Source organism: Neltuma alba, unplaced genomic scaffold, assembly GCF_004799145.2.
Source record: "Neltuma alba isolate B1F8T4 unplaced genomic scaffold, ASM479914v2 tig00012095_pilon, whole genome shotgun sequence".
Classification (NCBI taxonomy): Eukaryota; Viridiplantae; Streptophyta; class Magnoliopsida; order Fabales; family Fabaceae; genus Neltuma; species Neltuma alba.
Genome location: NW_021636652.1, coordinates 3,119 through 75,207, shown reverse-complemented (window position 1 = coordinate 75,207; position 72,089 = coordinate 3,119). Strand labels below are relative to the sequence as shown.

At 31.8% G+C, this 72,089-nt stretch overlaps 5 protein-coding genes and 1 long non-coding RNA gene across 10 annotated transcripts in view; all 6 read right to left on the bottom strand.

The window, feature by feature from the left end:
- Positions 1-27,008: 27,008 nt before the first annotated feature.
- Positions 27,009-29,379, bottom strand: LOC114722464 (transcription factor DIVARICATA-like). The gene is made up of 2 exons (XM_028908500.1): positions 28,329-29,379; positions 27,009-27,940 (listed from the first exon to the last, which is right to left on the bottom strand). Exons 1-2 carry the CDS (start codon positions 28,751-28,753, stop codon positions 27,463-27,465), a joined length of 903 nt encoding a protein of 300 aa, XP_028764333.1. The 5' UTR covers positions 28,754-29,379; the 3' UTR covers positions 27,009-27,462.
- Positions 29,380-32,325: 2,946 nt separating this feature from the next.
- On the bottom strand, positions 32,326-36,025 carry LOC114722479 (laccase-4). 2 transcript variants are annotated; one of them, XM_028908523.1, is made up of 5 exons: positions 35,892-36,025; positions 34,921-35,072; positions 34,094-34,467; positions 32,972-33,910; positions 32,326-32,882 (listed from the first exon to the last, which is right to left on the bottom strand). In XM_028908523.1, the coding sequence occupies exons 1-5, from the start codon at positions 35,982-35,984 to the stop codon at positions 32,752-32,754; spliced, it is 1,689 nt and encodes a 562-aa protein (XP_028764356.1). In that variant the 5' UTR covers positions 35,985-36,025; the 3' UTR covers positions 32,326-32,751. The 2 variants fall into 2 exon arrangements, with proteins under 2 accessions (XP_028764356.1, XP_028764357.1); XM_028908524.1 differs by having other exon boundaries at positions 32,972-33,907; positions 35,892-36,024.
- A 5,016-nt stretch (positions 36,026-41,041) lies between these two features.
- LOC114722481 (uncharacterized) lies at positions 41,042-42,689 on the bottom strand. 3 transcript variants are annotated; one of them, XR_003738162.1, is made up of 3 exons: positions 42,373-42,689; positions 41,510-41,607; positions 41,042-41,401 (listed from the first exon to the last, which is right to left on the bottom strand). It is a non-coding gene; the product is annotated as an uncharacterized LOC114722481 (long non-coding RNA). The 3 variants fall into 3 exon arrangements; XR_003738161.1 differs by having other exon boundaries at positions 41,042-41,398; XR_003738160.1 differs by having other exon boundaries at positions 41,042-41,607.
- A 190-nt stretch (positions 42,690-42,879) lies between these two features.
- Positions 42,880-45,583, bottom strand: LOC114722478 (pentatricopeptide repeat-containing protein At3g09060-like). Of its 2 annotated transcripts, none has more exons than XM_028908521.1 (2): positions 45,479-45,583; positions 42,880-45,204 (listed from the first exon to the last, which is right to left on the bottom strand). In XM_028908521.1, the coding sequence occupies exon 2, from the start codon at positions 44,989-44,991 to the stop codon at positions 42,925-42,927; it is 2,067 nt and encodes a 688-aa protein (XP_028764354.1). In that variant the 5' UTR covers positions 44,992-45,204; positions 45,479-45,583; the 3' UTR covers positions 42,880-42,924. The 2 variants fall into 2 exon arrangements, with proteins under 2 accessions (XP_028764354.1, XP_028764355.1); XM_028908522.1 differs by having other exon boundaries at positions 42,880-45,188.
- A 5,856-nt stretch (positions 45,584-51,439) lies between these two features.
- Positions 51,440-53,910, bottom strand: LOC114722463 (protein OCTOPUS-like). Its single transcript, XM_028908499.1, has one exon. It carries the CDS (start codon positions 53,680-53,682, stop codon positions 51,604-51,606), a length of 2,079 nt encoding a protein of 692 aa, XP_028764332.1. The 5' UTR covers positions 53,683-53,910; the 3' UTR covers positions 51,440-51,603.
- Positions 53,911-67,187: 13,277 nt separating this feature from the next.
- Positions 67,188-72,089, bottom strand: part of LOC114722474 (uncharacterized) — a 7,714-nt gene continuing 2,812 nt past the window's right edge. Inside the window, exons 8-13 of the mRNA XM_028908513.1 lie at positions 70,765-71,121; positions 69,987-70,090; positions 69,796-69,914; positions 68,427-68,719; positions 67,933-68,145; positions 67,188-67,690 (exon numbers count right to left, since the gene is read on the bottom strand). Coding sequence (XP_028764346.1) covers positions 67,304-67,690; positions 67,933-68,145; positions 68,427-68,719; positions 69,796-69,914; positions 69,987-70,090; positions 70,765-71,121 — 1,473 coding nt within the window. The 3' untranslated portion in view covers positions 67,188-67,303. The remainder of the gene's footprint in view (positions 67,691-67,932; positions 68,146-68,426; positions 68,720-69,795; positions 69,915-69,986; positions 70,091-70,764; positions 71,122-72,089) is intronic.

Genomic DNA, 72,089 nt, shown 5'->3' with positions numbered 1-72,089 from the left:
TCCCACGCCAACACCACCAATCACCTAGATTAACTGATAGGAGTTGTTCCAACTTAATTAAAAGTCATGAGTTCGATCTTTTGGAAACGCAACAGTGTGGGTGATAGGGTCACCACTTTTATGGGTCCTATCATGGCCCTATCTGGATTAGTCTGGCTTGTAATTTCCTGAGAAGTTAGCGCATACACCTAAAAAAAAAAAGAATAGCACTAACGACAGGTGGTTTCGTTTCTATCTTTTAAAGTACTATCCTACTTATATAAGAGCTAGTTTGATATTTAAATTAGTTCTAAATATAATATCTTAATTCCTTTAGTGTATCATATTTATCCATCTTATTTAAAACAATCCTTGTAATCATAACACATGTCAAACATTTAATCAAATAATAGTTCTAGCTAATAAACATAATCAATAAGGTTATTCTAGGAAAGATAAAACCTATTTATTACAAATAACTAACTTAATAAATTTTTTTAATTTATTTAAATTAATTAATTAACTTTTATATTAAAGACGGGAGATAATATCTTCACATTTCACTGTCGAGTTTAGAAAGCTTATTGCGACATAATTTGTTATCGGGGAATATCTTCAGGTATTCAGAGCAGCATCTTGTATCTTGGACCGGCGGTAGGATCATATAATTTTTATTCCCAACTAGATTTTGCATTTAAGATCAGATAGTATTTTTTTTAAAATTATTATTGATTACATAGGTTAATGGTGATTGCATCAATGAGTAGTTTTAATGTAAGTGATGACTGAGGAAAATATTTTAGAAAAACTAACACATATTTTTAACAAATAACTAATCTAACTAGTTTTTTAAATTTATCCAAATTAATTAAGTAAATCTTGTATTGAGCATAGAAGGTATTGTGACTTGAGTTTACAAGGAAAATAATTAAAGGAATTAGTCATTTTTCCTTTTAAAAAAAGTATATAATCTCATCTAGTTATGATCAAGTTGTAAAATATATTAGATTATAAATACAAATTATACATTAAAATAATACTCAAGTTAAGTTGCTTACATTAAGACTCTGGTGAAACTTTATTTAGAATTAATGCGCGGTTCCTGCTCATTTCAAGATGAGCAAATAATAATGTTTTATTTGAAAAATCAAAATTAAAATCAAATCGCCCAATTTTTTTTATATTTTTATTTCAATAAGAATAAAAAGTATAATGAAAATATTCCTTTAATTTCTAAAAAAATTTCTTTTTTTTTAAGAGAGTAATGTTTTGATCTAAAATATATTTGAATAATTGAAATTAAATTTAAATGGTCTAAAATCTTAGGGAAATGACAGGTTGATATTTAAGATAATATAGGTGCAAAATTTCACAGTTAATTACCTTCAAAAATTTGACCGTAAAATGGGAGAATTTACAACTCATGTTTCAAAGTTTAACATAAAAATTGGAAAACTTATTTAGCCCACATATATATTTACATAGGGATTTCATAGTTACCTTTTGAAAATATGACATTGAGGCATGACAATTTATAACTCATATTCCAAATTTCAGCATGAGGGATTTAAACTTGTTTAGGCAATATGTCTAATGTAAGGATTTTACAGGTACCTTCTAACTTTTAACATCAAGATGTGTTACTTTGCGATCTATATTCCTAATATTAACATGAAAGATTTAAATTATGCCTTCGGTGTGAAAATTTACAGCTAATGATCCGAATTTGAACATGAAGAAAACAAGGTTTTAAATTGTAATTTGGCAATGTCTTGCTATTAATATATAATATAATTAAATTTATTTTTTGGTCATTAATTGTCATTTCGAAAAAGTTTGTCTTAAAGATGAACACAACATGTGCTCTTAAATTGTCATCCCCCAAGCTCATCCTTGATTTTTTTTTTTTTTGAGACAGACATGGAAAAAGAATTCTCACAAAAAGGTGAGGCCCACCCTAGCCTTTTGGTCCCTATTTTGCAGGGAGGGTAAAGATAGGTCAAATACACACACGCACGCGTATGGGAAAAGAGTGGAAACAAAATATTTTTACATAATGACATTGAGAGAAATTAAAAAAAAAAAAAGGAGAAAGATTAACAATAATTTGAAGAAAGCCATAGTTTACCTCTCTTCCTTTAAACATGTTCTCTGGTTTTTAATATAAAGACTAATTAAGAGTTAAATTTGGTCCAAAATATGATATTCTAATTTATTTTGTTCTCCAAAATAATTGACTTAACTTATAAATTGATATATAATTTAATGTTAGACATGGATATTCAAAGGAAGTCAGATCAAATATGTTACAACTAACTAACCTATTTAATTTTATTAATTTACCAAATTAGTTAAGTAACTCTTTTATTAAGCACTAGAGGTAGTAAAATAATTTGGCATGGGTATTTTTGGCTTTTTATAAGAATATCTTGGTGCATAGTACTAAATTTGGATCCTTTCAACTATGAAAACCATGTTAATTAGAAATTAAGTCCCGCGTATACCAAACCATGGAATCTCTCGTCCTTCAGTGATGCACAATAACTTTACCATGGATGTCTCAGATGGGGCCTTTCTCCTTCTATAATTAATATATATATATATATATATATATATATATATCAGCTTAGTCTTCTCAACTTTGCTTTAGTAGTCCTTTAATCTTTTCAAGTTACATATTATACGTAGCCAGAAACCAGCCTTAGTACTTGATTCATCTCATCTTTTTAACTTCTCTATTAAATATTGTGTGTGTGACTGTGTGTGTGTTGTATATGATGAATCCATATGTATTCATCCGCGACTTAAATGCTAAACCAAAATATATTTAGTTACAAAAGAACAAAGGTCTCGGATATATTTAGTCACATTTATATTTGTGACTAAATTAAACCATGAATGTCTTTGCCTAACAATGGCACTTAGTTGATAATTGCGGCACAAATCATTGAAAACATATATATATATATATATATATATCAGTGGAACTGTATATACATGATTTAAAATCGTTAGGTGAGAAATAAAAGAAGAATATGCACCTTAATTACAGTTAAAGTACATGGAAAGAACATGTAACTAAATTATTTGGTTTTATATTGGTACATGTGGGGGAAAGCTGTTTGTAAAGATGTTCATGCATCTGGAAAAGGTTTGCTCGATGGGACAAACATGTGTAAAACTAGCTAGTTAGTTCTGCCGTCATTGTGATATTATTGTTAAATAAAAGCACTAGCTATTAATAAATTTTATAGCCAGCCGCATTACACAACAAAAAGCTAGTTGAATCTTTTCGTTGTCCATTAGTAAAAAAATTATGAATTGTTTAAAAAATAAAACAATCAGGGTCTTCGTTTCGATCAAAAAAAGACAAGAATGTCTGTTCTGCCAATTGATTATATATTAACTTAATACTATATATTTAGGATTTTTGCATTTTTTTTTAAATGAGATAACTTTACTCTTTACACATATTTAAATTTGTATTGTCAACAAGGCACTAAACATGTGCCGAGCCTAACTACTATGTATGATAGATGCTGCTATACTGTATGAAGTTCAACTACTATTCTATGCATATTTGTTTTACACTACGAAGTTTAAGTTGTCCAATTTATCAACAACCAACACTTTAAATATACAATTATTTACTAAGAGATGTTGTTTAATAACTTCTTTTTGGATGCTATTTTCAGTCTCCTTTCGTATCTCTCCGTAGAGTAAAGACTACATGCTCAATTTTTCTCAGTGACATCTCATGTCAGTCTTCTACTTTATTAGTATCTCCGATTCTTAATCTATACAATAAGATCTAATTTGTAATGTGATTTTTTTCAATATATAATTAGTACGAATTTTGTCTTTTTTATATAACAACACATTGGTCTCGATATCATATTAATATTTCAATTTTACGGTATTATTTTAAAACTATTAATGTTATAAGAATTTGATAAAATTAACTTTTCTCTAAGCTTAGTAAGCACTTTGCATCCACAAATTATTCCGAATGCCGTCCTTTTTATTCACAAAATTTGCATCCCATACATAATATCTCTATCAATTTCATCGTTATAATGTAATAATCAATCTCAAATACTTGAACTTTAACAATTGTAGTATGTTCTAATTAATATACAATTTTTATCTCCAACTCATTTTTAACTTGCCTCTGATTAAGTCTACAGTGCATATATATAATTCACGTCCTATTTGGGCAAAAAGAACTTTAACTTGGTCACAAAATCTGTCTTCACAATTCAAGTTTAAAATTAGCCACTTCTCCTGAATTCTCAACTGAAACTACATATCATTTTCAAAGAACACGAACTTGAGGATTTCCTATTTTAATGCTTAATTAGTTCAAGCAAAATAAGGTCTCAAGAACAATCCCTGATGTCACTTCACAACAACAACAAAAAGAATTTATTGATTAAATCAATATATATCAATACCTATATGATTGACATAATATTTAAATTTTATAACAAATTGCATTATGCATGAGCTGTGAAGAATCTGATGATTATTTTTTCTAAGTCTATATGTTATTAATGCTTGACAGACCCAACCAGAATAAAATAAAGTAAAACGGATAAGAGTAGTGTACATGAATCTATCAAAGTTTTCTTTAAAAATTACGTATATGTGTACGTAAGTAAAGGGAGACGAAAGAATATGGAATCCTTGGAAGGAAAAAAAGAAGTGAAAATGCTATAATATTGATATAGTTTATTGGATTATTATATATGAAAACTGTTACTGATGATTAATTAAAGTTGTTGGGTGTTTAGGAATGTGGAATTTGGAAAGTTTGTAAAAACCCACTAAAGATTAGTGTTGGTGGTTTATTGCAATTTGGTAATAACAACTTAATAATTGGGAAGCTTCATGATTAAAAGTCCAAGGTGCATGAATGTAGTCAGTCAATCACAAAAGAGGTAGAAGATGCGAATCTCATAGTTTTAGAGTTGCTCTCTTTCTCTCTCACGCTCATTTATACTAGATTTCATGTCTAATATAATTGTCAAACCACAATATAATCCCCTTTTCAACTTTCTTATTATTTTCTCTAAATTATATATAGCTTAAAAAAAATAATACAATACTTGTAAATCTATTTTTTAAAAACATATTATTATGTTGTCAATTTTTCTATAAAATTTAGTTTTCTACTTTCTAGTATTTTACATATATAATTAGATACAAAAGATAATAACAAAAGCACTATATATATTGTGGGGGGCTAGTGTTGGATGAAGAACATGGTTGACCACAACCATTTTTGTCGTATTGTGTTGAGGTTGGGGGGTCGTAGTGTTGGACATGTATGACTTGGCATCTTAATCACAAATCGAAATATAAAAGGTTTCAAACTTTGTTAGAGAATAAGTGTCACTTTGGTCCTAAAATCATTATCTCAAGAGTGCTATCCCACCATTTGTCATTTTTAACTTTTTCTTTCTTTCTTTATTTTTTCTGGTCACTGGTTGCTCCATTATCTCTCCCTCCCTCTCTGTCCCATATCACTTACTTAAGATTACAATCTTCAAAAAGAGATTATTAATTTGATTAACGCACTTTCATATGTATATATTAAATTAACAATTGCATTATGCTGATTTTCTTGCAATTACATATACAATTGTTTTAATATCTTTCGGTTATTTTTCCCTCGTACAATTTACCTATCAATAATAGTTGGGATCTTCTAGTCCAATGACACTAAGCACTTCCTCTTTTACATATGAGGTAAAAAAATTACCCATCAAATACTACTGTAATTTATCATTCCCTCGTCTGGAATTAGTTTGGATTATTATAACATTATTATTATTTTTACATGTGAGGTAAAAAAGCTAGGAATTTCACTATGAAGACATAGCGTTTGTATATTTCACTATTTACATACCATCCCAACTTTGTCACGAGCTATTCTATGGCAATATAATACAAAATAAATTAATAGTGATTTTTTAAAACAAATTAACAGTTGTTTAATAATCAATTAATATTTTCCCAAGTAAATCCTTTGGCAACAATTTTTTTAGAAGAAATTTTTAGGGGGCTGTTCCATTTGAATTGACCAATTAAAATTGCTTCGCAGCTAATTCAAAAAAATGGCGTTCATGAATTAGGCAGATAGTGAATATACAAAGCTCCTGTCAACATTTAAAAGTGATCCCTGTCCAAACGTGTAAAGAAAACAAACAGTCAACTCAATGGCCGAAAAGGGAGAAGCTAAAGTTGAACCAAAATTTTTGAAAATTTAGTTAATTAATGAAAAGCGTAATTGTCATAGATTCATCTCTATATAAGTTAAAATACAATTATTTTTATAAATTAAAATCAAAATTTGACTCGTTTCTAGAGATTCAAAAATATCTCTGCGTATATCTGTGATGGGTATATGTGCATTATATCCAACACAAGCAGCAAAATAAGGTCCATATACAGATGACCTTTCCATTAATGTTCGAGTTTAATGTTTAATTATTTATCCTACACTTATTTTCTTGCTTTTTTTGACTTCCTTGTTTGCCCGACATCATGATTCATAAAACATTGACGTTATACCCTCTTATTGTGTTTTCCAACACTCTCTAGATATTGGATTTTTCCTTAATTTGTTTTAATATTTGACTATATATCACTACTCATTTAGCAAGGAAAAATTAAAGTTTCCTCACTGATTATTTCTGATTTTAGTGAGAAATATGATGTCTGCTAATTTTCGTTGCTAATATGTTTGTGACGAAATTGTAATTTCTGGTTAATTTATTTTTTGGAGAGGACTAAAATATCCCTTATTAATTTTCCTCGCTAAATCATTTTTTCTTTAGTCGTGTATAGTCAATTATTGTCCCATATATTTCTTTTTCCCGCTTTTGAATACATATAATGTCCCGTTACAGCCCACCAATTGCAACGTGATGTAACGCAGGAAGGTGCTATCTGACCAAAGTTCATGGTCTGTACTGTGTCTGCTGGATGCGATAATTAAAGATAAGATGGTGATGTGTGCAATCACGCCATCTGATTTTGTCCAAAGAACATTTAGTAATATTGAGATATCTACCTAGCTGTTCACAAGTATAAATGATGTAATATGCTGAACAAATAATATGTTTACAAGTATATATAAACATGCCTCATAACATGGTCAATCAAAGTTCAAATTCTTATCAAAACAGATATTCATATTTAGTATCCGATAATACATCGAATTGGACTGCTTCCTCTAAAAGTATACTTGTGCATAGCAATACACACACACAGAATTATGTGTGAGGGAAAATTATGTTTGAAAATTTTATTGGCTAAAAAAACTTAAATTTGAGGGATGCAACTCATTTTTAGCAGGTGCAATTCTTATTCAGTTATGTACAATATGTCTCTAAATATATGTGTATGATTTCCATCTTGTTTTAAAGACTTTTGCGTATAATTAGACCTAGGTTGCACACACATCAGTGGGAGTTGGGTATGCATGATGAGAAAAAAAAACTAGTCCTTCCTAACATAATGACCTAAAGTTTAAATTTTTATTAAAAGAAGTGCTCATATTTAGTATTCCATAGGAACTCAAATAGAATTTTCACCAATAAAATGATAACAGTTGAAAATCATGAGTTGTATCAGCTTTCTTTAGTCAATAAAGTTTTTAAATGGGTGTTTAGAAAGCGTCAATAAGAAAAATAGTTTTGAAGCCAAAAGCGTAATAAAATAATTCATTACTTTTTAGTTTCTTGATAAATAGTCCACGAAAAAAAAGAAGATCAATTATATAGTTTTGTTATTTTCTTAAGATTGAATAATCGTCATGTCAATCCAGGACCATTTCATTTTAAGGTTTCTCATATTATAAAATACTGTATCCAATCTAGTCTTGCCGTTAATTTTATTGACGAACCATGCTTCTTAATGCCATATAACCAGCGGTAAAAAGAAAGAGGCACGTCACGATTTCATTAGCAAAATTAACAATTACCCCTCTTATCCTAAATATGAGGTTTATTTTATAATGTAATTTGTACTAAAAAATGAATTTTACATTTAGAATAGTAGAGAATAACATTTAACAGAACTGATGATTCAGACTAAAAAATCAAGAATTAAAATGCAAATAAAAATTTGTTAAGTATCAGATTGATAATTGGAGCATTAGACTGATGAGTGGTTCATTAAAAAATGTAGAATATGATCATTTCATTGGGTGCCCAACTTAGCTGGATATCGCAATAAAATCATCAAATTGGATTCACTCAATATATGAAACAAATTTTAAATTCTCACAGCCACGCAATAACGATGGCTTGCGGCTTTATCTAACATATAAAACACATTCTTTATCTAATTCTTTAATAATATAAAATATTAAAAAATGAATTTTGTTGGAACATACAGAGAGGATTATTGTCCATGCATGTGTTTGATGAACAAATAATACATGTATATGTATATGTACAGAGAAGAAGCATAATAATGTGTGCAATAATAGTCATTTAGTCCAATGTGACGTTCATCTTTGTCCTTCAGTTAGGTGACAATATAGGGCCCTTTTGATATGTATTATGTTTTTAAAAAATATATATAATTTTAACTTCTTTAGTTTTCCATTAATCTGAAATCTGTAAATGATGAATACAAACATACATACACTTTGAGAAGCTTTTCCTGTTATATATGTAATACGTCACTCTTATAATTCTACATTCTTCTTCAATTTTTTGTTTGTTAAAGCATAGGTATCCTCTTATTGGAGGCAATTTTGTTCGAAACACTGTCGGGCACTAAATATGAGCACATCTCCCAGCGAGGATTTGAACCTTGGTTCATCACGTTGTGGAAGACTAGCCCTTTTCGCTAGACCCAACTTCCACTGATTCTTCTTTAATTATTTACACAGCTAATCGTTCAGAGATGACGAAGGCCCTTAATTGGTTGCCCTCACAAAAAAAAAAAACAATATTCTCTTTAATGATACATAAGATAAAATATGCAATGTTTATTACTACCTCTAGTTCTTAATATAAGATATTATTTGACTTTTATTTTGGTCTTAAATATAAAACTCCAATCCATTTTGTCTCTCATATTTATACATTTTTTAAGGTAGTCCTTCTAATAATGATAATTCCAGCTAACACACTTAATTAGTAAGGATATTTTAGGAAAGACAACACCTATTTATTACAAATAGCTAACTTAACTTCTTTTCTTAATCTCCTCAAATTAGTCAACTAACTCTTATAATTAGAATCGGAAGTAGTATGTAATTGGATTAAATAATTATATATTCGATAACCATCAAAAGAATGAGCAAAGAGTGAACACATACGCCACTCATCCTCTTGGATGAGCACTAAATTTGTTCGTTGTATTCTTGTTATAAGGACCGGAGGGGTATATTTTTTATCTGGAGTTGCCAGAGGAATTTCACCTCCTCAGAATATAATTATGAATTAGAAAGTTTGAAGATTAAAAAGAAGTGGAAATAAAATGGAATTAATTGAAAAATGGCGTGTATACATATATTGCTACATTCCTCCTTATAATTGTAGGTCAGGAATTAAATATGAGGAGGTCGAAAATAAATTAAAAAAATGCAATATAATGTGCAAAGTTTCTATAAATCTTGAGGATTCGTAAAGTTGGGGTTATGCTCGTCTTCTCTCTCTCCATCATTGCCTACTTAAATAATTTATAAAATAGTTGTTATTAAGCAGTAATATAATAGATATGTGACCTACTTCTGGTCTTTAATGTAAGTTCTAATTAATTGATTTGAATAGATTAAAAATATTAGTTAAAGTTAATATAATATTTTTTTAAAACACTTTAAGTATCTTTCTCAATTTTCTCCGTTCCTCTTATACTTGATTATTGTTAAGGAAATATCAATAGAGTTTATTTAAATAATAATAATATAATAATACCCTTCCTTTACCAAAAAAAAAAAGTGAAATGGATCTTATATATAAAACCAACATTAACTCTCCAGTTACATTGTATATTAAAGACTAGAGGAGTATTAATTATGGTGTGATAGAATCAAATTTAGTCATCCTCACATCTTTAGCATGATGTCTTTAAGATAACATAAATTAAGGTATTACTTTTAAGATATCTAAATAAACTCTAACTCCTAGATTTAAGATCAAATGAGCATTAGCAAACTGGGGCGTCAAAATTGGTCATCAAAAGTGACATATGGGAGGGAATCACTTGAGGGTTGTGTGTGGGCAGTCTATAAATGGAGTTGGCATACTAAGGGGTGGATGCAAGTAAAGCTACCTAGGGTTTAACTTAAGCTTGTGGTGTAAAATTAATTGGTATTCTAAGAAACCTGTGCATGCATGTGTTGAAAAGAAAAGGCCTTTTGGATGTTATTGGTGGGGACAATTTTAATTTCTTGCACATGCATGGCAATAGCACAAGACCAAGTGAGAGAGAAATGCCTTATAATTTTTGTGCATGTATATATGGATAAATGAGATTGGGTGTGAGCTAGCTAGATTCAATTAATGGTTTATGCCAAATCACTGTGATCACAAGTTCACAACCATGCACACAGACATGTTTGTTTGCCCCTTTTTATATATATTTGAGTGGAACACAACACCACACATCTTCCAAACATTACCTTATGGACACCTTGCACAACCCATTTTTTGTCCTTCAACATTAATATGCATGTCCTTTTCTTGATTTCCCATGACCTGTCTACTTTTAAAGTGAAGCTTCCTTCATTACATAGAATACTTGCAATGATATAATATCATATGATCTTAAATATAAGAGGTAGTTACAGAATTGGTTTTCATCTTAAATATAAAATTTTAATCTATTTCATTTGTCATATTTATTATTTTCTCTCAAACTAATTTATCCAACTTATTAAATTCATACTTGGAGAAATTGTATGACATTTGTTAGAATTAAATAATTTATTTAACTTCTTTAATTTACTCAAATTAATTAAATAGTTCTTATATTATATCCTGAAGGAATAATATGCATCACAAGTGCGGAAAAAATATCTCTCTAAGTCATACCGAATTAAATGATCAATCCTAACCTACAAAGGTAATTCATAGTACGTAGTCATCAATCGCCAATTATTCATGAGTAAATCTCGTCATTGCATGGACTATAAACTAATCAATAGTAAACTAGATTTTACATTCTTTGAAAATATATCAGAAAAAGATAACTTTTAGTTCCTAACATTTTTCTTAATTATAAAATTAATTCATACATTTTGACTTCAAATAATTCAGTCTCCTGCTATATAACTTATTGATTTAGAACAAGTCAAACTTTTATGTTTCATATTTGCCCGTAATTAAATGGCTTTCCTTCCTCTGTAATAACTCGCTTCATTTGTTATTAACTACCTTAATGAGATGATATTTAAGGGGGGGAAAAAGAATACAATTACCAATCCAAATAATTTAGGAAAACGACCTTTATACTCTAGACCAACAAATTTAATCTCTCCAATAATTAAAGGGAGATCACGTTCGAAAGTTTGAAACATTATTTATTTCCAGGACATCATACGTACGTCCTTCACCATGTATGGATGATCTTTCATTAGCTTTAACGTTGGCAGCTTTTGACAAATCGATGAAAGAAGTGCTTTTGGTGGTCCATTATTATTAAATGCCGAATTGATGTAAGGAGTCGAGTGATTCGTTTTCCTTAGAGCTCAGTTATGGAAAACAAGAGGGAACCGTATCAAATTACTTCGATTCCCAAATTAGTAAGATGGATATATTCAAATATGCATCCTCTAATCTCCCGTGCAATCATTTCACATGCTTTCTTTTTCATTCCATTGCCACTTGAACCTTTGCCCAATTGTCTCCCACTATACTCTCTTTCTTTTTTTGCTTTCCTTTAATATAAAATCAACTTGGTTCATTTTAATGGATGAATGAAGTAGAATAAATTAGTTAATTATAACAAATATAACGTGATAGTCTTCTTAAAATATTCAAGTATAACATTAGATTATACTACGCTCAGTTTATAATATAAGAGTTAAATAACTAATTTAGAGATATTAAGAAAATTAGTTAAGTTGGGTACTTGTCACGAATATGTTTTAATCTTCCTAAATTATCATCTTTAATTATATACATTGAATGATTAGAATTATCGCTTAATAGGAACTTCGTCTTTGCAATCAATAAGAATATTTTGAAAAAGGATGAAAAATAAAATATATTGAGGTATTATATTTAAGACTAAATTCAACTCTCAAATAGCTCCTATATTGAGGACCAGAGATATTAATTTGAGAAAAATGATAATTAAACATGAAAGACAAAGTGAATTATCTAGATTTTATATTTAAAATTAAATCTAATTAGTACAATTTTATATAAAACTTCATAAATTTTTATAGACCCAAATTTCAGATACTGTTTTCACGGGTTAAGTGCAAAACATTAACATTTTACTCACATTTAATATTGATTTATCTTTGGGGTGGCAAACGCATGAAGCAAAAATACCTTGAGGTGGCTTTCCTGATTTGGCGTTAATGCAATGCCATTTTTGAGTTCAATTTACGTTTGATTTTGCTCCAGCTTTGATGTCTTTCTAAACTAAGTAATGGTTTCAGATTCAAGAATAAATTATTGAATCATCATATATGTAAGGTTAAAAATACATCTTTAATTTTTTTTTTTAACAAAAGAGAGCATTTTATTAATTTCCAACAAAAGGGCTATAACAAACATTGTAAAACACAACAGCTACCAATAAACAGAGTAAATTAGAAGGTTAAAAAAAAACGGGGGGAAAAAAAGCAACAAGGTCTTTAGAATAAGAAGGAAAGAGCCAAGGGAAGCTTTATATATGATTAATCACACGTTTAACTCATTTACTCTTCCGGTCCTTAATATAAGACCCATTTAACGAATTTGATTAGATTAAAGAAGTTAGGTAAGTTAGTTAATTATAAGAAATGTGACACATTTTTCCTAAAATACCATAATCATCTTTCTTAATACCCAATCTTCCTCTTCTACTTGATTATGGTTGAGGGAGTATCCATAGAGGTAATTTAGAGAAAATTAATAAATATGAGAAACAGGTCTTATATTTAGAACTAAAACTAACTCAACAATTGAGTCCTATATTAAGGACCGGAGGAGTATATGATTAACTGAAATAATGAGGAATTAGAGTTGACCCTTTTGACTGGTGACTACTGCTCATGCTTAATCAAAAAAGCGCATTATAATTACCATTTTTAATTATGATTGGATTTATCCCCAAAAAAATATTTAATTATTTAGGCAAATAATTTCTATGATCCTTTCTTCCAACACAATCACATGGACTCATAATGTCACCTTATTCATTTGAAATTTTGAATTTGGCTGCCTTCTTAATTTGGAAAGCCTACGCATCTCCTTTTTGCGCTACTTCTCTTCATATGCTTTGTGCCTAACAATTAATATGAATCCAAATATTTATATGTATATGATAAAGGGTTTTTGTAATTAGATTTCAATGTATTATAAATTCAGTGATCTGATAACATGGAAGCATCAAGGGTTAACACTATCTTTAATATCTAAATTTGGTCTCATTCTGATTTGAATCCTTAAAATTTGAAATAAGTAGTTTTGGTATCAAGACTAGTAATTGGGAAGATAATGTTAATCCTATAGCTATATGTAAGATCTATTTTACAAGTTTATCAAATTTTTTTCAAATTAACCCTATTGATCTTCTCCCAATAATAATCAAGTAGGAGAGGGAGGAAGAAAATTAGGGATGATGCTTAGTGTATTTTAGAAAAAAAATATTATATTAATTAAATTAACTAACATTCTTAATCTAATCAAATTAATTAATTAGATTTTACATTAAGGACCGGCACTACAAAAAAATGTGTATTTTCTAGCGGTTAAATTACGAATTTTCTAGTGGTTTTAACCGCTACAAACAATCTTTGTAGCGGTTAGAAAAACTGCTAGAAAATCAAGTGTAAGAAACAGTCTTCTAGCGGTTAAAGGAATCGCTACACAGTATGGTCAAAACGTCAAAAAATTTCTAGCGGTTCTATTAAGCACTAGAAAAAACAAGAATGCGATGAATTTTCTAGCGGTTCAAAGTTGCTAGAAAATTTTCACATAACTGCTAAAAAGTTATGCACGAAATTTTATTTTGTTGGGAAACAATATTTTCAAATTGCCACCAAACCTTTCTAGCGGTTATTAACCGTTAGAAATTTGGCATCATGTGGACTAAATTTAAATTTTGTAAAAATTTTCCCGCTTTTTTTATTTTTCTAGCGGTTTCTGAACAGCTACAAAATTCATTCCAGGTGAAAAAAATAAAATTCAAAATTTTTATTATTATAAAATGTAATATTATTAATTAAAAAACCATTAAATAGATTATATTAGAGAATTATGTTAATATATGTATTTACCAATGTATTACATGTTATATATTTAAATTTTGTGATAGATAATAAGTAATTAAATTATAATTGTGTCAAATGAATTGAATTTAATTCAATAAGATAGTTAAATTAGAGATGCGATAGTTTGTAGTGTTGAACCTTAATTTTTATGTTGAAAAGTGGTTGAATTAGTTAAGGAGAGCGTGACAAATACAAAGAAAAAAATCTGAAAGAAAATGATAAATAAATATGTTAGTAAACTATAAATAAAGATAAATAAAAGAAATTAAGATTTATAAAATGAATATCATCTTACCATATAAATAAGAGAGAAAAACTACCATATGAGAGAGTAAGAAGAAAAGAGAGAATTATAAAGAGGAGGAGGAGAGAAACGAAAAGAAATTGGATAAATGAATGAGGAGATGAGATGGTATTTATAGAAATCAGTGAGAATTTTCTAGCGGTTGTCTACTATTTGCAGTGGTTTTATATCTTTTCTAGTGGTTCTGTAACCACTATAAATTACAATTTTTTTATTTTTAAAAAACTGAACCAAATTAAAGGTAATGGTAAGAATTTTCTAGAGGTTAATAACCGCTAGAAATGTTGATGTCAGAGGAAAATTTGAATTTCAAAGCAAGAGGGTAACAATAAAATTTTTCTAGCGGTTTATAACCGCTAGAAATTGTCAGCTATGAAGAAAATCTGAATTTGAAATTTTAAAATTTCTTGCGACATTTATAGCGGTTCCATGAAAACCGTCATGAAATTTCTAGCGATTTTAAGGACAACCGTTAAAAAATTTGATGAAATTTCTAACGGTTCTATGAAAAATGCTAAAAATTTGTAGGGTTGCCGCCCGCCGCCACCTGCATGCAGTCACATGTCAGGACTCCTCAGAAAAATAAATAATTTCTAGTGATTTTCAGGTCAACCGCTACAAACTTTGATGAAATTTCCAAGGAACAAAAAACCGGACCAGTAAATGAACCGGTTAAGACACTGGTTCAAGGATTAGTGGTCAGATCGGGGTCCAATCGGGGTCAGACCGGTAATAATTAAAATAATATAATTTAATTAAAATGAGAAAAAATATTTATATGTTAATGATAAAAAATAATATTTAATTTTTAAATGAATACTTATCTTATAAAATATTGATACAAATAAATTTTTTCCCCTATTTTCATCTATTTTTTCTTTCTTCGTTTCCCTTTTTATTTTATTTTATTTTTTTCAATCTTCCTCTATCTTCTCTCTCTCTCGCGTAAAGACTAGTCACATTGCCTTCCATAGCACGTATTAGCAGGTCAGCTTTTTGCTTTTTTGTCTCCCTTCTCTCTCTCTCGGACAATGAATTGGCTCATTTGATAATGAATAGTGAAGTATTATCATTTTTTCAGTTTTCTTCTCTCCATCTCGTCCGTCCTCCTCTCTCTTTTATCTTCCTCCTTGTCTTTGAGTCTTCTAGTTATCTTCTTCCTTGTCTTTGAGTCTTCCAGGAGCAGAAGGACGAGCAGAATGAGTTTGAGGCTTCATTATGAAACACAATAGACTTTCAAACAAAGTTATAGGTCTTCATTTCTACAATCTCCTCTACTTCTACCTCGTTGCTTTCTCTCTTCCTCAGTTCTCCGGTGAACGGTGGCCAAAAAAAGTGGAAAGAAAGCCAAAACCGGCAACCCACTCAACCCAGCGGTTTGCCCGGTTTTTACCGGTTCATTCCGGGCTATTCCGAGCTGATGAGGGTCCGGTTTTTAGGCTAAACCAGACCGGACCAAAAGCTGGTTCACCAGTTTCCAGTCTGAACCGGCCGATCCGGTCCGGTTTTTTTTACCTTGGAAATTTCTAGTGGTTTTTGAACCACTAGAAAATACAACATTTTCTAGCAGTTCCAGCAACAAAACCGCTAGAAATTAAATGCTGAAAATATGACCCCAACTTCACGCCACATAATGTCACAGTTGTGGTGGTCATTTTCTAATGGTTGGGTTAAAACAGTTAAAAATATGTGGGGTCTACACCTTTTTTGGTCAAAACGCTGCAGATTTCTTGCAGTTTGTGTTATAACCACTAGAAATTTTTATTTTTGTAATGATTTTTTTTAACCGCTAGAAAGTGACCGCTGGTAATTTACTTTTTTTTTCTTGTAGTGCAGAGAAATATAAATTAACTTTATATATATATTTTAATCTTCAGAAATATGGGGCGGACTTGGCTCCGAGCCATTAGTTACTACATTTTTTCATATAATTTATTGATAAATATTTAAATATTGCACATAAATTTTTCAAACCTAAAGAAAAATTCTATTTTATTTTATATTGTAAGATTCCACTGGGAAATTAGTGGGCCTGTAAATGTTAGATTACACAAAGATATTGTACTCATTGCTATCTCTCTTTTTTGTTCTTTGGCCTGACATTGCCATCTCTTATATTAAAGGAAAAAAGTTTATGGAAAAGTTAAAAAAGAAATATATTATTTGTTATTTGCAATTCAAAAAGAGTAATGACGCAAAACCTCTTTTATAGATTGCACAAATATTATATGTCTATATGCATGTGGATGCTTGTATGAATGAATCATTCACTTTCATTCTTGGAAAAACCATATTGGAGGTACTTATACTTTCTCTCAATTTTTAATTTGGTACCTATGTGTTTTTTTCCCTTTAATTAAACATTTAATTTTATCTTTTTAGCAATATTAGCTCTTATAACTATGTTCTATTGATATTTTTAGTCTCTACATAAGGATTAATGATGTTAATAGAGCAAAATTAAAGATTTAGTTAAGAACAAAAAACACATAGGTACCAAATTGAAAATTGAAAGAAAGTATAGGTACCTCCAATATGGTTTTCCCTTCATTCTTTACTTGGAAAGTTTTAGCTTTTCCTTTTCAGCAAACTTGTTCACAAGGAAGCACTCTAATTTAATTAAGTGATTATCCAAATTGTTAAACTCTTATTTTCTATTTTTTTTTTCAAATTAATGCGTATCCCATTGCATTGAGTTTGGTAGATAGATAACAGTGTTGATTGCTCATGAACAATACAACTTGTAATAGTTTTTAATTATATTCTATATAATTTTTTTAAAAAAAATAAATTCATTTTCATTTTATCATCCTTTGTGCCACCAACTCGTCATATATTTTTGTGACAATATATTCCGTAACAGATGTCATCATCTGACATGATGAAGAAGCAATAAATTATAAATGAAATTTTTAATTTTTTAAAATTAAACCTCTATTAGGAAAATAATGTGATATACAGCCGAATTAAATCAAATCTAAATCCTATATTTGAAAATTCTCTGCATTCTCTACGTTCTTTTTTCACAAGCAAGACTTTGTAATAATTTTTTTGAAAAAATGTAAAGAGAGATATAGTTGGGAACTTGAGATAAAGGCTGAACCCATATGGTGTAATTGTCCCATCTAGGATCTTTGAAAAATCGGGATAAAAAATAAAAAGAAGATTAATCTGTGTGACTAACTAATCTAAGTAATATTTTATGTGCAAAATATCACCAGTTATCTTACCCAAGGTAATTGTACCATTAATTACACAAACAAAATCACTTCATTCTATCTCACCCAAAAAAAAAAGAAGAAATATTCCCCTCTATGTCTCTTATACAAGAGCTATTTGTCGAATAGGTGTATTAATTTTCTTAAAATATTATTTTTAATCATTTAAGTTAGAACTACTGTTTGATTAAAAAAAATTTCTTAACATGCACAATCAATATGATTAGTTTTAAAAAAATTTAAAATTTAAAAGATAAAGTACATTAATATTTTATATTTAGACCTAAACAAATTTTTTAATTGATTCTTATATTTAAGATGGAGAGAGTAACATCCCCTAATCTTGGAAATTTTTTTTAATGTGCAGGACTACGGAATTATTACTAATTTACGTGCCACAACTAAGCAATGATTATGGAACAATTAGAAGAGAATATATAGTACCCTCACATAGGCCCACCCCAGCATATCAAGGGACCCTCCACCAATTTTTTTTTTTTTTTGGGTGAACAGACCCACCACCAATTTGTGCCTCCTCTTCGATACCTAATTAATGGCTGGCATTACTAATTCTATTATTCCATTTATTTTGGGGCCAAAAGCAAAAAAAAAAAAAAAGGAAAAAAAGAGGGAAGAAAACTAAATATTGTACGACAGAAATAAAGTGTGCGAACAAAACTCCATAATATAAATGTGAGTTGTATTTGTTTCCGTAGTATCCAAAAATAATAATAATAAATGTGAGTTGTATATGAATTGTCTCTGTATATAAACAATAAATCAATAATTGAGAATGTGTGTAATGAGTTTTATATTCATCTCTCTTTTGTGTTCTCATTTTTAAATTGTTTTTATGGTTTATAGTCATTATGACAAGAAAAAATACTATTTTCGATCCTTAATATAAGAGCTAGTTAATTAATTTAAGTAAATTAAAAAATTAGTTAAATTAGTTATTTGTAATAAATTTATGTTGTTTTTTCTAGTATATCCTTACTAATCAAGTGTATTGACTAAAACTATCATCATTACAAGAATTATTTTAAAAAAAGAATAAAAATAAAAAACAAAGTAAATTGAAATATTATGTTTAGAACTAAAATAAAAATCAAATGAATTTTTCTATATATATTAAGGACCAAAGGTAGCACATAGCAAAAATTGACCGGAATATTACTATACCAATGATAATTTTTCTTTTAAAAAAAGGATTTAAAAATAGATGAATTGGTCGTTTTCAAAACTCATGCGAACTTGGTTATTTAATTTGTCCATTATTTTTTAAATAAGCTAATTATCCTTCACCGTCAATGTAATATTATTTCACATAATTTTGTCAACCATTTTAAAATCAGGCTAATATTTTATTGAAGTTCATGATAGATTAGAAGAACTAATACTTATATTTGAGTTCAAAAGAAGATTAAGATAGTTTTCCATCAGTATTTTGTTCCAAACATTTACTCCCTCTTGGAGTATAAATTTCTTTAAATCATGATGAGCCTAGCTTCGATCATAAGTGTTCATATTTAATTTTAATCACTATACTAATCAAAATTTTTAGAAGTAATTTTAGAAAGATGAGTATTGTACGAAATCACTTTTCTTAAATACTTTTTCAAAATACAAACTCTTCCTTACAAAGTATCTAAGTGAAAACAAAATTATAATTTTAAAAGTGATTTTATGGTGTACGAGGTAAGTAAGCACACGAGAGAAGTTTTGTTTTGATTTTTGTAAAAACAATTTTTAAAAGTATTTTTTGTGTTTTCAAATTCCCCCTTAATCTGCTAAGCATATTTTAATCTAGAATTTCTAACGTTTGTCCGTAAGTTTTGTTTTTGGATTTGGATCGGAAATTAATGCATTATCGGAAATCCAACTCTGAGGTTGTTGGGTTTAAAAAACCTGATTAGTGCCGTGACGGAGTTGGAGAGCCCATCATCCACTAATGTTGGGACGCTAAACAAAATTTAGTTGTTTTTGTTTTCTTGGGTCCACTTGCTTCTCATTTTTTTTCCTTTATCCCCGTTTTTGTTATTGACCCAAAATTATACTCCCTCCGTTCCTTATTATAAGAGACGAATAACCGAATTACGTTGATCAAAAAAGCAGTTAAAATTAGTTAAGAACAATCAATATAATTTTTTTTCCAAAAATGCCCTCATTAATAAGGAGAGAGAGCATGAGAGAGAATAATTAAATTATTGAAGGAAAGAGAAGTGAGAGGGAAAGAGATAAATATGGGTAAAATAGGAAATCAACACAAAAAAGTAGAGACAACTTTTAAGTGTCTCTTATATATAAGAACATGGCATAAGCATCAAATGTCTCTTATAGTAAGGAACGGAGGGAGTACAAAATTGGGACTATAAATTCTTTTTCGAGATATACCCTCTCCTCTTCACTGGCGGATCAGGAATCACTTCATAGGGGCAGCTAATTTCCTATTAAAAAAAATTATATTCTTCATTAGAGAAAATTTTAGGGGTAACCCCACTTCTGTACCCCAAAATTTGCTAATGATGATTTTATAATAAAAGCCAATAAATTACAATTGTGATAATAATTAAGGTAATGAGTCTCAAGCAAGCCTTATAACACAAGATATAAAAATAAAGTGGTCTAAGTAAGTTAGATTCTAAAAGCTACTTATCAATGTCGAGGTAAGTCTTCAAATTTAAAAAGTGTTTATAAGAATATTTATAAATTACTCACCAACAAAATTTTCTCAGATCGAGAGTGAAATTTAAACTCATATCCTTATAAAATATGCGCTATATTCTTATCATCAATTGGATTAACCTTAATGTTGGCAAAAAGAAAAAAGGGTTAACCTTAATTGGTAAAACACGAGAATAATTGAACCAAATCACAGCTCAAATAAACAAATATGTAATGTTCAGGTAAGTTAGATATTAGGATGCACCAGTAAAAACAGGTCAGGCTGAAAGCAATTTTCTAAAAGTACTTGTATATTACTCACTAACTAAGCCAACCTCACATTAGGAATGAGATTTGAATTCGTATAACCTTATAAAACATAGTAATGAGTCGAACTCTTATCAATTGAATTAAATTTTGTTAGTAGAACCTGGAAGTATACTGAATACATGTAAAGGGCACTACCAATAACTTTAGTTTGCCGAATAAAAAAGAACAAATAAGAACAAATTAATGCAAGTTACCAAAACAAGTAAACAGATATTATATTAGTGCCCACTACCCACACACGTACTAATGAAACAAATCAGAGCTTATGACTCTATATCCCAATAAAAACCCCTACTTCATTAATTCATACAAGAATTTCTCATAAAGTTAAGAAAACCCCATATATAATTTGTTCAGATATTAAAAGACACTTTGATTTATTGACCAGAGTGTGTCTATCTTTATTGTTTTTTTAACCTGGTCTTGTCGTTTTATGTACAAAGATCAGCATCCACTCACAGAGGCTCGTAGCTCGTTAAACAAACAGGTTTTTGATATTTTAGGAATGAGGAATCCATAAAACACTAAGTTATAGATATATGTGGTGACAAATAAAGTAGAGGGATAGTGGTTTCCGATCGATGCAAAGGTGCAGAGAAAAGTAGATTCTTTATCAAAGACTTAGTGGGGATGAATGTATTACTATTAGGTACTATTATTTTATCACGCCCAACACTACTTTTTAGGTTCTTTCTGCTATGCCTTGCGCGTTTTTGTTTTAGTGCATGCGTGGGACCAAAAAAGCACCATATACGCTTTTCCAACAACATTGCATAAATGTAAACACTGATTAATCTAAGTTAAAACTATTCGAGTAGTTGTATTACGAAAAATGAACATATCGACCAGATAATTATTCGGGCCACAGAGCTGATGGATTAGTTCAACAAGTTTTGAATTCATTATACAACTAATACTTTTGACAGTTTTAATCTCCCTCAATTGGCTAGGTTCAGATAATTTATATGTAAAAATTACTAATAAATTAGGCCTTTGAGACTACTTTCTCTGCAAGTAATTATCAAGAAAATACTTGTGGCTTGTTTAGAATAGCGATTCGAACATTTAAAAGCAATTTTTCAATTATAATTTATGCTATATGAAGTAAGTATGTGAGATAAGTTTTATTTTAATTTACGTAAACATAGTTATGATAAGCAACTCTAAAATTTGAGTTATTGCAACTAACATTATTTGAGAATTAGTTCGTCTTTGTTCATTTAAGTCGTATCAGAATTAGGTACTTCAAAAATTATACTCCTCCGGTCCTTATTATAAGACCCCATTTGACTTTTTATTTGGTCCTAATTATAAGACCCCAATCCATTTTATCTCTTATATTTATGTATTTTTTTTTCAAGATAATCCTTCTAATAATGATAGTTTTAGCCAATATACTTAATTAGCAAGGATATTTTAGGAATGACAACACTTATTTATTATAAATAACCAACTTAACTTACTTCCTTAATCTCCTCAAATAAGTCAATTGGGTCTTATAATTAGGACCGGAGGAGTACCTTTTTTTCTTATTAACACAACAATAATTTAAGAAAATGGGGAGTATACATACAGACAGGAGGATAACGAACTCATTCTTCTATTGTTGCGAATTAAATTTATATAATTATTGAGAATAAGAATGTCATTTCTCCTCCATATATATGGGAAAAAGGTTTCGAGAACAAATTTAAAGTAATTGAACTGATATGGACTGCACAGAGACTATAATAAAAATGGAAGCAGTTAATTTAGTTGAATGGATTCAATGCCAAAGATTACACAATAATATATTCTATGAACGTGATATATACCACCTCCTTTCCTAAATAAAAGCCAATTGAGGATTAAATTTGATCATAGCTATAAGATTCTAATTTATTTTGTTTCTCAAATTTATAATGTGTTATCCAATATATCCTTGTTGATTGTAAAGTGTCTCCACACAAAACAGTTTCAATATATATAACTGAATAAAAGTAATTCAAAAAAATTAACACATATTTAATTTGTTATAAATAATTAACTCAAATAATTTTTTTTAATCTCTTTAAATTAGTTATCTAGTTATTATAAACAGTAGGTAAGATCAATCGACCAGGGATTCTAAACATGTCATGACGTTGCATGCGCGTAATATGACACACACTTGTCGCTTATATTGTGAAGGGATTATTACCTTCTTCTTTTTTTTCAAAACCTGAATGAATATTCAGGAATTTGATTCGATTAATGTAACATTATTCTTCTAAGAATTAGTCTGAGTGATCTGCAATTTGATGCGTAGGATTTTCAACCTGGACCAGACATGTTACATATGCGTTGTCAACGTTTTCTTTGAAGGAAGTATATATCACTTTCTGATCGATCAATAACAGTGAAGAGATAAGATAAGTACTAAGTAATTATGTGCACAAAGTCCACTAATTAATAATATGCTTCCTCCATTGAAACGCACAAGGTTCCAAGACGATGACGAATGTGTGGACATTGGAATTTGAGAAGAAGCATGACGTGATTGTTGTCTGTTCCTTCTTACAGTGACGACGAAAACCAACCTGAGGCTGAGGGACAAACTTGGTGGACAATAGACTCGTTTCTCACGTGTTGTTTGAAAAGTTTCTTCCCCTACTTATACGATATAGACTATTTTTATGATCCTTAACGTAAGAATTAATTGAAAATTTGTATATTTGATTTTAAATAAATATATTTATTACTTATATTGATAATTGATAAGTTTTTCTCAAAGTATTTATGTTCATTGCATATGTTAAAAATATTTTCATTAATGAGCAGTGTCAATACAAATAATTATAAAAAGAATGTATTAGAAAAAATCAGTACACATTTTTATATGTAAATTAATTATCTATCTCCTAATATTAAAAAAAAATGAAGGGAGGATTATTCTGTTCAATTCAGATGTAAATCATGAAAGTGACCTGTGGTGGTGATGAAGGGAGGGATGATTAGTGGAGGTCATGACTTCTCAAGAGTTTTTAATTTTTTTCATATTATGTATATGTGTTATATACTACCTCCGGTCCTAATTATAAAACCTCATTTATAGTTTATAAATGAATTCTTATAAATAGGAGCAGAGGTAATATATCTTTAATTCTCTTTATGTGAACTTTATGTTATGTGCTCGTTAATCTCAACTTTCTACTAGTACAAAATCTTGGCAGCATATATCTTTGCATTTCTTTACTATTCAAGACCCATCTTTTGTAGTTGAGAGGTACTTAATAAGTTTTAAGATAATTAGATTAAGCCTTCTACAAAAGAATAATTCTGGGAAATGACAAGGATGACATTATAAAAATATACACAGCAAACAATATACAATAAACAATTATTCTCAATTATATCCATGTATTTTTTTAAAGTGAGGTCACAAATAATAGGACAAGTGGATGGCCCCAAAAAACTACGAAGTTAATCGATCAAGTTTAGATTAATAAATAGAAGTGAGAGGCAAGCGTTGACATGCCATATACGTACACACACACACACACACACATATATACACACATCAATTTTATATTGTTAGCCCTAGCTTGAGTTCGAGCCCACATCGTCAAAATAGAGAACAAATCTCCTGAGAATTACTTAATTAGTCAACCCTTAACTTTAATCCAAAAGGTTTCGTTGTAGAAGAATAATTGTTTCTCCAATGGTCCGTGTCCATGTGTTTAATTTGTCAATTATGCATGCGTTAGAGGATTAAATATATACGATATTTATATATTTATTCTAAATTTTTATTTGTTGTTGTAGTGCCAACAGGATAGACACACATATTCAAATTTCGTTTTAGCTATCAATGGAGAACATGACATTATTCCACCTCGACAATGAAGTCACTAAAGTATAATCTTACTTTAAACGTATGTCAAGAGAGAGAAGGAAAAAGAGTCAAATTACTCCATCCGGTCTTTATTACAAAATTCAAATAACTAATTTACAAATAATGAATCGTTAATTAAAATCAGTTAAAAGTAATAAATAAGTTAGAAATATAGTTTTATTTTCAAATATGTTCTTATAGTAAATGAGAAAAATGATAAAAGAGAATATGATCAATGATAGAGAATAAATAATTAAGGACCAAATTAAAAAATATATTATTATTTTAGAAGTCTTGAGCAACGGCTCTCCTCTCCCTCTTTACTTCATCCATATTATTATTTTAGAAGATATTTATGTTGGGTATCGTTTTCTATCACCGTCTAAATTACTTGTGCTACAAACTAATTTATTATTATATATGGATGAAAGATATGCAACCACGTAGATGGACATCACTAGCATCAAGTATCCACTAACTTGAAGTATGTAATTCAGTCTCTATAATTTATTAATTCAAAATAATTTAGTTCTTGTAATTTTTTTATTCAAATAATTCCATATTTATAATTTTTTTATGCAACCATGAATTGAAATCTTACATACTTAGAATCAAGACAAATTTCTTTACTAACTTTTATATTTAAAATCAAGAGGAGTATGGTATAATATAAAATGTAGGTTATTCGTATATCATAAGCAAGAAAAACAGAGCGGCCTGCTTTAGAGTCCATGCCAAAAAAGCATGGGCCTGTGGAAAGGGAGGAGGAAAACAAAAGGAGAGAATAGATTGAGATGCTTAGGTGTGAGAGGAAGAAAGAGGAGAAAGTGGAGCATGAGATTCTGCAATTGATGGCCCATACAGAGATGAAGGGTCAAGATTCCATGCCTGTCATCAACCTCAGCTTCTTCACTATCGCTAGCCCACCTCCATTGGCTTCTTTCCTTAACCTTTAGTGGACACAGTCAGAGCCAGAGGAAGAAGACAGCGTCGCTGTATGAACAAATGCAATGTGACTCACCCAACCATTGAGTGTCCACATAAGCTGCTTCCACTTACCAATTTCCATCATTTTTTTTAATTTGGTCCAAGCTAAGTTGTGATTGTTTATCTTATTTTTAATTACACGTAGGCTTAAGTGTAGTATATGACTCTATAATTTTCGAGTTTTTTTCCTTTCAAAAAGAGTATTTAAAAGTACAATAGAAAGGAAATTAAGAAGGTGCTGGGTAAAGAGAAGTCTGAAAAGCAAAAGAGAAACAAGAGCGAAAACTTGTTAAAGGGCAGTCATGTAACTCTCATGGACAGCAAATAAAGTTGACCTTGTCAATATGTCTGTAACAGCGTTCAAATGCATTTATGAGTATGTTTTATGTAAGTTGAACCAAAACTCTCTTCACATACTTACTTCGTATTTCTTAAATCACGGTTGAAAACCTATTTATAAGCTAATCTAAACAAGTCCATAATAAATATATATGTGTGTGCGCACGCGCTCACGATGATCATTATCTCTAATGACAGGGAGTGATCATTGATCATCCGCATGTTAGGATTCCACTTTAAATGAGCTACATCGATAATTAATGATTATTGATTCTCCAACTTGTTTACAAAATGCATTTCATGTCAAGCAAACCAAACTACACTCACATACTTATGTTTGTTTTATTTATACACACACACAACTAATCTAATTTACATTGATAGATTATATATCAAGTCACCTGAAAAATTACTAGTATAGAGTTTTCAGATGCAGGTCACATTTAGACCCTCAAGATAAAATTTGGATGGTCCACATTTTGTGGCCAGCCCAATGGAAGATAACTAAAAATAAAGAAATAGAAAATAAAACTGCCAGACTTGATAATGGGCAGCACACAAATCAACGACTGATTGTAGGTTCGCGGATTTTCAGCATTGATCTTGATGTCTACCCGTTATGAGAAGTAGGAGTTCCAAGAAACTGTTGTTTTGTGCTTCATGACGAAGCAATTTTCTTTTCAACAAACGAAGTTGAACCTAGTACTATCTACCCTAGGCTAATCACCAATCAGATCTTTTGACACAGTAGTAATTAACACTAACTGTTTCACATGTGAAAAAAGCTTTCCTAGCTGGCGTAATCGTTCTTCAAAAAGGTTTAATTAAATCCCCTTATAATATAATCATGCATCAAAGTTTGTGCTTTCATTCATGTGAGGGCTGGAACTATTTTATTATTTATTTTAAGCCCCTGGGACAATGAAGAGAAAGGTAACTCTTCTTCTCTTCCAAGGGACATTCTGCAGACAACTTTGGTTCTTCTGGGACAGAAAGTTACACAACAGATCTTTGCTCACCAGAAAGTCTCATCAAAACTACAATACCATAACAGTAATCAGAAAGTCATATTACACAACTTCAAGCTTCACGGATTAATTAAAATAACTTCCCCGGATGCTTGGTTGTCTAGTTCTAGTCATGGAGTTTCGATACAGGAATACAATATGTACTGATATCTTCAGAGTCTAATCACTAAGGTCTAATCCCGAGTCCTCCTCAACATATACACATAAAACACCATGAAGCATCTGAAGAAATTAATGCAGCATCACCGAAAAGGGTCGTGTTTTAACACCTCCAGGACTTTCACTAAACCCTCCATTACATGCATAGTTCACTGATGCTGCATTGATTGCATTTGAAGAATAGTATCATAAGGTCCATGGTCAAATCCATGAAGAGTGCCTTTGAGAATACACTGCTCCTGTGGTTTCGATCCGCGAGAAGAAATCCCATAAATTGGTGCCAATAACACGTTTCCATTTGTGGGATTGAAAACCGTAGGCAAGTCATACTCCTGTTTAACCATGCCGACTAATTTCTGATTCTGGTGTGGATTTACAACCTTTGTAGGATGATTTGAAGAAGCAGGTCTAATACTATCTGACAAAGGAGATTTAGTTTCTTGGAGATTGACCATTGTGATATCATGGATACTGGATCTCCTCTTATCTTTCCCCCCAGTAAGCTGCCTGATGAAATACTTCTGAGCATGACTCGCAACCTGAGTCGGCGTCCTTGTGGTCACAAAATTGCGAGAGATGTTTCTCCAGTCCCCTTTGCCATACTTCTTGAGCCCCATCAGAAATTGCCTGCAACAGTTAGCTAATTCACTGAAAGATGTCCCTGCTATTAAATTCCAGTAAAACTAATCATGAATGCTCACTTACCAATTGAAACCTTAAGTTAACACAGTTTGATCCTCAAAACTATTCACGGGAACTGAAAACCAATAAGAAAATGCAAGGGCCAAACATGTAATTACCATGGATTGCAACTAAACGCTCAAACCGAAGAGCCAATCGATGCAAAACCAATTCACAAGCATCTCGACTTCTCAAACTTTCTGTTTCATCAACATCCTAGCTAATCATGGATTCTTAAGAATGATCTAAATTTGGGCGACCACCTTTGAGGCAACATACACACACATACACACAAAATAATCAAGCAAACTTATTGACGTTAATCGATTTATACCTGTGCTCCTCTTCAGTCCATGGAACTCCTTTCTTCCTTTCCTGCTCAGAAGGCCTAGTTGGGGTACCCCTTTTTCCACCAGAAGTATAAAATTGGTTGAACCCGTCAAAGCCTTGGCCATTGACCCACTCTAATGTGAAAGAACTATTACTGTACCCAGGGATTGGGAACAGCCCTGCCTCAATGACACTCACATCTTCTTCCAGTTCTCTGTACTGTTTGATCACATCAGCCACAGTCTTGCCTGGAATCATGGCTGCCACGTTCAGCCAACGATCTGATGTATCCTTATCATACAGAGCCAAAGCGTTCTCAAATCGCTTGTTCTCTTCTGGAGTCCATCTAGTTCCTTTGCCTTCCTGGAGCAGCCAATTAGAGTTCTGGAGGTAGGAGGCTGGAGAGAGTACTTCAATTCCCCTGTTCATTGTTCTAGATATATTCTAAGCAGCAGCAAGAAAGCATGCCAAAGCGGATGTTAGAGAAATACACTCTCTCTCTTTGATGAAAATCCAAAGAGAGAGAAGGCTGAGAGAGTAAGAAATGCAGAAGGGCTCTGGAGAGGCTTCATATGGCCAAAGAAAGCATTTAATTTAACCAATATGCAAATTGGAAGGGAATCTGCTGCCCTTTTCACGTACCCACAAAACCTGGGAATCTAGAACAGGCTTTCTTCCCAAAACCCAAGGGAAAAAAATTCCCAAATCAACAAGTCAATGGTGGAAGCATAAACCCCAAACGTGCTTAGATCTACAATGGGAAAAGCCAAAACCCACACCGAAAATGAGCAGAGAATAGCAATGTTTGAGGCTTAGACAGTGATAGTCAATAATTGGAACTGGTAGAATAGAGGGGTTCTGGATTGAAGAAAATGAGAGAGAAATTTGGAACAGCAATGAAGCTCAGAGAATCCATCAGAAATAAGCAGGAAGTACCATGAGCAAACTTCAGAAATGTGTCGGCTCTTTGTACTGCTCGTGAGACAACGATCGACTACTGAAAAAAGGACGACCGGACAGAGAAAGATAGGTCAAAGGCACTGAGTTGTGATTGGTGGAGAGGGTGTTCGTGACTTCGTGGGCCGGCGACTAAAGAAGAGCGGGAAGGAAGGAGGGAGGAAAGAGAGATGAGGCAAGAGAGAGAGACGAGAGAGAGAATGAAAGGGACAGAATATTCTCTGTTGTTCCAGCTCTTTTTCTATTTAAAAAAGGGGGAATTACAAATAAATACCCTCAAATATGTAAAATTTTGATTTAGGATCCTAAATTTGGAAAATAGCGAATAAGAACCCGATTTTACTTTTACAAATATGAAATGTGGGTGAAATGTCTAAAATATCCCTCATCCAAATTGTGATTTGGTCTACTGAAATTTTCATTCGCTAAAGTGAACTTGTCATTTTCCGTAATCAACTCGTCATTTGGCATACTCTCAATTAAGTTGTGATCTGGTCTACTGAAGTTGTCACTCGTTAAAGTGAACTTATCATTTCTCATCGTCAACTTGTCATTTGACTAAAGGATATTTCAGATATTTTACTAATATTTCATATATGCAAAAGTGGGATTGGGTCTTTATGTACTATTTTCCAAATTTAGGATTCTAAATTTCAATTTTACATATTTGGCGGTCTTTGTTTGTAATTTTTTCCTTTAAAAAATGACTCGGAGACATTTATTTTTCTCATTTCCCTCGCTTTTTCCTAAAAATTTACAATAAATTGTATAGTAAAAACTTTATTAAGATTCATGAAATCATCAATCTGATTTATTAAAAAGTATTTCATGGTTTACTATTTTCTTGATCTGTTGACTCAGAGAGAGAGAGAGAATTAAGGAGTGATTTTTTTTAAGCTCCAAGAAGTGTAGGTGATAAGAAATGTATCATCAATTTTTTTAAAAATAAAGAAATTAAATTTAAAACCAATGAGTCATTGACAACTAAGCAAAACTAATATTTCCAAATCTAGAAAGATTCCCTGTTAGCAATTTATGGAAATTTCGGATTCAATATTGCGAGTTGCCTCAATTATATGGCCAAAGCTAAATATTTAATTCCCGTTGGGCCAATCACAGAGCATATTTCAGACCACAGAGGAGGGCCTTTCGTCTTCTTTCCTGTGTCCCATTAAATGTTGAGGATAAAAACTTGTCTGTTTTGTGAAAGTAGTTTGATTTTGTTTTAATTAATATGATAAATAATTGGCATTTATAAACTTTTTGTTGTCCTTCTCAAAAAAGCATCTTTAAATACTCCTCCGGTCCTTATTATAAGACTCAATTTGACTTTTTATTTGATCCTAATTATAAGACCCAATCCATTTTGTCTCTTATATTTATGCATTTTTTTCCAAAATAATCCTTCTAATAATGATAGTTTTAACCAATATACTTAATTAGTAAGGATATTTTAGGAATAACAACACTTATTTATTATAAATAACCAACTTAACTTACTTCCTTAATCTCCTCAAATAAGTCAATTGGGTCTTATAATTAGGACCGGAGGAGTATCATTTATTATTTAGGTCCCTATGCTTGGTGCAAGTGTGCACACCACACATTTCTAGACATCAATTATTAAATTTTTGAGTGAACCATTTTTTTATACAAAAAAAATTTAGGAGGTGTTTGAATGAAAATCAAATCATGGTTTCAGAAGTGCTTTTACAGTTTATGAAATAAATATGTGGAGGAGTTTGTCTCGTTTTACAGAAAAGTCCTTCTGAGAAACACTTTTGAGAATTGCCAAACACCCTCTTAGACAAGTTGGATTCGAAAGACCGCCAAGACCTAATATGTCTTCAAGCTCCAAAAGTTTAGAGTGAGGTTTAAATTCACAATCTTACCAATTCTAAGTAATCTCCTTATCAACCAAGCCAAGCGGATCATACTTTTGGTTCAACTGTTTTTTAAGTAAAATGTTATGGCAGAATGAAAGGCCTCAAAAAAAATACTTGCTGGACTATGAATTTGGGCTAAAGGCCGGGCCCCAAAAGAGGAATTTGATTTTCAGAAATACTTGAAACGGAGCCCAATTACCAAAAGCACAACCCAAAAAGGAACCCTGCCTATATGGTGTTCACTGATTCGTGAATGTGAACATGGATCAAATTAAAAAAAAAAAAAGCTTTTATGCAAGTGAGACAAAACTCTTTTTATATGCTTATCTCATACAGCTTAATGCAAAGGTTATGGAAATAAACCACACAAGAGAGAGAAATTAACTTGAAAGATTATGTTATCTTCGGTCTACTTAACTAATTTGAGTAGATTAAGCAAATTAGTTAAATTAATTATTTGTAACAAATATGAGTTGATTTTCCTAAAGTACCCTTTTTTAATCATGACTATCATTGGAAGGCAACTCCTTAACATGTGTAATCAATAAAATACTTTAGAAAATAAATTACAAATTTGGAATGATAAAGTGAATTGAGATCTTATATTTAGAATCAAATTTAGTCTTCAACTAGCTCTTATATTAAATGCCGAGTTAGTATTCATTGTAGAAATCATTAATCAAGAGATTAATCATCCAAGGTAGACTGTTTGTGATTATAAAATTGATGTCAGTGTGGCGGCTTTGACTGAAAACTTGAAGATAGAATAAAACTGGAAAGGATCCGAAAGATGAAACTTGAAGTTATAACAGATTATTACGTTTCTATTAAAAAAAAAACAAGAAGTTAGCCGCCGTGTTTTCCATACATTAATTACACAAGATATGTGTGTGTAAAAAATGAGTTATAGTATGGTATTCGTGTCTTACAAAGATGATAGCTTACTATAAATACGTTGATATATATTATACATGTCCTTCAGATTTTTTTTAAAGAAAAATTGCATGTCCTTAGAACTAAAGCAACCCAACTAAATTGATGTAAGAGGGTTGCCCTACTGCTACGTAACTTCCTGCTTAAACATAAAGAATCGTGCACCTGTGTGTGGGTGAAAGAGAGAGTGAAAATCACTTAATTAAATTGATCAGCATGCAGTAATAATATAAAAAGAAACATATGGATTTCATTAAACAAGGAAATGATACATTTTTGTTGAGGATGATGATACAAATGTATATTTTCCCAGATAAAATTGTAAAAAAAAAAAAAAAAAACTGTATACAAAAGCAACCAAATTAATTATTCTCCACTCTTTCAACTCAAATTTATTCTTCATCGTTTCTTCAAGAAATTATCCCATTCCTAACTCACCCAAAAGAAAAAAGAAAGTGGAAAGCAACTGCAATGTTTGCTTATTAAAACAATTAAAACAACTCATCTTCTCAATTCACTCTCCTTTTTGCCTCTTCCTGATCTTCATATGATCTCTCACATCGTCATTTCTGAATTAGGGAGCCTTCTCTTGGATTTGTAGATGACAATGTGATTAATCAAGTGAAGTCAAATGTACATATAGAGATCAGATCAGCATTTTGGAAGATCTTTGGGTGGTGGAACCAATGACTGTTTAGGTCCTTTCCCATTATCCACCAGAAATGCCATCTTTAATCCCCATGTCGTGTGCGCCTCAAAATGGCAGTGCAAGAACCAGACTCCTGTTATATTAATCAAACACATGGGATTAAAAATAGTTAATCCTGAAAATTGAATATAACCCAGAAGAGATTTGAGTTTAATTAATAACCTGGATTATCTGCTGTGAACCTAAGAGCAGTCCAGCCACCAGTAGGCACTCCAATTGTGTTTCTCTCCACAGGATCTTCAAGGTTAAATTTCTTGGGATCTTCCTTGGGGTCATAATTCCCTACTCCTCTCCCCACCACAAAGAAATTGAACCCGTGAAGATGAATCGGATGGCTCTCAGGTGCGATCACGCCTGTGTCCTGTAACACCACCTGAATCGTCGAATTGTAGGGTACCCTATAAAGCTTTGTCCCATTCTGGGTCTGTATATTCTTAGTTATGTTCGCAGTATAGTTATACACATGAGGTGGATTGGCAGGAAAATCTGTGGTAAATACGCCCTTGATGTTGTAATAATGAGCCTGAAGCAAGGCCGTGTTTGGCATCACAAATGTCACGTTATTCACGGCCGCCACAACCCTACTTCCATTCCCTGCTTTACAGGTAGGGCAAGGGTTGACCCCTAAGCCCACCGTGAAGAACAGTGAATGGTCAATTTCCAGTGGAACTTTTGCTGGGTATTTTGGGGAATTCAGGCTTTTGAGAGAGTTGATGAACTGATCGGCTATTTGAGTGGCATTTTTGGGAGGAGTGGTGGTGAGAACCATCGGGGAGTCGTCGGAGAGAGTGGTGGTGCCGCCTGTGTAGTGAAGTGTGGCTGTGGCTGTTTGGTTATCTATAGTTACAGGAGCGTCCATGAAAGTAGAAGCTGCGATTAAGTATTTTCCAGATTTCTGGTGTGTGTTTAGGAGGACGTTGGTGGTTTGGCCCGGAGCAATGATGATGGTGTCGGTGGTGAACGGCTTGACGTAGGTGGCGTCAACTTCCACGACGGTGACGTTGTGGCCGGCGATCTTGAAAAAGAGTTCCTCATTGAGTGCAGCATTGATGATCCTTAACAAATATGTCTTCCCACTTTCTACCCCCAAGTTGAATACTTCTGCATATATACAAATCCACAAAACAAAAACATCTTGTAAGCATTTAGTCCTTTGGTTATAATTCAGTCTACGAGCTTCCAAGCGTGGCTTCTCGATCATTTTTTGAAAAGCTGTGTAAAACATTTAAACATCTAGAATTTGAACATTAAATGAGAATACATTGAAGTAGTAGTTTAGAGTACCTTGGGTAGAACAATTGGCAACAGTGCCTGGAAGGCCATTGATGGTGTGAGCGTCAGAGACATTTGGAGCCACTCCTGACTTCATAGCTTCATTGATGACAGCCTCAGTATCAGATTTCCACCATTCTCCTAACACCAAAACCTTTTCATCATCTGGTTTTGGGAAGGGATAAGGCACCCCACGCTTTGGCAGTATAACTATGGCTCCATGCACTGTTGCCCTGAGCCAGTTGATGTGTCCATGCCACAGAAGCGTCCCTCTTTGCCCAATTATAGTGAAGTTGTACACATAGCTTTGCCCTGGCAGAATTGGACACTGTGTGATATATGCCGGCCCGTCCGCCCAGCCGGTTCGCAGTTGCCGGACACCATGCCTGCCAATAGAGGCAGAGCCATGATTTAATTATGGAATATCAAAATTAAAAATTGTATATACTCCCTCTGATTCTATCTATAAGACTTTATCTATCGGTTCGTAATATAAGATTCTTTATGAAGTTTAATGAATAATCAATACCCTTGTTCTTTTCATTCTTAGCTTTTTCTTCATACTCTCGCTTCACCTGTTGGAATTAGCATCATTCTCTAGCACTGTACTAAGGGGATTCTTTTGATGTTAAATATAAATATCCCTATTAATTGCACATAATAAAAGAGTTTTTATTAAGAGATAGTTACAATGTACATTATTAAAAATGATATTCTAGAATATAACTAATTAAACTAATTTTTCTTAATATCTACATGCATATTAATTAGTTACTTAGTGGGAGTAGCAATGTGGATGGTTTAGGATTGAAGAAATGAAGATGGAGACATAGGATTACCAGTGGATAGAAACGTTGTAGTTGACGAGGTTGACCACTTTGACAAGAACATGATCGCCTTCTCTGGCGTAGAGTGTGGGTCCCGGAAACTTGCCATTGACGGTGACGATGGGCTTGCTTGAACACAGCCTCGTCACGTTCTTGGATACAACCTGCGCCAATCATAACCATACATGCATGCGTGCTTGTCAATTATATGGACCCCGTGTAGTGTATATTTCTTCAAACTAATTAAGGTGGATTATTGAGAGTAGTCCTCTAACCAACCATCATTATTAGGTGCTGATTTATCACTAAACCTATCTATCTATACCTTACCTTCCTTCTAAGTTTCTAATTTCTCAACATTATATTTTGCCAAAAATACATATATATTAACCGACTTGTCAAAAATGTATAAACTAAGCTAACTATAAACATATGAATGTCAGCATGTTGAATATAGTTTTCCGAAAAGCTAGTTCACTTTTCACATGCTTCTATTTTGATTTTAATATGTAATTCATTTATTCTACTTAATTATCTTAATATATATATATATATATATATAATGTCTTGCATGAAAACACCGGTTGAATGGCATTTAGTTTTTAATATATATTAATCTAACAACAGTGATAAGTCTAGCAGTTTTCACTTTTTTTTTTTTCAATGCACGTGGATGGTAAACTAATGAGTGAGCAAAATATAAATTAAATATGGATTATGCCAATGATGTTAATTCTATCTTAAAGCATATATATATATATATATATATATATATAGTGACTTCATATTTAATTACACACGCACACAAGAACTTTAATTTTCATTATTCGTGCATTTTCAGTGAACTGCTATATATTTTATGACTTTTAGCTCTTACATTCTAACCAAAATTTGATTACATTAACAACGTTAATTAATTGATCAGTTTGTAAACAAAGATGGCATTGTTTTTCTATGTAAAAGAGGAAGTTAATAATACTTACATGGAATTTGTAGTTTCGGACTCTGCAGTCAACCACAGCTGGAAGAATGATGCAAGAAAGTAGAAGAAGCAATGCAACCACAGAATTATTCATATTCCTCTGTCTCTGTCTTTCTTCTCTCTTTCTCTCTCAGCTCCAAACAATACTAAAGCTGTGAATATAAGTTACTTATGAAGTTGATTCATGGGTGACTGCCTAACGCATCACCCTTATAAAGGCTCAAACAACAACTGCTACGACGTCGTTGTTACCAGGGTAGGTGAGCCTACAAGCAAGCTCAGTTAAAAGAACACCCGTTATTCCTCCAAACCAAGTTACACTTTTCTTTCTCTCCCCAAACCCCCAAAAAAAAAAAAATTTCCTTAATTCTTAATTGGTACTCCCGTCTATCTTATTTATAAAAATCTGCCTCTATATTAGTTCATGATACAAAAGACCTTTTACAGAATCTAATGAAACGTTTATAATTGATCTCTATCCATGACGGTTTTTCATCGTCTCTCCCCAAAAAATTATATGCTAATTAAAGAGTAATACATTTTTTAAAAAATTTATCTAACCTTAACTAATTTCCTTGGCTTTATGAAAGTTTAGTTAATATAGTCTTATGAAAAAGATCGAAGAGAACAGCTAATACTAAAAAGCTGTAGTTATGTAAGTCTGTACGATGATATATATCCTATGTGCGTCACAATAAATTGTGTGTTTTGGGTCCTTGGACACCTTTTTTTTTTTTAGGTGATTAAGCTTATTTGGTTGTAAAATTGTCTTCCCTAAGGTTTAAATATTCCTATACCCACCAAAGCTTCATTAATTACGAGCTATTAGAATTTTTTTTAAAAATTTCGGACATATATAATGGCTAATCTGTAATTAATAAGGTGATATGAAATGTTATCGTATTTGAGATTACCAATACTTGATATTAAAGAAAATATAAATATATGAACTCTTCAATTTGTTAGCAAAAAAGCCACACAAAAAAAAACTCCAATTCTAAAAGTCAATTGAACAATATCTATCAAGTAATAAACTAAAATTATTCACTCTGGACTTTAATGTGTGCTTTTCAGTAATGTATTTTTAGACCAATTAAGACCTGTTGAGGCAAGATGTGTGGTACACATTTGTTAATGAAAATTGGACATAAGATTTTAAACGTGAAATTGTGAAAATTTGTATAACAAGGTTTTCTGATTTTTACAGTTGAGAGGATAACTTAAAACTTGAGAATCATCACATATAAATTAATCCATTATTCTGCCCAATGAAATTAATATCTTGATTAACAGTTTCTAATATATATCTAGAATCTATGTATACAGTAATTGAAATGATAGTGTAACAAACGTTTTGATAGTTGCCTTAAACCTAAGACAACTTATCTGTCTTCAAATATTGTGAAAGGAGCTTAATAAAAGCAAAAGCACTGACTAATTATTGCTATCGTAAAATTAAATCAATCATTTTGAAGGTGAAATACCCTTTTAATAGCGAGCAGTGAACTAAAAATCATTTCTTAATTCAGAACACATTCTTTTTCACTTAAAAGTAACAACAACAATAACTAATTAGCATAACATAATATATAGTGCTCAATTTTTTTTATTTTTTTTAACCATAAGAAATCTGTTATATCTCTGTGGCTTTTCCCATAAGGAAGGAAAGACACGCACACAAAGGTGCCGTTATGACACTTTGAAAAATTAAATATAAACCATTTATTAGGGTAATTCTGAAAAATCATTGCAATTTGGGACAAATTAAGAAGTTAATAAACCACCTTAAATATAGAGTTTTTCTTAATATCTGTGAAGTAATTTGAAGTTACTTATATTCAAAAGTGGAGGTAATGTTATATATATTCAGTCTATATATATATATTTGGCAGGCTTTCTCATATCTTTAAACTAATATTGGTGAAAAATATTGTAGGTAGAATAATATGTGGGAGATGAGAGGCCAAGGCACTAGAAGGAGGTTACTTAGTTTGAGAGAATAGAATTTAAAGAGAAAAAAATAGTTGAGCAATGGTTTTCAGGTCACATATCAGAAAGCTGCCCTTGTTAATGAACATAATCGATCAGTTGGGAAATAGTTTTCAGGTCATATATCAGATAGAAGCCCTTATAAAATGAAAATCATCACTTGTTTGAAAATTAAGACTAAACTCCAAGATTGCCCAAGTGCCATCAAATTCATTTTTCTCTGTCTCCTTCTTCTTCTAGATCTCTCTCCCTTATTTCTAATCAATCACCTCCCATTATTTTGGTATTAATTTATGTGTAGATATTTCTTAAAAAAATAAATATAAAAGAGTAGAGAAGATTATACATAAATTTTGTGATTTTTTTTCAAATTACATAAATTATTGTTTTCATTTTTTGAAATTAATAAAAGCTTAATATCCTAAACGGTTAAAAGATTAAATATCTCTTCTCCATGGCTAAGTCGTGTATATAAATGTTTCTCGAGTTTTATATGTTGAAATTGCACATATTTCTTTTTAATTTTTAAAACATACATAGAAATCTCCTTTGAAAATAGAATAGGCTTATGTATGACTCAAAGGAAGATGAATATATGTTACTCTTCTGCTTTCATTTTAAAATAAATAAAACTATCTATACAATTTTTTCAAAGCTGTGTGTAACTTAGAATGAGATAAACAATAGAATAAAGTGTTGTACGGTCAGCGCGGCTGGAAATGAGTCAATATCATGGAATTTGTTGATGATGTTTGATGGTGCGAAGTGGTACCTTTTAATATTAGAGATGAAGTAAAACTCAAACAAAATCTACAGATGGAGAGCACTTATATATCTTCTTGATTTTTCTCTCTGGTTTTTGTTTTCTTCTTTTCGTACCAACATTTTTTTTTGGATTACAGAACTAAATAACTAATTTATAATTAAAAAATTATTTATTTTTAACAAATTGGTTCTGATTTTTTTAAAATTAATGCTCTTTAATCATGTGATTGGAATTACTTTTTGATTATAAGCCCCCTTAATATTTCAATTAATAGAAATATTTTGAAAAAATTATACATTTAGGAGATAAAATAAATTGAAATCTTTTATTTAGAATTAAAATAAATTGTTTTTTTATTTAGCTCATATATTACAACCAGAGGTAATATATAAGATTGAATCCTTAATTTAACAGATTACTAGCAGGATAAGTAGTATTACCATGAGTCCATAAGAAAATCCGCTATTCACACCAAATTAATTAGGCCGCAACATTCAATTTACTTCATAAATAATTTGCAGCTATATAAAAAACAATGTAAAATAAAAGATTTTTTTTTTGTTGTGGTGTGGATTTTTTTTATTTTTTATTTTTGTATATTGTCCATGGAGTAAACCTAATTTAATTGAGAGAGATTTTCTTTTTATAACCTTTCCATCATAAGAAAGTTCAATTTCTATTGTTGCCTAGTGATAGCCCTGTTAAGAAAATGATTTTATCTAGGTTTAACCACAAGACCTTTATTTGAAAAGACGAAAATCCTAGAACTGACTTTATGTTGGACCTAGGGCATAGGATCCTTTTATTTTGCAGAAGATATCCATATCAATATTTTGTTGCTGTTGACTTCGTTTTTCAATTATAAAAAAGAAGTAATCCAAATTAAAGCAAACAGTAGCTTGGGCAAAAAATTCTGATCGTCACCTTTTCTTGTTCTTGAATTTTCAATTTGTTGATTTTTGTATTTATTATTGCATTAAAAAAATAAACTTATTTATTTGTAAAGCTTCTGTTAGTTTTCAATTTTTCATTGAAAAATTATGCATCAAAAGAGAATTTTTAAATTGAACAATATGTTGTCAAAAAATATATATTATATTATATAAAATACGATCAACTATATTTTCCAGTATGTTTGCCAATAAATATCAAATAATCACGAGGGCATCCACAATTCGTCTATTCTTCCCTATTTCTTAATTAAGTAATTAACACATCAAGTATTTTTCTAATGTTGACCGAAATTAATATCTAATTTCTCCTTTGTATTAGTCACACAATGATTAATCAGTGATCAGGAGAATTGATCCGTTTCATTTACTTTCAATTCGTTGATGCACAAAGCTTCTGTCACGATTAATCTTTTTCGTTAACCTTTAATAATCTTCAATGATGAAGAAAGCTATTTGACATGAAGGGTAAATTGTTGAAGCAATAATTGTGTTATCATCTTAATTATCCCGAGAAGATAGTGTTTAAATAAAAAGGTCAACGTTGACATTTCACTTTCTTTTTCCATTGAGTTTCAAAAATTCAGCAATGAAATATGTTATGTTAATGATTGGGTAAAGTAGTATGCGATAGCCTAATCTTATTTATGGTGTATTTACTCTAATATTCTCTAACGTTATTTTTTAGTTACATTCATCACTCTAATTTTATTTATAATTTAGGATACTACTACCTCTACTTCTTAATATAAGATTTTGTTTGACTTTTATTTTAGTCTTAAATATAAAAACCCAATTCATTTTGTCTCTTATATTTATATTTTTTTTCGAGGTAGTCCCACTAACAATGATAATTCTAACCAACATATTTAAATAGTAAGGATATTTTAGAAAATATAACACCTATTTATTACAAATAACTAACTTAACTTTTTTTTTTAATCTTCTCAAATCAAATTAGTCAACTAACTCTTATAATTAATTAGGATCAGAGAGGTAGTATATGCACTGTGAATAAAAAGTGATAGAAGCATTAGAAACACAAGGGCAGGATGCTGCATACAATTGAGAACAAAAGACCAGATGCTACTTTGCCCTCGATTATTATCCCGTTCTAGCCCCTTGACAAGTTTCCAAGCATAGAATGTGTGGGGAGAAATGAGATTGACTCCCTCCACCCCCCCCCCCAAAAAAAAAAACTAGTAATGTCTTTTTTTATTTCTTGTTTTTGTGATTTTTTTTAATTTCTATTTAATTTATACTGTAAACTCGTTCGCTAAATATAAAAATTCATATATGTCATACGTGTCTGTCGGACCATTCTACTCGCTTCCGCTTTTACAAATGTATTAATCATATGATTTTCTTTTATTTTAAAATGTCCATCAATCCAAAAATAAATTACTCTGAGCAAAGACAATATCAAATTTTAATTTGAATCCCTTCTAGCCATGCAATCATATTATAATTATATTATAAAAAAATAATAAAATATTTAAGCATAAGAGAGTATCATCTATATACAATTACTTTTGCACCTGTAAGGAATTAGAATGAATCAAGTACTATATACATCCTTGTCCCTGCAAATTTGTCACAAAAATATGCTCATAATTTTCACAAATGTCGCTGATCATAAAATAATGATTGCCCTCAAAAGCCATTCATCCTTTCTCTGATCCTAATAAGTGGACCCTTCTGCAAGAGACACTCCAACAAAAGTAGTTCTATTTTGTGCCTCTGCAAATGGGTCTCATTTCCAGGCTCCCTGGCGCGAAGATGAATGTAAACCCAAAGTTTTACCTGCTGATAACGTAGAAGGCAAGGAAGAGGTACAAAAGACAAAGGATGTAACCAGCAATACCAGGGAAAAAAAAAAAAAACATTTGCCTCATCTTAAGTGGCCAAGCTGACCTGTGGAATATTTGATTTTCTGCTATTGCCTCATCCTCAAGCAATAGGAGAAAAGTTGCAATTCTTGGAGCTATTCTGGAGACTTTGTCTTAGTTCATCTATGGATAAAAAGTGTCGAGCAAAACAAAAATCAAAGACAATAAGGAAAAAGAACAATGAAAAAACAAAACAACTTGATTCACAGCAAGCTGCTGAAAAATATAAATACATTATAAATGATTGTTGCGTGATACAATAACCCCAAGTGATAGCTTAAAACTTGGGCCTGACATATCAAGCATTTTTCTTTGGCATCAACAATATGTCATATCAGTGATATCACTGCAATCACCGAAATCTAGGTAACTGAGTAACCAACCACGTGTGATGCTGATGAATCTAATATTTTATTCATATAGACCATCGAGCTATAGCTTTCCCAACTTTATAGCTTTTACAAATGGACATTAACAATCAAAGGCATATTTCTTCTCAAAATTATCTATAATATGCGTATATAATGGAAGGCCATGCACGATAAAGAATAAAGTTCCTTCTTTATAACTTGATATGCCAGCATGCCGCACGGATTGATTACTACTGTAATAAGTGCTGACTAACATAACCAACACGAAAAAGCAAATAGAAAGTTCATACCCAGCTCTAGGAACAATACATCACCAAAAACACCTCACAAATTAAAAACAGATGATCCTTATAGTTTAGAGAAGAAAGTCTAGATGAACTTGTTCGGTAATTAAAATCCCAATGTTTACACATATATGCTATTATATGCAATTTTAATCAGCCTCCAAAGAAAGGCGAGAGGAAAAGTATTAGCAAGCCCTTGAAATTTAATAATAATCAGTAGAGCTAACGCATACCTCTTCTTGAATATAAGTTTCTTCATCCATCTTCTGATATATGCATTTCATGTTGCTTGTTGACATGCCTCCTGTGTAGCAGCACTGGAACCATGAACTACAGGGAAGATCTCAGCAGCACAGGTGACCCTCGAGTTATTCAGGTGACTTGTCTAGCAAAATTAAGCATCAATATCAATGATCAGGATATTAAAATCCAAACATAACATAATGAGAAGATATGTATCCATTCTTTGAAAAATCATTTTGCTCTAACTTGGGAACTGCGTAGATTGAGCTGTGTGGTATATCCAGTAGAGTCAGGAACAGGAAGAGGAAGGGCCAAGCAATTTGATTAATGGAGATGATTTCCCTGATGGCAAGTTGGATTATACCCACCGCTATTAAATACTCTGCTAGGGTCCAATTACAATAACGCCAGCTCATTGCTTTATAGGGAAACCAACAAGCCACTCATAAATTAATAGATTGCTACAGCTGACATGCCCAACAAGCAGTAGATAATAGAGGTTGAAATTGCTATAATTAATTTCAGAGCCCAAAAAATGAAGCTCAAGCCCCATATATAATAACAGCTCTGACAAGTATATCCCACGTAATGACAGTTGGGACAACTCCATCTCCCAAAGCTTCATCTAATAACCCCAGCGCATCTATTATTCGACCACAAGAGCAAAGCCCCTTAAGAGTAATATTATATGAAATTATATCTGGTTGTAACCCGTCTTCTAAAATGTAGCTCCAAATCTTTGAAGCTTTTTCACAGTCCCCAGCTTTGTAAAGACCATCCATTATGGTATTGTGGGTCACAAGATTAACACAGTTGGTTTTCCTAATCTTTAAATAGAGTTGTAGACCACATTCGACTTTGCCAGAAGAACAAAGTCCATGGATCATAATATTGTAAATAGTTACATCAGGCTGAAAGCCCATGTGCAGTAACTGATGCCACAGCCTAAGTGCGGCATCAATCTTATTGCTTTGACAAAGGCCATCAATCAACAAGCTGTATGTGATAACATCTGGTTTCAACCCTTTATCAATCATTTCCTTCATGTAAAAATATGCCTCAGGATATCTTCCTACTCTACATAATCCATTCACCAGAATATTATAGGAAACAACGGTTGGTGAGCAACCCTTAGAGCCCATTGTCCCAAAGAATTCGGCAGCACTATCAGGTTTGGAATGTTTTACAAATCCATCAAGAAGTGAATTGCAGACATATGGGTTAAATTTACATTTCCGCCTATCCATCATATTTACAACTCTAGACACTTCATCTAATTTTCCATCTTTGAATAATGCATTAATCAACGTGGAATATGCAAAGGCATCCACATTACCTCCCTTTTTCTCTGCCTCTTCCAATATCTGTAAAGCCTTATTCAGGTAACCATTCTTACACAAACCATGAGTTAAAATTCCATACGTAGTGGAATCCGCAAGACATTCTGTCTGTGGCAAGATTTCCCAGAGAGATATCGCGTCTTCTACCTTCCTGTTTTCAAGCAAACCCTTCATAAATATGTTATAACTTCTTATGTTTCGAGAACCAAACATTCCCATCTCTTTCCACAATTCAAAACATTCCTTGATCATCCCTGCTTTGCAAAATCCGTTAAGCATAGTATTACATATAACAATATCTGGGGTTACCCTTCTCTCAATCATCTCCTTATAAACTCTTTTCGCTCCATCTAAGTTCCCTGCCTCACTCAACCCATGAATCAGAGTGCTGTAAGTAAAGTGGTCATGCTGTCGATCATTTTTCTTCATCCGGTCCCATATCTCCAAACTCTCATCGAACTTGCCACATTTGCAAAGACCGTTGATCATTATATTATAAGTTACAACATTTGGATAAACCAATTTATCCTCCAACAACCTATCCCACATCTCATTAGCCTTCACAGGATCACCACTTTTGAAGAACCCGTCTATCAACATGTTATAACACATCACATCAGGATTCACCCCTCTTTCACTCATTTCGTCAAACACCTCTAACGCATCCGATAAATTACCAGTCTTGGCCAGCGAACTAACAAGAGTACCATAACTGAATCTATCAGGCTTCATCCCTTTATCCCACATCCATCCCAACAAAACTTTCGACTTCTCAAACTGCTTTTTCTTACACGATATCTTGATTAAAATATTATAGGTCTGCAAGTTGGGTACCATACCCACTGTCTCAAAATACGCAAAAAAGGCCTCCGCCCTATCCCATTGATTGGACTCGATAAAAGCGTTAAGTAACGAATTGTATGATCTTATCCCTGGTTCACAGCCAAAAATTTCGCCCATTCTCTGAAATGTATTCAATGCTTGATCAGGCATGGAATTTTTTGCGTAGGCTTTAATCGCCGTCAATGCAACATCTTCAGGGCACTTGCATTTCTGGGATCGGATCATCTCGAGGACCCGATCCACATGGACAACAAACCTTGGGTCAGATATGCGTCGAAGAATGTGGTGAAAGACGTTGGAGGAATGCTTGTACCCAGGATGCCGAGAGGCGTCTTCAAAGAGTTGGAGAGCGGAGTGGTGGTTTTTCTCTGCATTAAGGAGCTTGATAAGTTGCTTTGGAGAAAGAGACTTGGGAAGCTCGACCATGGCAAAAGTAATTCTTTCGGTTTCTCGGCATTATTTTTAGTGAATGGTTGCTCTGCAACGACTTAAAAGGCAGCACTTGCAGCATATGGAGAAGTGCATTTCGTAAGTGAGCAAGCATCTCCAGTGTCTATGCCATTAATATGAATAATGCATGGCTTGACGCATCTTCACCACCCAAATCATGGCACTAAGCAAACCTGAAGTAGCCAGTTCCTTCAGTTCAACCAACAGGAAAATTCAGAATCCAAATTCAAACTGAACAATTATAGCATAAGAGCCATTAGCAAATTAGCAAAAAGTAGAAACCAAAGCCGGGCATTTGTGGCCAATTCACGATAAATTTTCAGAATATGCAGAACCAAATTCTCTCATTTGTCCCAAACAACCCCGATCAATCAGCAAAATTCAAGACAGTTTTCATGTTATAATCAATAAATCAGAAATTAAATACACTCAATAGAAGCAAACTCAACGGGATCAAAATTACCTATCAGCAGAAATGAATATTTATTCAAAGCCCCACCAGACTCGCCCCCTCCCTCTCAATCAGGTCCTTCTTCAAAGTCCCATCATTCTCTAAATTTGCAGCCCTCCATCTCCTCCTCGATTGAGCACCGGTCAGAAAGCAAGGATTATGGAGAAGCGGACAGCGCCGGTGAAAGCCGGGGGCGAAGAGAAATTTTCAAAAATTGGATGGCGTTCAGGAATTAGGTCTAAGCATCTAAAATTAACGGCTGAGATTCTCTCCTGTTGAATGATCAAGGGCAAGATCCCTCACAAAATATTGCATGACGTGGTGCAATATTCACCTTTAGATGAATCTAATGACCAAAATTCCAACCAGCGGAAAAAAGTGGGGTTTCCGTTTCGGTATTATGTCCCTCCTAGGTAAGAGCCTGGAGCCTTGGTGTAATTTAAAAGTTTAAAATTTTTTACCTCTTAATAGCTAGTCTTTTGAGGTTGAAGTTGGTGTTCATGACATAATGAGATTATTGGTTTTAGAATGAAGCAGTGGTGAAGGTTGTTGGTTTGCAGAAGCAGTCTTTGATAGGAGTTAACCCCAATCATTCTTCTATTATAGTCCTCTGGTTTTTAATATAAAACATATTTAATTAATTTGATTAGATTAAGTAAGTTAGTTAATTATAAAAAATATGATATGTTTTTCTTAAACATCATAATTATCTTTCTTAATACCCTCCCTCCCTTACTTACTTGATTATAGTTGGGGGAGTATATTGTATCCATAGGGATAATTTAGGCAAATTTAATAAATATGAGAAATAAGTCATGTCTTTAAAACTAAATTTAACTGACAATTAAGTCTTATATTAAGAAGCGGAAGAGTATATTAGCATTAAGGTTTTACAAAGTTTTTACCGCAACTCTAAACTGGCAAGAAATGTCCCTACAAGGTGGGAGATAAATTCACCATTCTGATTTCACAGGGAACCGAAGAAAAATAGAACATGGTTGGGATAATTAACACACCACAAAATGCAGTCCTACCTCCATTGAAGCCACCTGATGAGCTTCAAAGTTATTTGATCTTCAAGAGGAGCAAGCTGAGGGGTGTTGAATTTGTCCACATTTCTGTTTCATACACAGAAGATATGTTGAAGTAAAACAGCCACATCTGCTGATGAATGTAGACCCCTTCCTGTTTCTTGACCCTTGTTAAATGGGCTTGAAGACATTTTATTTCCTGATGAGTGGGACTAGAAGACATTTTACTTTCGGGGAAAAGCCCATAAGGAAAAGCCCAAACTTAACAAGTTATAAGTCTTGAGTCTTGCATGTGATCCCCTCCCACGTCTATCACACTTTAGAGCCTGAAATTGAGTTTTAATTTAACTACTTAATTCTGCTCTCTGTATTTATTTATATTTGACATTGAATGGTATATTAATTTTTTTAATCATATCTCACATGCCTGCTGTACTTTACCCAAAATTCAAACTTACAATTTCATATTCAAAAACTGTTAGAGAAAGTACTTAATGGTCTTTAATATAAAATCTATTTAACTAATTTGATTAGATTAAGGAAGTTAGATAAATTAGTCAATGATAAGAAATATGATATGTTTTTTTTAAAACAGCATAATCATCTTTCTTAATATCCTCTCTCCCTCTTCTACTTGATTATGGTTGAGAGAGATCTATAGGAGTAATTTACAAAAAATTGATAAATATAAGAAATAAATATTATATTTAGGACCAAAATCAATTCTTAAATTCTATATTAAGGACCAGCCGAGTATCAATTAAGCTACAAATCTCAACCCAAAAATGTTGATGATTGGAAAAATAACAAGTAAGGCTTGTTTGAAATGGCAATTGGAATCTTTTAAAGTAGTTTTCAAAAGAGAAGTTTTATCTCAATTCATATGAAAATTACTTATAAACACTTAAAATGTATCCATTTTAGGTCACAAAGGGGTTGAAGTGAATAATTAAAGAGAGAATTACAATAAGGTCCTAAACAAGAAAAATAATTAAAAAACAAGTCATAGGAATTATCATTCTCACTATAAGACTTGTCATTATAAGCTGTTGATATTGTTATTAGAACCTTTCGGTAATTATTTCTGTTATGTGGAACTTGACTGTAATTCTCTCATAATTAAAATAGGAATGTGGCCAGCACATTGAGAAAGAGTGAAGAGTGGGAGAGAGAGAAACATGGGCATAGGAAGACGAGCCTGTTTTGTAGGCATCATTTGGTCTCTTTTTGATGAGTCTTTGTTCGTTCATTGGAGCAAGTTCTGGTGCCTGCCTTTTTGACTTTTGGAGCAAACTTAGGGTGGTGTGATATGAGTCTGAGTGATAATGCAGCTTTGCCCCCAAATTAATTATTATTGAGATGTGAGAAAGCTTAAGCCCTTGTAAATTGTGGTTGTGAGGCTTAATCGGTAGTTGAAATGGTGTTTGCTTTGATTCCTTTCATGTCCCAAGTGGGACACATTCATCATCTTTAATCTTCACCTCTTCATCATTACCTTTTAATTCCTGTCTTGCTTTTCTGCTTATCTCCTCATCCTCCTTCTCCGCCTCCTCTTCCTTTGTGTGTTCACACACATTCATCTCAACTTCCCCAATTCACTCTCCTTCCACCGCATTTTCATGCCTTAATCCTAACAGTACATTTTTTCCTTCTGAATATAAGACCTCGTTGAATCTTATAATTACGATTTGAAAAAAATATGCTGTTTATTATACTACTTCTAGTCCTAATTATAAAAACTAGTTGACTAATTTGAGGAAATTAAAAAAAAAGTTAAGTTAGTTATTTATAATAAATAAGTGTTGTTTTTTCTAAAATATTCTTACTAATTAAATGTATTAGTTATAATTACTATTATTAAAAGGACTACCTTAAAAAAAAAATATAAATATGGGAAACGAAGTGGGTTGAGATTTTATATTTAGGATCAAAATATGGTAATTATTCTTTTCAATGGTTACAAATATTTTTATTCGATTTTGTCACGCTCTGTAAAATAAACCTCTAAAAGATAATCCCCATATGGTTAGCGCTAACATGTGAACTATTAGTGTCCTTCAAATTTTTTTTTTTTAAAAAAAAAAGAGTATATAATGACTTTTCAGGACTAAATTACTAAGTCACAAAAATATTTAAATGGAAATTTTTTTCATTCAAAAATTGTGTTACTTTTGTTTTAAATATAAGGCATTTTTTTTAAAATTATGTTTCAATATATAAGATTTTTTACTAAAGTATATGCATAATCAATATGCTTTTATCCAAATTTCATTAACAAACAGGTAAAGAAAAATGCTTTACATATTAATGCATATGAATTATGAAGTATAATTATAATCTTTATTAAAAAAAAAGAAATATAATAGCTAATGCCTCTTATTTTGAAAAAATGTTACTCTGACTTTTTTTCATATAGAATGATAGACTAATCCCAGCGGGAGCATTAATTAATAATATTGTATTCTTAAGGCAGAGAAACGAAACTGAAAGAACGGATCGTGGAGTTGGACCGACCAAATCTCTTTACGTTATTCTTTAATTAATACATAATCGACAACAGACCGACCCATTCGCCTTTCTCCTCCTCATTTCAATAATTTTCAATGGAAAACAATAGTAAGAAATATTTAACTAATTTAATTAGATTAAAAAAATTAAATAAGATAGTTAATTATAAAAAATATGACATATTTTTTCTAAAACACCATAATCATCTTTCTTAATATGCACCCTCCCTCTTCTACTTGATTTTAATTGAAGGAGTATCAATAAAAATAATTTTAAAAAATGGGTAAATATAAAAAATAATTTTTATATTTAAGTCCAAGATCAACTCAACAATTAAGTCTCCATTAAGGACCAGAGAAGTATTTTTCAATTTTGACTAAAAAAGAAAATCTAACTATAAATTCAATATCATTTATCACTTAAAATTCAATTTAGATATAATTAAATAAATTATTACTAATGCATTTTAATTTTAGTGTTGTTATTATGATACTTGAATCTAGATATACATACATTATCTTTATTTTATTTATCAAAAAAAAAAGAATCTTTATATCATTTTACCCTTAGAAGTCAGAATGTAAATATCCAAGTACATGAAGGTTGAAATTAATTATAAATAAATAAATTCAGCTCACGAGGGCAAAGACGAATTTGATTACTCCAACCGATGCATGAGAAAAATGCAATAAAATTTTGAATAGAAGGAAACAGTGCATGTTTAGGCTGCTCTTCGGTCGCATCGGAATCTCAACCTGAGCAGTTTCAGAAGATATTGTTTCCACCGAAATGGTGGCTCTGCATTGAGTCCATCGTTTCATTCCTTTTTTTAAAACCTTGAAAATTGAGAATATCAAAGTCAAAATGGGCAGAAAAAATTTAATAAATTCGCATTAAAATAATTTCCTATACACGAAAGAAGTATCATTACTTTGAGTTTGATTAAGAACTTGTTTGAAATGATTTGTAGATAACTTTTTAAACGTGATTTACAGAATACAAAATAAGTATATAAAAAAAATTTTGTCTCGACTTATATGAATTTATTTTAAAATACTTTTTTAACGGAATTCTAAACAAACCCTAAGATGATCCTGTCAAGGGGGGAGATTGTTTATTTGAAGAGATGAGATTATGAGAACATGAAGCGATGATGGTTTTAGATTCATGGGATTAAGGATTAAGAAGCCAGACATAAAGATGGGGAGGGAACAAGTGGAGAGGAGGAAGGAAAGAATCTGAAAGAGATGTAGTTTCTTTAACAAACATGGAGGGACCAATTCTCTGCACTCTCTCTTACCAGATTCTCTTGTCTTCTTCTCCTTACTTTTCATACTCCCCATCTCTCCTTCTATCCACACTCTACAAAACGATTAACAGAAACTGAATCAAATTAACCTCCAGACCGGAACATAGACACATCTTCTCTACGTAATTCTTCCCCGTTTTTACTTCCCTATTCAGTTCTCTACTTATCTTCAATTTTTAGGTAAATCACAAATTTATTTCATAAATTTTATCAAAATAAAATTAATATTTTTTTTTTACTCTAAACATCAGTGTGGCTTTCCACACACTTCATCTAAACCAGAGTAGACCCCCATCAGCGATCATTATACAGGTAGCCTTTCTAGTCTTAAAAGATTTTTTTTTACATATATTCAGAAAATTAAGAATTAAGCAATATAAAAAATAATGTCTAATGTCAATATATTTTTTAAAAAATAACAAAATAAAAAAATGTATAGTGAGTTCAAGTGGCATTATATTACCCGCCAAACCAAATGCATAAAATGCACAGGAAAATGTGTATATTTTGCGAGATAATCAATTCTGACAAATAAGCCAATAACAGTTTTAGAAGAAAAAGACTAAAGTTAAAGCCTCGAACGTGTGTGTCATGAACACATCAGATGTGATGATAAAGTAAACGAATGTAATATTTTGTTGGGACCTAGATCCAGAGTAAGTCACATGTAATAAAGTTTGGTTCATCGATGCCGAGGAGCCAAAAAACCCCACGAAAGAAAAAAAGAACTCGGCAAATTATGACAAGCTGCAAAACCAGATGGCACGAACCCACCATGTTACCACTTTTTCAGGAATATATGCATCTCCTCTTCCAAATATATTCAACTAATATTTTGCCCCTATCACTATTATCACAATCCTTACATATTCCTACACCGATCCACTATCCTTTTGCAGCATAAAAGACAGAAAAAGAATCCCTTATAGCGTCCAAAGCCAAAGCATGATTCAGTGTCTCCATCTCATACGTCCCATCCTTCTTCAGAACACTCACAGGAACATCCAAGCCATAAACTGATAGTATCTATCTATTATTATTGAAAACTATCATTCATGAGTCAATTATTAAAACAAACGCTGGAAATTCGTGTTACTAATCAAGAAGAGGAGGAAGCATGCAGTGTTGAAAGAGAAAATGCAGGGTGCCTTATCCAACCAACCAACCAACCAACCAAATAAGCATCAAGGAAGAATACAGAGGGCATGAGTATGGGTTTTACAGAACAAATGCAGCAACATTCATTAACAACATCAAACCAAAAGAACAACCTCATGGGACCTTCAATTTTAGTACAATCGAAGTACGCTTCTTGCAATGGAGTGTGCCTGGTTCGACCTGGTTTTCCCGGAGGACCCAACATTTCTCCACCCACCCCCTACTCTCATGGGTGTCAAGTAGAATCTCCACAGCCCATTGTCTGCGTCGCTGGAAGAATACCTCGCACTCCTATTCCTTTCTAATACAAACTCATCTCTGTTATTATCTCTCCCCTTGTTCCCATGAAAACCGTTCTTCCTCATACTGCCACCAAATGATCCGTTCATGCTCTGACCATTTCTCCAGCTCACACTACTGTTGCTTCTCAGTATCTTGGGATTGAACCCATTTCTCGTTTCTCTGATTCTTTCGCTACCCAAATCATGCCAAGATTCTGAAACTGAAAATGAACGTTCAGTTCCATTGGTTCTACTATACCTATCTTCTTCCTCATCTTTGTTTCCGCCCCGCCGGTTTATTAAGCCCCATATGTTCCACCCCTTGCTCCACCGGCGTGACTTCTTCGCGGATCCTTTCTGGTCACCACCTCCTACGACAGACGCGGTGTCTCCAAAACCCAGTTCAAATGTCTGATCTAAGCAGTCATCTCTAAGAGAATTCGAGTTGGAGTCCCTTAAAATTCTATCCGGGAGGGCCATCTTCGGGTGGGTGTATTCTGCGGTGGCCGGAGTCACCTTAGCATTTGAAGCTGACTTCAACTCGTCCATCTCAGCCACTACTGCTGCCGCAGTTTTTCTAACGGAATTGGACCTGTCAAGGCTCTTTCTCCTGCGAGATGATGAATCGGAGTAGTATTCTCGGGTCTGCATTGTGCCTCCGGGGATTGTCTCGTCCTCGTTGATCGCATTCATAGGCTCTTCGACTGGGATTTGAGTGTCAGACCTTAGAACGTGAACCGGAGCATCTTCCACCACAGAGAGCATTGGGGGCATCCTCGGAACCGTTCTTCCCGTCAGGTAGCCGTCCCAGGAAGCACGAGGCTCGTCAAAAGAGTATCGAGGATCATCGAACGATATCCGACCGGCGTCGAGCGACATCCGACCAATATCGAGCGAGAACCTCGGATCGGTGTCGCAGGACCTCCGTCCAAACCCGTAATCAGCGATCTCTGACTGGGTCTCCCGGAACTGCTTTCCGATTGGCTTTTCCACCGGCAATGTGGCAGACCCACCACCGCCTCTATGCTTCTTCACCTTCTGCTTGTGCCTCCATTTCTGCAATTTTTTGCTGAATACTGAAGCAGCAGACCAGAAACTACCTGCAATTTCTTTGAAATGTCTCCCTCCGGAAGTCTTTTTAGCTTGTGAATCGAGATCTATATGGTCCTTCATGGTTTTCACCTCTTCCTCTGGCTCCTCTTCCTCAACTATTTCTTGAACTCTGTTCTCAATCACATTCCCCAAATTGGGTTCCTCCAAAACCCTAATCTCGTCCTCTTCCTCGTCCTCCTCTTCGTCCTCTTCCTCCTCAACGTTCTCTTCCTTGATTTCGTCCTCTTCTTCTTCTTTGGACTCTAGAACTGGACCCTGAACACTGGAAGATGCTAAGTTCTTAGTTTCCGCTTCCGCCTCACCACTTCCGGAACCAATTCTAGAACCTTCCTTCTTAAAAGGGTTCCGCTCGTTGTCCTGATGGAAGAGATTCCAGAGAGTGCTACGAACCCTAACGTCACAAGACTTCCTTTGAGGCTCAAAAACCCCAGAGAAGCCCTCGTTTTTCGAAGCAGAGAACGACTTGGTGCGACGAAGCTCAGGTAAGAATGACGATGAACTAGGAGGCCTGTTGCTGCGGCCGCCTGCGCCGGAGACGGAGGAGGGCTTGAAAATGGCTTTAAGTGCGGCGGCAGCGGTGGAGGAAATGGGGGGCTTGCGGGCAGTGGAAGAAGAAGAAGCAGAGGTATTGGGATCGAGTACGGCTAGGCGTTCGCAGAGGCATATGGGACAGAATCCAGTGAAGTTCTCCTCTGGGTGACGGTCACAAGAGGTGGAAGGCCGGGGAGGCTGCAATGGAGGCTGCGGGGGCAACAATGGCGGTGGTGCTGCGGCTACTGGCGGAGGAGGTGGTGTGGGATCGGTGGGGGGATTCATAACCGAAAATGGTGTGGGAGTGTGAGGATTTGAACTCTGATCATGTTAGGGGAAGAAGCTTGGAAGTGAAGGAGAGAAATGAATGAGACTTGAGTGCTTGGGTGCCTGTCTTTTTCTGTGTGTGTCTACGACAGGGAAAGAGCGAGAGAGAGGAATAGAGCGCTGTTTGGTTCCAACGGACAGCGAGAAAGTTGAGAGAAAATTCTGAAGGGAAATAATACTAACTGGGAAAATATAAGAAAAAGTTTTCATGCGAGGGTATAATCGGGAATTTATCCGGAGTCACGCGGCGTAACGGATATGAAGGGGAAAATGTATATACTACTATTTCTTATATGCACCGCTGAAGTTAATGCGTCTGAAATTTAACTGTTTCTGAATTATCTGTTACCCTGAAAATTATTTTTTCTTTCTAATTATTTAATTTTATTTATAAGACCTTATTTATAATATATAAATAAAATTTTAATAAGACAAAAGGCAGGAGTAAATAGAACAGAGTGGAAGTGTGTGTTGCTAGGTCCCATGTGTCCCGTTGCTTGGTCTGCCTTGAAATATTTGTTTCTCTTTGGACTCAGAGTTGTCACTATTTACCGAAATAACACTGACGTTGTCGTTCTCTGATTTGATAGTCTCTTCCTCAGATTCATACGTATGGCGTCGTACTTCATGTTCTCTGTTTTATTTTGGGAAAACCATACTGAAAGTATCTATACTTTCTCTCAATTTTTAATTTGGTACCTATGTGTTTTTTTCTCTTTAATTAAACATTTAATTTTATTTTTTTAGCAATATTAGCTCTTATAACTTTGTTCTATTGATATTTTTAGTCTGTACATAAGGATAAATGATGTTAATAGAAGAAAAATAAAGATTTAGTTAAGAACAAAAAACACATAGATACTAAATTGAAAATTGAAAAAAAGTATAGATACCTCCAATATGGTTTTCCCTTTATTTTGGCAACAAGTTTCTCCCCAAATATGTTTACCCCGGGGATAACCAAAAGTCACGAGGATTAGCGTATATCTGTGATTTTATACTCTGATTATACTAACTCGTGTGGTTAATATAAAAGTTAGCTTGATTTTTAATTTGATTTTAAATATAAGATTCTAATCTATTTTATTTTTTATATTTATTTACTTTTTTCAAAATAATCTTTATAATAATTACATACGTTAAAGATTTCATCAAACGATAGTCTTAACTAATATATATAATTAGTAAGGATATTCTAAGAAAGACAACACATATTTATTACAGATAACTAATTTAACAAACTTACTTAATATACTGTATCCGGTCCTTAATGTAAGAGCTTGTTTGACTTTTATTTTAGTTATAAATATAAGACGATAATCCACTTTGTCTCTCATATTTATCTATTTTTTCATAATATAATCTTGTAACAATAGTAGTTTTAACCAATACACTTGATTAGTAAGGATATTTTAAAAAAAAACAATACATATTTATTACAAATAACTAACTAGTTTCTTTAATTTATTTAAATTAATTAACTAGTTTTTATATTGAGGATCGGATGCAGTATTCAAATCATTTAACTAGCTTTTATATTCAATATGCCTATTTCTTATTCTGTATCAAATTGCTGCTGTTATAGCCTCGGTTTCTGTTTTCTAAACTGCAATGAATTTTATTTTCACGAGATTAGGGGTGTTTGGCAACCTTCAAACCACGGTTTCAGAAGCACTTTTTCGTAAAACGAAACAAATTCCTCCACATATTTATTTCGTAAATCGTAAAAACACTTCTGAAATCATGGTTTGGTTTCTATCCAAACACCTCCAGATAACACCGTTCATAAATTGTGTGTATGGGAATTTCCGAATTTGTAAAGCAGGATTTTTTTTTTCAATTTAAAAAATAGACATTAATCATCAGAAATTACAAATAGAAAATGGTTACAAATAGACATTAATTTTATTTATTTGAGAATTTTTATGTCAGGGATGAATAAGAGAGTTTTAATTGATTTTGTAAAGTGTGAGATGGAGATGGTTCCAAATTTGAAAGATTCTCTTGTTTGTGTGTGAGAGAGAGAGGGGTAAATCACGCCATCACAAAGTGGAAGGGACTTCCTTCTCACATTTCGCTTTCTTACTTTTTCTTTTTCTTTGTCTGTCCTTTACTTTTCTTTTTCTTTTATTTTTTTATTTCTTCTATCTTTTTGGGTTTGCTTTTCTCCACAATCTCAGTTCCCCTTTTTTGTTTTTCAGCTTTCTTTTTTCCTCTTCATTTCCTTCCCTATTCCTTCTACCAAACACTATTTACCCCTTCATTGTCAGTCACTCACTCACCACCCCATGCATTTCATATAACTTTCTGCTTTCTCTTTTGTTTATTTAATATCGCAATTAAGAGCAATTAATTAAGCTTATAATAAAATCCAATCTTTCCTTGTAATGAAAAGCTTTCTCTTACAATGGATTAGCACCGTCCAATATCTTGATTCCACATTTGTGCTAATCCACACCATAATTGGCCAGGTTTAACATCTAAAAAAATAAGCATTAACAGAAGATCATGGGAATGTTTAGATAGAAATCGAATTATGAATTAATAAACAATTTTATAGTTTACAAAATAAGTATATAAAAAATTTTTTGTCTCAACTTGTATAAGAACACTTTTTAAAAGTAAACAAACACCTCCATATTTTCTTTTGCTTTTTTTTTAAAAAATCATATGCATATTTAGACTAATCAACTCTTATGCTTCTAATTAACAGTTAGATAACTAATATACAAATACAATAATAAGTATTATCTTATTATGTGAGTTGGCTACATGAATCACACAATGTTATTGTATTATATTAACAACCAAATTTTTAGATACTTTTGTGGTCCTATTTATAGAGTAGAGAGAGAAAGTTTTTTTTTTGTTTTTTTTTAAACTTCATTAAATTTTCAGCTTGAATATACTATTTTGTCCTTTATTTATTATAGTGTAAGTAGTTGTTCCTTTTAAAAGGTGTATATATTAAATATGGATAGAGTTGAAAAATTATTACTCCCTCCGTTCCTTATTATAAGAGACATTTGATGCTTATAGCATGTTTCTAAATATAAGAGACACTTAAAAGTTGTATCTACTTTTTTGTATTGATTTTCTATTTTACCCATATTTATTGTCTCCAACTCACACTCTCTCTCCTTCCCACTTCTCTTTCTTTTAAGAATTTACTATTGTTCTCTTTCATGCTCTCTCTCCTTATTAATGAGGGTATTTTTGGAAAAAAAATAATACTTTTTACACATTCATTGTTCTTAACTAATTTTAACTGTTTTTTTGATCAACGTAATTCGGTTATTTGTCTCTTATAATAAGGAACGGAGGGAGTATATTTTAATGGAGAGTTAATGTATTTAAAAGTTTTTTTTAATCTATATGAAATATGTTGGCAATGGCGTATAAATATGACCAGAGGAATAGATTGTTAATAAAAAAATATTGTTCAATGACTTCATTAAATATTCTCTCCGGTCTTCTCTTGTCCCTTTTCAGAGGGCCCCATATTGTTTAGTCCACCGTCCTCATTGACGCCTCCACAAGCTTTCTTTGTATATGCCCAAACTATCACAAATGCTTTTTACCATTTTCTCTTTAACAAGTGCCATACCAATTCTTCCTATAATATGATTATTTTAAAAATTAGTAAAATTTGTTATTTGTAGTATATGCCTGTTAATTTTTTTTAATATCTCTTTAATTATAACCACATTAATGAAAACTTTTTTAATATATGTAATTAAAAGGAATGATTGAGTAAAAACTCCCAAATTTGAAAGACAAAGTGTGCAAATTAAAATTTTATATTTAAGACCAAAATAAATTTTTAAATTAACTTAGATATTTAGAATAGGGAGAACCGGAGAAGTATTAATAAAAAAGAAAGCCAGTGGGTTGTAAATAGTGGTAAAATTTAGTAGTTACAACTTTATCTAAAACTTTGTACTTTATTTTTTTGCTTTAGCTTTTAAAATACTTATTTGTTTGGTGACTGTAATTATACTACACATCATGTATTCTTTTTAAAGTCCCAATCAATGTAGGATTAGGAGGGGAAACATTGTTAATGTAAAGTCAATCTTGTCTTGTTTTTCTTAATTTGGTTCAGTGTATGTGCGTCAACTCAGAGATCATCCATAAAATGTTTTTTTGACCAGCGATTATCCATGAAATGTTACAATCTTAGTGTTTGACAAAATAAAAGAATAATTGGAAAGATGTGTTTGGGGTTTGTCTTCTTACGGTCTTAGACTTCGTTGGATGATCTGAATCCCATCACTCTCATATCCAAACTAAACTTGACGTGACATTTGCGTGTTCTCCATTTCTGTTGTATTCTATATAACTCTAACCAACAGATCATCTTTTAATACAGAGTTAACAACTGAAATGGATAAATAATTTATTTATTTTTTTAAAAATTAATTTATAATTATTTGGGAAAAAAGCAGAAAAATAACACTTGAACTTCATAATCTCTAAATAGTTTGCTGAATTTGAGAAATCCCACCAAATTGGGATTATTATGTTAAAAGAAAAGATCAAATTACCTTTCATTTTAAATATTGTTTTTAAAATATCACAGCCCCCACTGGTCGACAGGTTGCCGGAACTCCAGCGGTGGCAGTCATCGGAGCTCCGATGACCAACAACAGTTGGTCACTGGAGCTCCGTCAGTCAAAAAAATTGTTTTTGAAAATTTTTACAATTTCAGTATAACGGTTAACAACTTTTGTAATGCTATTAACAATTTCATTATAACAGTTAACAACATATTTTTTGGGAAATTCAACAAGCTCTGGCGGCCGGAAACAATTTTTTTTTTTTAATTTTTACAACTTCAATATAACCGTTAACAACTTTTGTAACGCTATTAACAACTTTAATATATCAATTAACAACAGGTTTTTTGGAAAATTCAACAATTGGTCGCTGGAGCTCCGGCAGAGGAAAACAATTTTTTTGAAAATTTTTACAACTTCAGTATAACGGTTAACAACAGGTTTTTGAGTTTGTTAACGACATTACTAAAGTTATAAAAATGCTATTTTTTGAATTTTTTGAAAAATCTGTTGTTAACTATTATATGGAAATTGTTAATAGAGTTACAAAGGTTATACTGAAGTTGTAAAAAATTTTTTTAAAAAAATGTAATTGTTAAAGTTATAAAAACACCATTTTTTTTTGAATTTTTAAGAAAACTTATTGTTAAATGCTATATCAAAGCTGTTAATAGAGTTACGGAACTTGGTAATGACATTACTGAAGTTGTAAAAATGCTACTTTTTAAATTTTTCAGAAAACTTGATGTTAACAGCTATACTAAAGTTATTAATAACATTACAAAAGTTGTTAACTGTAAAATGCCATTTTTTTTAATTTTTAAGAAAACATGTTGTTAAATGCTATACCAAAGTTGTTAATAAAGTTACGAAACTTGTTAACGGCATTATTGAAGTTGTTAAATTGTTACCTTTTGAATTTCTCAAAAAACCTGTTGTTAATAGTATTACAAAAATTGTTAACCGTTACACTAACGTTATAAAAAATTTTTAAAAAATTGTTACCGGCTATCGAAGCTCCGGCAACCCATTGTTGAATTTTCTAAAAAACCTGTTATTAACTGTTAAACTGAAGTTGTTAATAGCATCACAAAAGTTGTTAACTGTTACACTGAAATTGTAAAAATTAAAAAAAAAATTTCCGGTCACCAGAACTTGTTGAATTTCTTAGAAAACCTGTTGTTAACTGCTATACTGAAGTTATTAATAGCATTACAAAAGTTGTTAACCGTTATGATGAAGTTGTAAAAATTTTTCGACCAACGGAGCTCTGGTGACCAATTATCGGCCTATCACCGGAGCTCCGCTGACTGTCACAGTCGGAGCTATAGTGACCGGCCGGCCAATGAGGGCTGTGATATTTTAAAAACAATATTTAAAATGAAGGGTAATTTGATCTTTTTTTAACATGATAATCCCAACTTGAGACTAAATTGGGATTTCTCAAATTCAACAGACCATTTTAGGATTATAAAGTTCAAGTATCATTTTTCTGTTTTTTCCCTAATTATTTTGTTTCAATTGAAGTTTTTAGGTTTAAATATTTTTTAGATATCTCTTACTCATGAATCAGTTTTTAGATTAGATCTAAAACTTAATGTAGTATTAGGGTCTTAGTTGTGAGGAGGAGCAACGTGATACTTATCATTCATCCCACTGTTCTTTATTTTCCTGCAACCAAGACTCTGATAATGACTTTTAGTATTCTAACATTAAGCAACAATACGTCTCTATTTAATTTGCTTAGAGTAGTGGTTTTTCTTAGTGGCTCAAAAGTGTTTTTGTGTTAAAAATTTATGGTAAATGCAAAAACTACGCGTGCATGTGGAAAATAACCCAAGTCAATAGAAATTATAATTTTTTAAAATATTCTTCAGGAAAAGCCATTAGGCACTGAGAACCCGACAAATAAACACAAACAAAGCGTGCGATTTTTTTAATGACGTGGAAAGGTTTAGATTTGTACTATTATAGCATGCAAACGAAGACCATAGGAAATTAATATAATTAAATTAAGCAGGAAGATAGCACTTAAGACTTGGAAGGATTATTTTTTTAATCCTATTTATTTATTTATTAAATTTGTTCTCTAGTGAGGAAATCTTTAGTCAGATTGGTTCTGTCTCTCTTCTAAACTTCTATGCGGTGGAAACGAGCTTTTTCTTGTTTTTTTTTCTTCCAAATAAGCAAAGACATATTTTAATTGAGAATAATCCTATTCAAAATATTATCTAATACTAAATATAAGTACATAAATAAGGATTTAAATCTTAATTTATTACACTGTGAGAAATTAATTTCTTTTGTTAACCTAGCACATGTTGATAATGAGTCTGCTTTTTTATTCTTTACATTTTTCTTATTTTTAATTAAAATGGGAAAAAGCCCTTAGTGTTTAGATACTAAAAACCTTATCTCCATATATATATATCATATAAATATTTTTTTGGGCAAAGCAAAAGATTTAACAATTAGGTAATTTGTTTTAGCCTTAAAGTAAGATAACAACAATGAAATTAGCATGTCTGTATATAAAAAAGAATCACCAACAAAAATTGAATATCTAACACATTTTGCTGATGCAACTTGATGTTTATAAAGTTATTTATTATGTCAAAAAAGAAGAATAACTATTTAATTACCATTAGATTTTTAATTACCAGTTCATTGAGTTGACACCTTTCACAAATGTTTAAATCAAGAATAATTAAGAGATTAAAAGGCTGCTTAATCATAGCCTCATGGGGTTTGTGTTTCTTTTGAATTTGACTATAAAATCATTTTACCTGGGTTAAAACCATATCCTCTCAAAAGAAGATAATTATTGCGACCATATCTGAAATTATATTTTAACAATTATATATTTAATCATGTATTTTAAGTTAAAAGACATAAAATCATAAAATTACATACGTTTATCATTTTTTAATGTTTTTACTTTTTATTAATATTATTTATTATTACTCTTATGAGTGCAAAGAATCCCAACTGGACAACATGTGGGATTTTGATGCCTGCCTTTTGTGGATGAATCATAATTATATCAATTTTGGAATGATGATATATATATATGTATGTATATATAAGGTAAATGTTGATATATGAGACTTCCTCCGTTCATAATTTAGAAACTAGATAAATAGCTTATAAATTTTAAAAATTAGTGAAACTATATATTTGTTAAAAAAATATGCTGGTTTTTCATAAATACTCCTTCTAATTATTCACATACAAAATTATCCGGAAACTTTCCCCATATATATACACTCCTCTGGTCTTATTTATACGGCAAAAAGAAGATATTTTTTGGTTCTATTTATAAGGTATTGAAATTTTTTTAATGTAAATATACAATTTTACCCTTCATTTATTATTTTGTTGACTTTGTTTAGATAAGGAGTATAATGTATATTAAATAGGGATAAAGTTGAAAAGTTGTTGATTTTTAAATGAGAGTTAATAAAGTTTAATATTTTTCCTGATCTATATAAAACATGTTAAAAATAACTTATAAATAGGACATGAGGAGTAATTAACATGAATAGTTATTAATTATGAATAAACCTTTCAATTAATTCCTATATTTATTATGAGACAACAGTAATTATTAATTATGAACAGAATAACGTTGGCAAAATAAAATTGTGAACAAAATAGCACTAGTGGAAATATGCAGAGAGAGACATGCGCATTCCCATAAGATTCCACTAATCTTTGTGGAAGCTATTATTGTCAACAATAATTGTTGTCCAAATATACGTTCGGATCATTATTGTCCATAATCACACCTGCCCTTTCCCCCAAAAAGTGGCGATTCTTTAGTGTCTGTTTGTTGTGCGGAAAATGGAGGGAGAGGAAGAGGGAAAAGTTTTAACATGTAGGATTATAAAATTTTAATAAAAATATATAAAATAAAAAAGTGAGAAAAATCAATTAGAAAATTTTAACACCATTTTTTAAATTTTTTAAAATCAGCTCATTAAAATTTTTTCCTATCATTTCCTTAATTTTTCTTCATACCAAACAGACTTTTAGTTTCACGTTTTCTAATTAATAATTCCCTCTCAGTATTTTCTAACACAGTAGAATGGAAAAAAAGAAGAAGAAATTAATCCTCCCGAGACGATGCAATTATTAATTCATTCATAATCTGATATATGGATATGATCATATGAATAATGGTACTATAACTCAGGAGGAATCTTATGCAACCCCCCACAGAAAAAAACTATAAAAAGAATAGAATGTAAATAAGGAGTATTATATCCTCCGGTACTTAATATAAGACCTATTTAACTAATTTGATTAGATTAAAAATGTTAGGTAAGTTAGTTAATTATAAGAAATATGACACTTTTTTTCTAAAATACCATAATTATTTTTCTTAATATCCTCTTTTCCTCTTCTACTTGATTATGGTTTGAGGGAGTATCCATAGGAATAATTTAGAAAAAAATGATAAATATAAGAAATAGATCTTATATTTATGACCAAAATCAACTCAACAATTAGGTCATATATTAAGGATTGGAAGAGTATATAACAAGAATATTTTATCGAAAATTAATGATCACATTCTTATTCTTAATAAATATAAACAGTAGTAATATATAATTATGCCAATATTAAATTATTATTCTATTTATAAAAATATTTAATAAATGTGGCAAAAGATATTTTGGGTTTTATAGTATCACCGCTTTATTAATTCATTATTATTTATTTTAACTATTATATAACATCACTAAAATAAAATAAAATATGTTTTCAGGCACTACAATGATAATATGATAATTTTCTATAGTATTAAACTAAAGATGACCTTAAGATTTCCCAAACTTGAATATTTATCAATCGTTTATTAAAATTTTTACACCATTATTAATAATTAATACCAGAACATACTAAAATGTGTAAGTGAAAGAGGATTAAGAAAAAAAAACAAGAATAATGATTTGCAAAAGAAAAATTGGTAGGAGAAGACAATCCAATGGAAAGAAAAATGGCCCCACAAAGTAGGGGCACATATAAATCAGAGGCTTTATTTTAATTTTTAGGGACCTAAAAAAATCCAAAGATGAGAATGATATGCCCAACACTTTACATTTTTAAAGTTCAAACAAAGCCTCCACATTGGACCCAAAATGTCTCCTCCCATAACCTTATTTCACATTTTGTTCCCTCTTGATGGGACGCGTTATTTTGGCACCATTTGCTTCTTAATTAATCATTAATTAATATTAAAAAATTTAATCACAATTAATCAAATGCCTTTTTTTTTTTTTCCTTTCCTCATCATTCTTTTACCATTCCCTGTCTTCAAATGCATGTGTAACATAATTGAGAATAAAATCCCCTTTTTGGCCGCTAATCACGCCACATGGCATCCTGTCTAGATAATAATGAATCAAAGCACCTCCATTTTGAGCATAATTAATTCAATTTCATATTATTATCTTAAACTAAATGTACCCTTATATTAGTTTATTGCACCTTTTTTATTTTGATTTAATGGAGAATAAAAATATCAGAAATACTAACAATAAAAGCTTCATAACTTTTTGGATCATGGATCAATACTTAAGAACTTAGTTTTACTTCAGAATACTGCCTATATGATGTTTGTCTTTATCAGCAGATAAATTCAGACTTTATTCATCATGCGCAAAATAAGGGATAATTAATTGGATATTTGCTAGAAACTTAAAACAATATGTTCTTTTTATATATCATATCATCAATCAATGCATTCTAGATTCTACTTATAAAGCATTTAGAACATAGTATTCATTTGGTTATATTTATAAGTTACTTCCAACATGTTTCACACATATCAAACAAAACCTTAAACTTCATTAACTCTTATTTAAAATTCAATAATTTTTTTAACTTTATCCCTATTTAATATACATTATATATCATCTAAACAAAGTCAACACAATAATAAATGAAGGGTAAAATTGTATATCCATACAAAAAATTTCTTTCAGCGTCTTATAAATAAGACCCAAAAAATATTTTTTCTTTGCCTTATAAATAGAACTAAACTCTAGAGGAGTATTTCACTAGAATCAAGAAAAAATTCAACTCTCCCTAATCATGTGTTAAAATTTAATGAATTTTTTTCACTCTATGCCTGACTTAATATACACTTTTTTAAAGAAAATAACAGTATAAATATTAATAAATTAAAATTAAAATAATATATTTATACGATAAAATTAATGAGATGACTTATATTAAGAACTTTCGGTAAAAAAAAAAAACTTATATTAAGAACTAAAACTACTCTCTATGTTCTATAAATAAGAACAAAGGAATAAATGCAATTAATTTTGTTATGGGCCCACGGACATAAGGCAGTGCCTAAATTAGGCTTTAATGATTGCACGTTAATCTCATGAGCAATTAAGCTATTCACCCGTTAGGCCGGTTTATCAGGGTATAATGTCCTACACCTCAAACCCACGAGTTGCTCACCCACTTTTTAATTTTTATATGTGTATATATATAATTATAATATAATTATCAGGGCTTTTTCTTTTCATGTGTTATGTTATTAATTTTAAAAATAAATCACACTATTTATGATTTACATATAATATTAGTGTAGCTTGTTATAACTCTCACTGTATTACGGTAAGATACTTCCTCTACTTTATAGTATTTGTTTTCTTTCAACATCTTTATCTAGAAAATAAAACAAAAGAAATTAAAATTTTTAGTTAAATAGTAATAAATTTTACCACGTTCAAAGCTATTTAATAGCTTTCCTATTTTATATGCATTATTATTTATTACAGCTATACCAATGTGATCAATGGATGTTAGCACCTAAAGTTCGTGGTTAGTGGGTCCAGTTATTAATAGATTATTAATAGATTATTAATTACTTTGAGTAAGAGCAATTTAATTTGACAGCAAACTTTGGAAAAACAAAAAAGATGCCAAAAGAAGATGGTTAAAGGATAGGGATAGGTACTCACTTCTATTCTTTTTAGTTGTGGTTTAAAATTTTAGCATACAAATTATTAATTAATAAATACTACTCCATTCTTTATTATCAGATCATTTTAACTAAATTGCATGGTTTAAGAAAATAGTTAAAATTAGTTAAAAGCAATTAATCTGTAGCAAATGCAGTTTTTTCTCTCCAAATATATCCATATATATATAAATAGATAAATATGAGAGAGTAATAATGAGATAAATGATGAAAAAGAATGTATTAAATACATTAAATTATGGGTAAAATAGGTAATATTGTATTAAATATTGAGACAAACTCAAAGAGAATTTTATAAAAAAGGACAAACCCATTCAAAAAATTAGATCTTATAACAAGGGAACAAAAGGAGTATGCTTAATATGTCATATTCCCTTTTAATTTTTTTAAAATATTCTCGTACATTATTACTACCCAGTTTTATAATAAGCTTGTAAGGAACATCAATCTTAGCAAAGATAACAAGAGCATAATTGGAAAATGCTAATTAAAAAGTGCATGAAAATCATCAGTTAAATTGATTTCTTATGTTGGAAGGATTGAATTTAGAGAAGAAAAGATGAAATTCTCTTTTGCTGCCCTTTACTCTTTTGGAATAATAAAGTGGCGAAAGTAATGAAATTATGTATGAAAGGTTACATTCTTACAAGAGAGTTAAACTCCTTTTGAAAAGGATTTCTTTTTATTGTTTACATTTATTATATATTCATAATTATTATTCAATAGCTCTTATTTCGATATTTTTGTATTGTTGAAAAGGATTTCTTTTTATTGTTTACATTTATTATATATTCATAATTATTATTCAATAGCTCTTATTTCTCAACAATACAAACATAAAATTTATTTTTCTAACGTGAATATTATTTTAATATTTTGATATGCACTATCTATCGAAGAAATTCTAAATATATCTACACAAGAGAATATACTTTGCAGTCAAGCGTAAAGTTTAGAGTTGGGCTCAAACTAACCTGTCATTTTTTAAATAAAAGTTTAAATGAGTTAGATTTTGAAAGTTTACATCAAGATAAATTTTAAAATTAAAAATATTCACAACCCAGCTTTTAAATCGAATAGTCGAGTCCTTATAATTTTAAGTGACTAATAATAAAAAGAAAAAAAAATTATAGGGATTAGATTAAAAATCAAGTGTAACTATAAGAAACTTCATAAAAAAAAAAAAAACTACAAAGATCTAATTAAAAATAAGGTAAATCCATGCAGATTAATTTTTCTTACTTGTTAATAAGGATTTTCGTAAATTTTTATCTCTCTCCTGGACTCCCTTTGACATGCAAAACACGAGAAGTTTCCTCCCTCTCTATCTCTCTTCTTTCTTTCTTTCTTTCTTTCTTGCTTTCTCTATAGTCTTCCCTAACACAGTTCAACTTTGTAAGTAAAGAAATGAAAGCTAAAGTGATAGAAATGGGAAGAGCTTTCTTCATGTTGCAAACGCTTTTGCCATCCTTTCCTGCCATCAGTGCTGCTAATTTGCTTTACTTTTGGGTCATGTTATTGCTCATAAGGCAGACTATGCCCATTGGCACTTTTCTTTTTTGGGTTCTTTTTTGGCACTTCAAAAAAAGTATACAAAGGAAGTTTGACTGAACCAATTGAACATAAACCAAGGGAAAAAAACAAGCAACATTAGTTCTTGGTTTGTCCTTCTATCTTTCTTTCTTTCTTGAGGACCTGAAAATATAATGAACAGAGCAATTCTTCAAGATTATTCTTTCCAGTAATTTAGAATTACTATGTTTTTAAGCAATAGTCAACAACAAGCTGCCTCAGTAATAGCATTATTTTTAACATCTGGGCGAGGTCAATGACTCAAACCCAGTGTTAACGTAATTGTATGTGAGTATATTTACATTAGTTAAGGAAAAGTCTTTAAGCAATAAGAGCCCCTGCACTTCTCAGCAGAGACAATATGAATTTAATATAATTAAAGAATGCTCGTATCTGTGGTGTTTCGGCAATCCTCTCTGATTTGCCTTCAGAAAAATTTTCCTTACAATTGATGCAAAGTTGAATCAAACAAACCACTCTTCCTACTTCTAACCAATCTAGCAACTGCATTAACTTTCTCAATGATTGATGGAAGAAGCTCAGCTGCTTCATCATGTAACTGAGTTCCAGCTCCTTCTAAAATATCATCCCCACAGCTACTAATTTCTAATCTTGAAAATAACTGCACAGCACTCTCAGCTGCAGAATCCAATCTATTTAATGCATTCTTGCATGCAATTATGGTTTCCTCCGGTTTACTCTTTTTATGAAGACTTTCTTTTTTATCTCTGTCCTTGCTCATATCATCATCAGCCAAATTTTCTTTGATTGTGCATCTAGCTAATGCACATTCTGAATTTGCTGAAATTTTTCTCGAATTCATGAGGTCCTATTGAAAAAGCAAACATGTAAGCGAAGTAAATAGATATGTTACGGTATCTTGATGCAATTTCTGAGGAATATAATGGAAACAGATTGTCAGTACTAGAAATGACACTAGCAATTAGCATATTCACTTATGAAAATGCTCAATAGGCTATATATAACATATCTACTTCCAATCCACATATTCTATGAAATTTTCATCAAATTTGATAGCTGTGTGAGTATGTCTTATGCCCCTTGATGTACCTGTTCCAAAGAATTTTTTACTTCATTTTCCATCATCCTAGAGGATGCATTTTCCAACGTACTGCGAATCGTGGCGTCTCCCTCATAGTTACTGGTTTTATCAGTTATATTTCTAACAGGAGTGCTAAATAGCCTCTTGCAGTCCCCAGGGCCATGATGTTGCACAACAAATCTTGCAGAGTACCTATGTAATAGTGATTTTCGTGCCTCCATCTGCACAATAACACACATTTGAGGAAAATAAGATAATAGCCATAATACAAAGCTCCAGATTGCAGTAGCTTAAATCAGTTAGAGGATGTCTTGCTTCCCTAGAGATTTGGGAGCAATTCAACCACATCTATTTATAAATCTTACGTCCAATCTTAGTTTCATGTACAAAGATGACTCATATATTTGTTATAACTCACATTTTAGTGCTTCAATACTCAAATCAGGAAAATGATAACTAACCATTTTATTAAAAATCTTAAGTGTCATGCAGAAGGACTGACCTTTTTGGCATTTGATAAACTGCCAAAATGTTGCTTGAATAGTTCACTATCTTCTTCGGGATGCATGTTGTGTAAGTTAGACTCAGTAGAAGCTTTTGAATCACTTTCACATTCATCTGTATGTAACTGCTCTGTTGTGCTGCCAGAAATTTGTTCTGGATACTCGCAACATGATCCATTATTACTGTTGCAACCTGCAAGTTGGTCTGAGAAAAGATCCCTCTCTTCTTGTTTCATATGGCTACGGCGCCCAAAACAGCTTTGGTCATTTTCGATCTCAGCCTCATCTTGTCCTGCAACAAGCCACCATTTGTAAAACAAACATCGCTTTATAAACTCGTAAGTTGCATGAAATCACAAACGTTTGCTTTTAGCTTCAGAGTTTGGCATGCTTCCAAAATCAGGAATTTACTGAGCCTGCCATGCATGCTAAAATCATAAATATGAAAAAAACTGCAACAGATTATGCTAGTGACAATAAAGATTAATTAGCACCGCGTATCAACAGCAATATTACAGGAAAATTGAGGTCCTTTCTTGAAATAGTTGATTGCTTCGACCCTAGATTTTCATAATTATTTCACCTTCAAATAATCAATGAAATGGCCGGTTCATTTAAATTGGTCAGAAAGTAGACATAAGTGCATCTACAATAAGAAGAACGTAGAGACATGGATGTCACAGAGAACATCTTAATTATTCGAAGCTATTGGTTGTGACAAACAAAACGCTGGTGTCATTGAGCAAGAATTTCATCCAGGAGATGTCAACACTAAAATTAAGATAAACAGATCAAACTGAAGAAATTTCACATGGAACAATGCTTTTGACATATATTTATGTAAGACACCCATAGCCATAATGGCAGCATCCTGGAAACGAAAAAGTTGATGGAGAACAAGTGAGAGAATGGGGAAGAAGGAATGTGGGAGAAATAGAGATAGGGGAAAGAGCCGACGGCAAAAATTCAGTCTCAGTAATAATTCAGCAAAAGGTCTAAAAATGGAAATAATCAAGGGCTATTTATAGAGCCCTAAATACAATAATAACTACTTAAACCTAATATGAAATAAACCCTAACTTAAAAGAAAAGAAAACCTAACTTACCATCAGAAGCATCTATAAAATCAGACAGCAATTCATTAAACACTTTGCATGCAATGCCGTCTCCACCAAGTGCGTCCAATCGCCACACACAAGTGATTATAGCCTTAAGATTTGCAATAGAAACTCTATATTTTGTCGTCAACAACACATTCTTCAAATTAGATTTGTGAGACGCTTAATTAACAAGGTTGGTCTTCTTTCCTTTCCTCAACAAGGGTGAAGACTGGGAGATAAATAATGTAAGCATAAAGGTTGGCCTTACTTAAACTTGAGGAAAACTCTGACATCTTTGTATCCATTAAACTTTGCATCTCTGGGGAGGACAAAGCATCCATGCAAACAGTATAAACAGAGAGCCAACGGTTGTCCAAAGCAAAGTTGCTGAAATTATAGTGAATCCATGAGCCAAGTATTCATGCCATCAGAAGTTAATGACTGAGACCCAATGCTTACCTGAAAGTTCCTCCAGGCCTTGAAAGACATTGAGTTTTTGTATACTCTGGTGACGAAGAAGCATGACCAACTGGCATAATGACTTCTGGGGATAGGGAATAGGCCTGATCATCACCAATGAAACCATAAGCATTCGCGTGCTAATTTTACACAATTCTCTTAGTGTGTGTTGGAGTAATCTAAGAAAGGGAAGTGTTTGGCATGAATTTAAATTATGTAATCAGAAAATTCCTTATTTAAATTTGGATAGTATCAATTTTTAAATTACTTAGATAATTTAATCAAGTAAATTTCAAAAAACTTGCCATTCCACCAAAACATGAGAATTTGACAATTACCTCTTCCCTCTTTTTTTTTTTTTTTTTTGGGAATAACATGACCACGGTCAAAACCATCTCATAGCCTCCTCCCTCATTTTTGAGGACCCCCCCCCCCCCAAACAAAAAAACACACACACGCAGACACAGAGCACAAGCTCAATTGCAATTTTTAAAAATATTAGGATTATACAAACAAATAATTTTAAATACAAGGAATTCAACAAAATATGGTAATGCAACATTAGATATTTACTTTATGTATTTCCATTTCTTGATATCTGTTTTATTTTCTAGTACTGTTTTTTAACTCTCAAACTTCAAAGATTAAATTTTCACTGTGGTTATATTTTTATCATTGAAGAAGGTTATCCGGGTTTTCACTGTGGTTATATTTTTGTCATTGAAGAAACATGATGGGGATTCTAAAAGGGTCCAGCAAGAATATAGAACACACATACCTCTGATAAAGTATTGTTTACACTCCCGCAGACAATATTGGAGCCGGTCACTTTGGTTTGTGCCCATTTTGGAAGTCTTGAAACACTAAATTTAAAAGCTTTAGCCTCCCTACCACTGCTTCCTGGATAAGGCATTCTCCCGCTACTTTGGTTGTTGTTCCTCAATGACCAGACATCCTCCGGATTGATTTTAGATTGCTGAAACTGCTCTTCATAGGGTGGTAGATGGCGAAAAGTAGCTGGCTGAGCTAAGCTTCTTGGAGACAATGGATTACTTTTCCCCGTTATATTCTTAAGTATTTTAGAAGACAAAGAAGAAGGCAATTTCCACAGGAAAACACAACCATCACCATCTACCTGAACACATCAATAAAAAAGTGTAGGTGGTTACAAGAAGATATTGACAACCTTCTTTTTCTATCACGGCGACAAGAAAAGCTATTTAGAGTCAAACACTATAAAAGTGACTTCCATTAGTATGTCGTCTTATATTTATTCATCTGGTCTTAAATATGCACGTTCAAGTTTCTGAACTTCATGACCTGTGAACATTTTATGCAGTGTTTTCACTCTAGTTCATACATGCAGACACATGTCAAAAGCAAAGCCCTACTTCACATACAAAGCCATGAATGCCCAAACAATGTCAAAAAGTACTGCCTAAAAATTGTGCCTGTGAGGTTTGTCCTTTCAACGACACATTAAAAAAGAGTATTAATTGTTAAGATTCAAGAAACGTATTGAAATGCTGTCTTTGATATGTACTCTGTGATATGAACTTTTCCTAGATCTTGACATTGTGATGGACGTGGGCATCCATTGACTTGGGTTCGGAAGAAGCCCAAGGATTTAGTAAAGGGTAATTGAGGTATTTTCTGCATGACCGTTAGAGGAAATTGTAAAGAGAGTATGGAAGGTGTAAACTGTAAAAGTGGGTTTGGTCAGAGGGAGAGGGGTAAAGAAGGTTTTGCCAGTCTGTTGGGAGAGCTGTGGATATTCCTCTTTGCTTGTAGTAGTTTCCCTTCATTATACCTATACTCTCTGGGTGTTTTGTGATTGAATAACATAAATCTGAGACTGTTTCCGTCACATTCCTACGCTGGAAATAAAATATGGTAAGACTGTTAATTTAAGAACAGATTAAACAAATTAAAAGGTTACTTTACATAATAAGACTAGAATCGTGGTACTTGGGGAATCCTAATTGCACTCAAAAGTCATACTACGTTAATTTTAAGGATGCCTTTTTTCGGAAAATCCGTTAAGGATGAAATATTAATCATCTTGGAAGTGATGTCAAGAAGTCTCCGAGTACATCTTTGTCT

What these genes read in the sequence shown, in the direction of transcription:
- LOC114722464 (XM_028908500.1), bottom strand. Translation starts at nt 28,753, where the DNA reads ATGAACAGGGGAATTGAAGTACTCTCTCCAGCCTCCTACCTCCAGAAC. An exon ending in TGGACTGAAGAGGAGCACAG is followed by an intron (nt 27,941 to 28,328) that starts GTATAAATCGAT and finishes TAACTGTTGCAG; the next exon opens with GCAATTTCTGATGGGGCTCA.
- LOC114722479 (XM_028908523.1), bottom strand. Translation starts at nt 35,984, where the DNA reads ATGAATAATTCTGTGGTTGCATTGCTTCTTCTACTTTCTTGCATCATT. An exon ending in TACAACGTTTCTATCCACTG is followed by an intron (nt 34,468 to 34,920) that starts GTAATCCTATGT and finishes CTCTATTGGCAG; the next exon opens with GCATGGTGTCCGGCAACTGC. An exon ending in GTTCACAGCAGATAATCCAG is followed by an intron (nt 32,883 to 32,971) that starts GTTATTAATTAA and finishes TTAATATAACAG; the next exon opens with GAGTCTGGTTCTTGCACTGC.
- LOC114722478 (XM_028908521.1), bottom strand. Translation starts at nt 44,991, where the DNA reads ATGGTCGAGCTTCCCAAGTCTCTTTCTCCAAAGCAACTTATCAAGCTC.
- LOC114722463 (XM_028908499.1), bottom strand. Translation starts at nt 53,682, where the DNA reads ATGAATCCCCCCACCGATCCCACACCACCTCCTCCGCCAGTAGCCGCA.